The sequence below is a fragment of the Haliotis asinina genome, chromosome 2 (genome assembly GCF_037392515.1).
Source record: "Haliotis asinina isolate JCU_RB_2024 chromosome 2, JCU_Hal_asi_v2, whole genome shotgun sequence".
NCBI classification, from domain to species: domain Eukaryota; kingdom Metazoa; phylum Mollusca; class Gastropoda; order Lepetellida; family Haliotidae; genus Haliotis; species Haliotis asinina.
Window position 1 is genome coordinate 93,632,213 of NC_090281.1, and position 72,089 is coordinate 93,704,301.

The following is a 72,089-nucleotide window of genomic DNA, read 5'->3' on the forward strand; positions in this document are numbered from 1 at the left end:
GGGCACAGCCTCCCAGACATGGCTGATGCATGTCATAGTATCCCAACTGGGTAGGTCAATGTCCATGATTTGCTTGTTATACACACTGTCCTCATGTAGCTTGAATATTGCTGAGTATGGTGTTAAACACAACAAACAAAACGCAGTGAAATAAACCTTGAATGTGACATTAAAACAAATGCAGCATTTACGTTGATTCTCTTGGACAGATCTTGCTGATAAAATTACAAAGAGGCCAGCAAACAAAAAGTACTATCTGAAACAAAAGCCCAACCAAGATTTGAGACTTGAATTTACATGTATTTATTTTCACCAGCATGAGAGAAATTATTTTCCCAGTGATGTAATCAGGTAAATAAATCCATACAATTATTATGACCATTGTTCATACCAGACAGCAGTAACTACCGTGCTAACACTTCACCTGTTCATTCTTAGTTTTTCAAAAACCACAATATTTACTCATGATACTCTGCGATATTGGTCTAAAATTTGACTTTTATACTTTTAGCCCCCAAACACTGACCAACTCCAATGGTGAGACACACCAAGCAATATGACTTCCTCCTCTAGGTGTCTTCAACTTAACTGAGAGAACTGTCTCTGTATATCAGCAGTCGTAGGGTAGCACTAATTCATCTCAATCTTGATTCACTGAGCACTCACATGGTCTAGCTACATAACCAGTTTATCAGCTGGAGACAATGTCTCACTTTTATTTCAAGTAGAGTAGAAATATGTTCATAAGGAACACACTTACAACAAACAGATAGATTTAACATTATAACCATCGTTCACTGTATTTGTACACTGTGTCATCCTTGAGTCAAAAACTGGCAATGAACTGTGAGGTTTGGTTCGTCTTTAAGTATTTAGGATCAGACTAGAGCAAATTAGTCACATGTAAAACAATTACACAGAATAGACTAGTATATATTCAAATATTGTTACTTAGGCAGAGCTTTGATTTAGTGCTTTGCTACTTGCACTGGTGCAACCCGATATTACCAAGTGCAACCTAGTTATCAAGCTAAATTGCACCAGGTGCAACTCAAGTTTTGAGCTGAATAAAACATCTAAACAATTGCATCATCATACTGCAATAAAATGAGTGCATCTGGATTTTGCCTGTTGCAACTAGGTTTCTATCGTAGTCTGCACCTTGTGAAAGCACGTTAACATCTCTCAGATCAAGCCCTGTTAGGGGTAAATGGCTTGTTTTATACTTAGGCAATTCGAATCATACTTCCACAGCAGTTCATTATTTTCACAAGACTTTACACCTTTTCAGGTCCATTGCAAGCAGCATTATTCATCAGTATAATCCCCACATTAAGTCAACACACAGACGACTGAAACGAAATAAGGTTGCAAATCTATGCTCGCATGATTCAATGTCAATCAAAATTCCCGTTCTTTTGCAAACAGTACCAGTGGAAAATGGTATAGCAACATAAATGCAATAATCTAATATCAGCAAAATCCTAAATCCTAAATGCATCCAAAGAAGTTACCAACAAATATCAACCAAAGGTGCTATCAAACACAAAACGGGTATGGGCAATACATGTTATTACACTGGGTGCAATAAATATTAATAGGCTTTCCATTGCATATTATTGTCCAAATAGTACACGGACAAACAGTTCCTGTACATCTGAATGTAGACCTCCAGTACAGTGTACACCCACTCTTTCAGCCCTCTATTGAAAACTACTTGAATCATGTTTTCCTCCTATTCTGACCCAGTATTCATTGTTACTAATCTGATATGCTTAGGATACCTGAGATAACGTAGAAGTATTTAACAAAGAATGCACTGCTTAGGCTATCATAAAACAAATTAAAGCAGTTGCACAAAAACAGAACTTAATCCTGATTATGAAACAGTGCCACAAACACAGACATCTAAATAAATGATACATTATCTTTGGATGCCACTTTGTGCTAAGCGAAAAACAATAAATGATGGATATTAAAGCCCATTCAAGCCTAGAATTCAACTTTGTTTACATCAAGTAATTTGCATTTCAAAACCCTTGGAAAAACATGCTAAGGACTGAAATATGAATATCATGATTAAACCATGAACACAATACATGTTGCAAGTAGACAAAACATTAAGAAACCCCTTAATGCCTTTACAGTTCAACACCATGAATCTGACTGTGATGTAATACATGAACCTTAAATAGAGAAACCAGTTATAATGTATTTTCAAACTGTTATTTACCAATACATGTACTTCATAGAAAATCATCTATTTTATGAGAAATGATATTTCTCCACATATAGCTACAAAATCTGTATGGCAAGTATCATTCCCTACTGAATTTGTAACAATCCTTTCATTATAGCAATAGGCAGAATGGCAGGTATGTTTCTTCTAAATCCCCAAAATACTTTGATGTGTTTTACTGTCCTGTCCACAAGCATAGCTAAAGTAACTTTTACAACTTCCCCTACTAATAACAAAAAAAGAATACACAAAATATCTACACTATTATGTAAATCTATTGGGATCATACTGAAGAGTGTAACATAAATGAAATCCAAAATATTGAAACAACATCATTCATCATGATCAATACCATAACTGAATTCTTATAATAACTATTGTCCAACTTAAAAATTCAGCAAATCCAAGTCATGAATTTCTATGCAATATTTCATACATATACATATATATACTAAAATTGTCTCCATCAATATTACTAAATCTTATATATATATATATATACTACTGTGTAAAAACCTTCACAGCGACTTTCTTCGGTTGATAAGTTCCTTCTTACAGTGCCTCCCTACAAGTTAAAGACTGTTGGTGTCAGATCACTGTACTGTCGGTTATGGACCACTCCTTCAAAACATCAAATGTGGCCCCTATTCCATGTTCAATTCTATGTTAAGAGCCTCTAACCTAATTAAGCATGCATCTACTGAGAACTTGTTCCCAAGGTGTGTAGGTACATGCAGCCTTTTCACTATTATCATCTCAACTAAACATAGTGTAGGAGTCAGGTCCTATTAATTTAACATCTCAGAATTGTTTTCTCTTGATTCAACACACTTAAGGTGTTGTAGTCATAAATAGTGACAATATGTTACAGAATGGACTGATCCTGTACAACCGGTATTGAATTTGTACTGCCAGCTCCACGAAGACATTATATCCTTATGTACACTGTACAGCCATTATCACAATGACATTAAAGCACTACTATTGACATATATACAGTCAGGTTCAGAAACATCAGGACTTGACAATAGGTGAGTTCTGTATAGCAGCCTGCTGGAGGACGGGCAGAAGCAGCTGGAAGCCATCTTGTATGTATGTGGACGAGTTGGACGCCTGTAACGAGAGTCAGTCAACTGGATTCTTATCTTGCTACTCCCAGTTTGGACATGTGACCCTGCCCTTTACATCTGACTGTTGCCAATCAAGTTGAGGCATTTGAAGATCAGACAGTACTGTTACCTCAGTTTAGCAAAATCTTACATGAGCCCCTGTTCCATTCAAAACACTTATGGCTAAAAGTTTAGAGAGAAAATATAGTTAAAGAGAATGTTACAAATTTAAGTGAAATAGAGTGAGGGAACAGAGTGTAGGGAGAAATTGTGTGGGATGACAGGTGGGGTGTCCAAGGAATGAAACATTCCAAAATTTGATGCTAGACCATGAGACCAGTGAAGGGACAATAATTAGTGGTCCTGTATTTGGGGAGTGAGAGGTTGGGGTAGAGGAAAGGGGAGGTAAGGACATGTAGGGAACAGAGAGAGTGAGTAAGGAGATGAGGGCCAACAGACTACAACGTGGCTATTTTCATGTACTATGTCAACTTCCCCTATGAGTAGATCTGTCTCAGCAACTCTTTACACTTATGGCTAAAGTGACACATCTCCATCTTAATAGTGCCTCGGGTCTACTTGATTAGAATTGAGGACATGTTTTACAACGTGCCACTCACCTCCAGATACACGTTGGTGACGAGGGGTGTCACAACAGAAGCGTCCTCCAGATCCTCCTGGTGAAAACGAATTAAGTAATAAATACTGCATTGCTAAAATACAAACACCTCAATTTTGGACTCTTGGGGAAGTCACATTCTGGATAGTTTGAGACAATTACTCCTTAGTTTGCTCCACCCTAACCCATTCACCTGCATGATGCAGACACATGGAGCTGTGATAGAGGTCAGTTACCATGGGTATGTAAGTCCCAGATATAAGAAATATCTGGGAGATCAATTGGATGAGGGTTTGAATAACTGACATACTGATGAAGGAGTCAAACTTACTCACTCTTATACTAGGTTGTATAACTGAGGCACAGTTTGTAATGTTTTACCCTTGGCATCTAAAATTACAGTATCAGATCAAAGGTAATTGATTAAAAAATGTCTCTGCAGCACACAAACCTAACAACTTGATAATCAAGTTCAACATATTAATAAATCTCAACATATCAGAGTAATCCTAACATCAAGGTGATTGTAAATCCCATACCGAAACACTGAGTTATGACAATCTGAGGTCGTTCTGTACAGTCTAGAGATCTGAATGAGATTGTTGAAAGATTCCTCATTACATCCACAGGACATGAAGACATACAATCCCACATTTCCCTGGGGGCCTGGAATCTACTAAAGGGTACTTACGCTGACTTTGTGCAGACACTGAGTGAACTTGGTGGAGAGAATTGAGATTTCTGTGCAAAGAACCTGGGTCAAACTGTAAAATTAACACAACAAAACTAAGATAAAACATGCCATGCAATAAACTGAGATAAAATTAAACCTGGTGTTCGTTTTCCCAATCTAATGTCCCTCACAACAGAATGTTATATAAAGTGAGGGGTCAGCGAAATACCATACTAGTTCTGATTCCAACCTTAACAATCTTAACAATCTAAAAAGCCTCAGCAAGATTATAACCAAATGAAGTTAGCTGTGACTAGTACACTGAACCCTGGCTGTCTATCCCTTCTGGAGTGCTGAAAGGAGAAAGATCTGCAATTTCCACAATTGTGTAACATGTTATTACTGGACTAGTGATTGAAAGGGTAGCTAAATGAAACCCACTGACCCACATGACAAATCTTGTAAGTGTAGATCAAACAATCCAGTGACTGACAGTGTGCATGACCAGCAATGCACTGCATACTGTGCGACGGCTACTCCTTCTGCTGCCTCAAGTCTGACCGCTGATGGGGTGGCAGAGAGGTTACTACTTCCCACCACCATGAAGATCCAGACTAGAATTGTTCTTTAGTAACTCATGCTAGTCTTTACAGTCATATATCAGGACTGGGTCATTGTCTCCTGTCTGTATGTAATGTTAGTCACTGGATTGTCCGCTCTAGCTACAATATACATATACATCATATACAGTGGAATCAGCCAATCCAGACTCTTTGAAAACCTGTTTTCTACATAATCCTGGCTATTATGAGTCTTGGAAAAGTGTTCTTAATCATAAGATTAACACTTGCTTTATAATCTGGACTCTCTCAGTTACTGGTTACAGACTAAAATAACAGTCCCGACAAGCAGCTTGGTATGAGAAAATTATTTACAATAATATACGGTAACTCATCATGGCAGTGTTTATGGTAACTGACAAATGACTAATCTGGACTGCTTCATAATCCGGACAAACGAGTTGGTCCCAAGCCAGTCTGTAACAGATTCCACTGTAGTTAAAATACTGCTGAGCAGGACTGTAACCAACAACTCGTACCTGGCAAGACTCTTTGAGCGGTTCTGGTAGGGAGTGTCAGTGTCTTGTTGAAGCAGGATCAGCTCCCCGGCCTTGTGGAACTGCTCCACAGACTTGGCTGTGAGCTCTGCCAGAGCCTCTATAGCAGTGTGGAAAATCTCCTGAAACACACAATGCTAATACAGTAGTTACAAGGCTATGTGACTAGTGGTCAGTCAAACCTCTAAATGATCAGTTATGAGTACTGTGTCATGACATGCAAATGATCTTATACAGAAGTTGATCTATCCTTCAAAAAGTACACTAATATGTTAGCCCGAGACAAGTAAATTGTGCACAGCACATCTAAATATCCAGTGGAGTCTGAGTATTTGAGGAATAGTTCTATAGCAGTTCCTAATGCTCTAATATTCCATCAAACTGGAAACAAACAAACCTGATCTAAACAAGGTGAGCATTTTTGTCTTGTTCCTATAGGAATACCTAAACTATGAGAAACGCCTTTACGGGGAGACAAGGTTTGTCCAAGTCCTCTGAACTCACAAAAGCACTGTTTCAATAGCTGTAATATACATCCTACCAGGAATGATTCCTTGACTTGGAAAGGTTAGAAGTCTCAAGCACTTGCCACAGGTGAGCAGGTTCTACTGCTATAGAAACACTGAATTTTAGCAGCCTAGGAGACTCAATGATTTCTCTGTATGGTAACCATGGTAACTAGTCTTACTTTTGGTTCTGTTATCTTCTTCTCTTCTCCTTCAGGAGGATCAGCGTAAAAGTCGATGATCCACTTTCGGATTTTCTCCTGGACCTGCAATCAAGGACAAAGCACATCCCAAGAAGTTTATTATTTATGTACAGGGTTTTATCTTGTGATTCCATACTGAGTTCCTTTGGCAGAAGACTGGTATTTTGTTTACAACTAGGATTATTTTCAGTTATTTTTTTAAAACATTCATCAATATTTTATCCTTACACTAAACCAAAGCACTACATCCTCTTCCTCTACAATTCATTTTAACAGTGAAACAACAGCCACTTCTACAAAGTACAGTGCACTCTGTCTAATTCGGATTAACTTGGGACCGACTAAAAAGTCTGAATTAGAGGGCATTCTGAGCTACACAGAAATTCCCTAAATCAATATCTGAAGGCTCGAATTATTCCCTTGTCAAGAGTGAGCGAGTGAGGTTAGTTTTACGCCGCACTCAGCAATATTCCAGCTATATGGCGGCGGTCTGTAAATAATCGAGCCTGGACCAGACAACCCAGTGATCAACAGCATGAGCATAGATCTGCGCAAGTGGGAACCAATGACATGTGTCAACCAAGCCAGCAAGTCTGACCACCCGATCCCGTTAGTCGCCTCTTACCACAAGCATAGTGGCCTTTTATGGCAAGCATGGTTTGCTGAAGGTCTATTCTACCCCGGACCTTCATAGGTCCCCTCTTCACGAGGTTGTAAAACTGATGTTGTGTTGGTTGGAAGATACTTTGCTGTAACATTGTTAATGAATTTTGATCACTAGTACTAGTAGTACATGTGACCAATATCAATAAAGCTATCCTTGGTAAGCTATAAATACAACTGACTTCCTGTATTATTACTGTGATCACAAGCATACCTGGAGGTATTTACAAATCTTGCATGTACACAAACCATTAACGATATTCTTGAAGATAACATACAGTGTTATTGACAGGAAATTTTGGTCCAAAATCCAAAATAATGAGAGTCCGTGATACAGAGCCTTTTCATTACGACAACAAAGAAGGATTATGTCAGAAATTTAGGTTCAGTCTAGTACACACTGCAATCCGAGAAAGACTGAGTCTGAGTTAGACAGAATGCACTGTAAAGACATTATTAACTAGATCAATAAAAACATGGATTGGGCCAGGTTGTTTTTACAGTTTGGCAATATTTTTCAGCAGATTTGGGGCCTAAATATTAGCCTCAGAGTAGGTCTTGACAATTTTCGAGTATGGACCTTTAAAAATATATCAGATGCTTAAATCATTGAAGTTGAATTTCAAAAACATGCAACATAAAATTATGAGACCTTATTGAGTTTGTCTGGTGTTGTGCCCAAGTGAAGTTCAGACAAGTGGTCGGTGATCAGCTTGAAAAACTCGTGTTCCTGACGCTCCTCTGTCAACATCAAAATGTGACTGGTTATCCATCTGCAGCTTGTCAACATGTAAAATTGCAGTCCTACAGTAACATACATGTACTCTGTTGTTTTGGATGTTTCATGGATCAAATTCTAAATTGGAATGAGAAAGGAATGAAGACACATAGAGAATCTCACTTTCGTGTCTACTGATATCAATTATATCAACACTCATTGAAAAGGTTACAAATATCCTAGGCTTGATTTTATCAATGATTGTTGATATACTTGATATCAGCTGACACGAGAGTGAGATTCTATTTATCATAAAAACTGATTCTTCATTAGTTTTCAAAGAAAAATGTACTTCTCTCTACACAGTACTGCCATTAGACGTGCAGTGCAGCAATGTCATATTATTGTGACATCATCAAGTTCATAAGGTCATAGTACTGTCAGGGCATTGCACAAAACCTACTGCCAAAACGATAGCTCCTAGGAGACATCGTTTGATCTTACACAAATGATATCGCCTGTGGAACACAGTCTTGGATGATAAATCACTTTAGATCCATACCATAGTCCGTGTCATCCAGCTCGAATATGTTCTTGATGTCAATGAGTAGTGGTTTCAGCTGTCGGATGGTGTCATCTGGCAGTGATGACAGAAGGGCCTGTACCTTCTTCTCACTCTGGTTAGACAGAATCTCTAGTGCCTCCAGGTGGGCCATGCCTGAAACAACAATGATACAGAACAATTGCTATCATGTGATACAGGATCTAGCAATGACATTCTGTTGTAAATATGGAAATGATGTGCTCACTTTGCAAATAGATTTGCTGTACAACACACTGGGGTTCAGTTTTAATGTCACTTCTTAAATCACTAGAATATTGCTGACAGCCTCATTTAGCAACCCATCTCCTCACCCTGAAAGTCCTCAAACAGTGCCCCGTAGTTGTGCTTCCGAGCTTCTTCCTGTTCCTCCTCATGTATCGCTTGCTGCTCTGCCCGCTCCTTTGCTTCTCGCAACATGGACGACAGATTCTGCTTTTTGCCACCATCAAACATCACCTGCTTTGTCTTCTTGAAACCAGGGTCATGGTCTGACAACACGTTGATGGTTTTCTTGCCAATATTCTCTAAGACGTCAATGCCGCCTGTAGCAAGAGCCTCCACTGCATCTAGTGAGCCTGACACCAGAGACTTACCCTGGAGGCAAACACTTTAGTTTAATACTGGAATCGATTAGGACTTAGCACTGGATAAAGTGCTCATACTATCTTAGCCAGACATTGGGGATTTTCAATTCTTTGAAGAGTCTCTTCCTCAGTCACATAACGTGCGACCTGAAGAGAGGCATACCAGGTGGTGACCCATGGTGTGTGTGTGTGCATGTGTGTGTGTGTGCATGCTTATGGTGTGTGTCTGATACATACTTCTGTCATAAGATGAATTAATAACACATAACTTGTGTCATAGTGATCAAAAACTGCCCTGCCCTGCCACCTTTCCTCTGGAAGGGACACTCCTGCACCCAAACCTTCAATGGATATATCAATAATATACGGTGAACACAGATCCGATACCAATGACCAGTTACTGACTTGGTCAGGGTGGCAGGACACAGCTCAGTAGCGCGTGTCTGTGTGTGTGTGACATAGCTTCATATGGCAGCACTGGTGTGACAAAACTCAGGAAGACAGTTAGTGATTCATGCAGTTCAACAATACTATTAACGTGAGACTGGCTTTAGCTATATAACATCACATCTACAAAAGGGCTGATCACTCACAGTGTTCTGAATCTTGCTAGTGAGGCTTGCAACTCCAAAACTGGAGAACCATCCCCCTCCACCCCCTTTCTCCTCCTCCTGACCGCTGTCCACCCGTTCTGCTTGTTCTCCATCATTCACTATTGGTTTGGGCTCAGTAACAACAGCTGCTGGACTGCTGCCACTGCCTCCTGATGACTGGACTTCACTATCACCAGACTGCTTGGCCCCATTCTCATGTGCATCTCCATCTGAAAGGACAGCTGATACTGAAGCTACCCACAACCTGTTTCCCTAACAGTAAAACCATGCATCATGATTGACAGTATGATAATATCATAATAAAAAGAATCCCTTGTTACAGAATTGAAATCTCTCTCATAAGATGACAATAAGTCCTCGAATTCAACTTCACCTTAAAAAGACTGCAATACAATCAAGTCACACTGGTAATTTTACCTTGATCAGGATCAAGAGTGTTCTGAAACTGTACAGATAATCCATGCTGTGATTGGACAAATATCTCTATTGAACGCAAACTGATTTACTCTAGTAATCAATCAGATGGGATGAATAAATGATGATGATGATTTTACACCTTAGTTCACTAGTGAATCACTGGACACTTTACACTTGCAACCAGCCCTCTTCCTAAGCTGTGTGGGTTAATTTATTACATGATGAGATTGAGAACATACCTTCTTCTTGGGCCTGTAACTTCCCCTCTTCCTCAAGCCTGGCGATCTCCTCTGGTGGTGGTGCACCCAGTGAAGACTCCACAGATTCCACAATGGTGTGGAAACCTTCACCTGATTGCACAATCAAACAACAGGCCAGTTAACCAGTATCTTGTATACTGGCTTGCATTAAGTTGTAACGAACCAAATCGAGCTTGTGCTACATATTACAATGGACTCTGTCAATACTGGCAACACTTGGGACCAATAAAAATGCTGGTTTTGACAAAGTGCTGGTATAGGCAGTTTGCCTCATGACGCTGACGCACAATGGAAGTTGTACTGTCTCGTTACCATTAACAACATGTTTGAATAAGATACAAGGCAGTGCAAGAATGCAGTCACACTCCCCATTTCTGAATAATCTTGGGCAGTAACCACGAATTGTGTTGTTACATCATTTGGACCTTACTGCATCAAACGGTTGCGCCGTCTTTCATGTGCCGCTTTTTACGGATTCGTTTTCATTACAATTTGTTCATTGGGACTTGTAAACCATGCCGATATCCGGAGTAGACAGAAGTCGATGTTCACAGATGATGATAATTAAGCGCATTTCTGCTGGGACTGAAATTTTGTGCCATTATAGACAGAATGCTGATATTGCAAGAGTCCACTGTATCTACATTTACCAAAAATGGTTGCCTTCAAAACACTCAGTGCACAGTATGAATTTCATGTTTGAAACTGAATAAAACAATGTCTAAAAACCACGAAAGCAGGTCCATGCTAGGCAAACTGCTGTTGGATGGCATAAACAGCAATCCAAGCAGCCAGCACCCCAGCAGTATCCATAGCAACTCAAATAGATTGTTATGATAACCATCCAGTAGGTTCATGTTTGTCAAAAGATCATTGCTGAAACAGAAATGGAGAACTAGGTGTCTTTTCCTGATATTGAAACAAATTGGCACCACAGTAAATCACTTTTAATGTACAACAGTATATCCTGTGTATTACAATATGGACCCTTACGGTGAGATTGTATGTTTTTGTCCTCATTACACACAATCCCCATCATGATCACATCACTATGACACTATATCACACCATGATCACATCACTGTGATACTGTATCACAACATTATGACACTGTATGATGTATCACATCACCATGACACTGTATCACACCATGATCACATCACTATGACTCTGGATCACGGCGCTATGACTCTGTATCACAGCACAATCACACTGTTTCACACCACTATGACATCACCTTAACAATGTATCACACTACTATGACACCACTATGAGTATGACACTACATCACACTACTATGACACCACTATGGCACTGTAACACCCCACGATCACATCATCATGACTCTATATTGCAGCACTATGACACTGTCAAACAGCCACATCACAATGACTATCACAGCACTGTATCATAGCATTAGGACATCACTATGACATGGTATCACAGCACTATGACATGGTATCACAGTACTATGACACTGTATCACAGCTACAACACTGTAGCACTATGACACTGTATCACAGCACTATGACACTGTATCACAGCACTATGACATTGTATCACAGTACCATGAGACCATAGCATCATGCATTGAACAGACCAGTAACTCACCAACTTGACTTGTGAAGGTGGACACTGATGATGACGCTGCTGTCAGCAATGATGATCCCCAACCTCCCCAGCCCCAGCTTCCAGATTCCTGTAACCATAGCAACAACACTTTATCATCTGTCTCATAATCTGCGATACTTCTATAAACATGTCACATGATTCACCATGACATTGTGCATTTATCACGTGTATTTGCCTGAGTGAGTCAGTGAGTGAGTGAGTTTAGTTTTACACCATTTTTTAGCAATATTCCAGCAATATCACGGCGGGTGACACCAGAAAATGGGCTTCACACATTGTACCCATGTGGGGAATCGCTGAAAGCATTGATGTATGTACAGGTCATACACCTCATTTTGCAACGCATATATATCAAGCATTTGACACTTGGTTACATAGAAAAATAAAGCTGGCAACATGATACTACTAAGTCATGGATCAAAGCTGGATAAAAACAAGTGTGCTCATGTCAACTCAACCTATTTTCTGAAAATCCTTTTCCTTTTAAGTCTACTTGGCCAAAATTAATTATGTAATGTTGTTACTTTTCACATTAAAGAAATCACTGGGATACTTAGAAAGACTCCTGTAAACTATTAAACAAACCTGCTTCTCTGGCTTTTCTTCCTGAACCTTGGCTATGTCCTCTTTATTCCCTGCATCTACCTGAGCACGGGGGATACTCTGAGGATTAGGGGATGCGACCTGAGATGGTGGGGTAGGTGTTTTCTCTGGTGTACCACTACTCCGGTCTTCCTGACCTACAGACTCCCAGTCAGGTTTGGCAGCAGTTGTCTCCCCTTCAGATGCAGCTGGGTTTGAACTTCCCCTTCCATCTCTGTTGTCACCATCACTGGACTTAGATTCCTCAACATCTTGTGTTTCAGGTTTTACCTCCAGTTTTTCAGTGCTTGATTTCTCTTTTCCTGTTCCTGTTTTCTCAGACTGCTCCTTACCACTTTTCTTGGTCTCTGTGTTACCAGTCTGTGGTTTCCCACTTTTCTCTGTCCCTGTACCAGCAGCCTGTGATGTATCACTCTTCTGATCAGCCTTCACATTAGAAGATTTCTTTGACTCTTCTCTGCCAGGGTCTTTTTGGGAGTCATTATTGGCATTCTTCTTCCCACCCTTTTTGCCCTTTTTCTTTTGATTCCTTGTGGACTCTTTCTTGGGTGGTTGTGCAGGTACAGGAGTTGCTGCAGCATCACCACCCTTCGTCTCTGCTTTGCCTCCCTTCTCGGCCTGATCCCCTTCATCAGCACTAGCGAATGCTGCCTCATCATCCGTGTCAGACATGGTGCCTCACTAGCACAACCTGAACACATCAAAATAAAGACATTGTCATGTTAAGTCTCAAACCCAGACAAAACATATCACAGAGCTCCAAATATGATGTACCTCAGGTTCTGTACTCACTGTATTTTTTGGAGTGGGTATTATGAATGTTGAGTGGGTATTTCATTTTCTGTTAGCCATTGCTTTCAAATATGTGGGTATTTCAGTGATTTTACTCACCTAAGCATATGTCATTGATTAAATTTACTAAGCTGGTATGCACTGCCTTCTGTCATACCTAATCAAAACCTAAATCAAAAACTTAAATGTAATCAGTTGTCAGTGGAAATGATTTCATAACAATCACTCTTCCAATACTGACACTACTAGTGCAAGTACAACAGTAATGTCACTAGTCCTATACTAACAGCACAACTTAACCGCAATCGATGTCTTTTTCATCACGAATATATTCTGTACGCATACGTTCTAAACGTTTTGCATAACTAACATTTTCAATGTGTAATTGGTATGCAACATGTAATTTTCTGATTAAAAGTGATATTTTGTACTTATTCTGACTCATGCTATTACAGAAAAGCAAGCATAAATCAAAACAAATATTTTTCAATGCATTATTTTGGCTATTTTTCCTATACATATATTATCCGGGTATTCAACTTATCTAGGCCTCTGATATCAGTTATGTGGTGTACATAAACCATACTAACACTATACACCACTACTCTACTGAACTTTGAACTCAAATGACATATCAATAGAAAAATCATACAACATGGCATTGTGTCTGCTGCTTCTTAGAATCTTAATAACCATACTTGTTACTCCTCATATAACTTCCTGACACTGCTCTAGAAATTCATTTCTACGAAACTTATGTGTGTATACCTTAACCCACTAGTCTTTGGAGTTTGTAGCTGCTGCTGCTTGAAAAAAACAAAATGTTTACAAGGTTTACCATGTTCATATTTTCTGTCAAATTTTGGATATGACTTGGTACCTGGCATAGTAGCAATTAAATTGTGTTGGTGGTAGATAATGCTTAATGGATCAGCTGGTGAGAGTCGCTAATTTGTTTGACGACAAATCCACACACCTCAGAAAGTTGGATTACTACATAGGGTATCTACTGATCACCTGACTGTCTAGTCCAGACTTGAATAAATACAGGGTGCCATCATATAAGTTTGTTGAGTGGCACATTTGAAGGTGTAGAAGGAAGTATCAATATTGACAAATTTTACGGACAACAACTTCTTTCATAACGAGAATATCATTTCATTACAAAGTTTCGTATCACTGTTAAGCAGTAATGAAACATGGACCAAAATGGCCTCAACAATTTCATCAAAGCTGTCATGAACTGAAAGCTGTTTCATGAAGCTAAGGTGCCGTCGTGTGTGGTCTGATACAATACCATTTGGTATATCAGCGTATCTCCTTTATATCATAGTTCACTTGTGAAATTAAACCACATTAAAGTCCCACGACAAAATATAATCTTCTGGGTATAGGTAACCAGAGACCATATGTATCATCTTTTATGACCCCTGAGGAGACACACTCCTAAGTACCATCGGCACACTACAACACCAACATTGTCATCATCCTAAACAATAAACAACGGAATTTCAGAGGTCTTACACGATCATACATTCAACCAGCGAAAAGGAAAAACTAAGTCTGCACTTGCGTTTGGCACGGTCACATCATAGGGATTGCGAATGATGACCATCCATAACAAACTAATTTCTATTTTTAGATATGTGGACAAGCACTTGCAGGTAATTATTGAATTTTCCAGTCGTGTTTCACAAACAGTAACATGCACAATTTGTAACAGAGAAACTGTCTGACAAATATGACCACCCTCCTTCCTAAAACTCACCAGATTGTTTACAATATTTGTCCCAGCCACGTCAACTGGCAAAATGTGACTTTGTTGATGTTTGAACGCGCATGCGTTTAGTAAACGGAAGTGGAAATAATGCCATAAAATGGTTGATCATCTCTGTGCGCTAATATCGTAGGTCGATAGAGCTGAGGGTGTTTAACAAGTGTTCGAATGTTCAGAGCTTAATTTAACGATATGTACTTGATTGTCCAATTTACTCGATATATCAATACGACAAAAGGGCATTTTAACTTTAGAAGCATACGTAAAATCCGCGTCTATGCTTTAGTTTATAAATATTTTAATGTGGCTTAGATACGAGTCCGCCGTGCCTTATGAGCTCCCTTTCATGTACGTAGAAGCGCAGAAAAAGACTATGAATTACACAGTGATTTTCCCTTGCATGTCGGAAATAATATTTCCCTGAATACTTAATATTAATTGGCCATATATATCATTAATTTAAAAAGTCGGGGACACTGGACTTGCAAGCTAGATAACATGCAAATGATGAAGCCAAGGAGGAAACAGATGATGAAAAGAAATTAAGCGAAACTGTGACAGTTTATTCCATTCCGCTGTAAGTGTTTCATCTGTATGGATATATGTTACATTTGCTCACATGCACTGGTACTGGCTAGTTAGGGGTATGCACGCAAATTAGAATATGGTATACCAGAAAACTGCATGTACTTATCATAAGGAGTTCGTATGTAGATCGGAACCTCGTTAACCTGAACGACTACCTTCCTCACATATTTCGGACAGGCAACACAACAGAAGTGCACGTCATCGTATCCCAAGTGCGTAGATGCATATACTCGTGCTGTTGATGAAGTCTGGACTTCATGATTTACAGTCCACCGCCGTGTAGCTGGAATATTGCTGAATGTGGCGTTAAACAACAAACAAATAAACCAAAGTGTTGATTCCAAAGTTAAAACTGGAAGTTGAAGGAATTAGTCCGTCAAACTTATGAACAACAAAATGATGGGTCCTAGTTGAAAAGTGTATTCCATAAAATTCAGTACAACTTAACACTGAACTTAACTTAACGACTACCTAAGATACGAGGGGATGTCAATAAGTTTTGAGCCTTGCATAGAAAAACACAAAATATTGGTATGAACCACATTTATTTTTCAGCATAGTCCCTCTGTGAGTCAAGACACTTGTTCCATCTTTCATCACAGGTTACTAACCTAAAGAGAAAATCTTCTGGATTCTTGTTGTATCTGGTTAGCATGGAGTTGCTTATGGTGACCTTTGTTTGCTTCATTTCATCTGTAAGCATTCTTGGCACCCATCTTGCGCACACCTTAGACATGACGAGATGTTCATGAAGAATTGTCTCGATGGATCCGTGTCAAATGCCTGTGGTCTCCTCTAACTCGTGGAGTGTGATTCGACGATTTTCCAGCACAAGTCTATGCACTCAATGTTTTCCTGACTAGTGCTTGTTGTTGGGCGACCTGGACGGGGGTCATCTTCAAGACTCTCTCTACCATGCTTAAATTCATTGACCCATCGTTTGATGGTAGTAGATGAAGGGGAAGACTTCCCATGAACTGCTGAAAGCCTTTCTTGAATGTTCTTCGCCGAGTTTCCTTCAAGAACTAAAAACGTAATTGCTGCTCTATACTCAATTTTATTCATTTTCACTGCCGTGAGGGGAGGGGGGGGGGAGGGGGGGGAGTCTCTTTCTGTCAATGTGAGCTGTTCAATAACTTCTGAGAGTAGGATACCAAAACTTATATGTCACATCAGCTACACCCCAAGGTTCAAAGTCGTACCATAGGCTGTGACACCTGGGTATGAAAAATGCTCAAGGCTCATAACTTATTGACATCCCCTCGTATTACAGTGCAGTACAAATTCAGAGACTGTAGCAGTGATTTTAGCGAATTGAAGACAGAGGTAATAAAAGTGACCTCGTGAACAAGTTTCCACCACAGACATAGACTCAATATCCACATAATGCTTGTATATACTTGTGACTTGAGATGATGGGACATGGTAGGGAGAAGTTGTTATCCATGGAAGTTGCTCTCACTGCACTTCACTTCTAAAATGCCACGAAATGAAACACAGTCATGCACATGTGTACATGTTTGTGTGCAAATTAATAATAATTATAACAAATGTGGCATGGTTTGTATATTTTAAATTTGATAAAAGACTGAACATCAATGAAGAACAGACGTAAGTTTGTTTGAGTTTATTCTCCGTAAACATAATGGGCAGTGGACTGTTAACAGCCTCTTAGCGTTCTAAACATATCACACGCAATGAACAATCTCCTAGCTGGGGGACCCGTGAATATCCAGGTTGTAATCAATCATCAGCACCCCAAGGTTGTAAAAGCCGACTTACGGGATCGGGTGGCCAGGCTTGCTGACGTGGTTGTCATTGTATTCCAAATGTGTAGAACGATGTTCACGATGTTGATCACTGGATTGTCTGGTCCAGACTCCTGTTATTTACAGACCGCCGCTATATAGCTGGAATATTGTTGCGTGCGGCGTTAAACAGCAACCAACCAGCCTAGTCGGGAATACAACATCCCATTTCCTGTTGCATCTCAATACGTTGTAATAGTCACACTTTGGCTAGAATATTATTGACTAAGGCGTTATAAACGTTTCAAAGGCATCAAGCCTTAACCAGGGAGACTGTACAACGGTTGTAGAATATAAACTTTCCGCAAGAACGCGAAGCAAATGTTTCAAAGGCTGGTCCTTGAAGGAAAATCATGTACAGAATATGTCCCCAGTTGCACATGCCCGTCCTTAAAACTGATCTTATGAGGATGTTGATTGTCAACAACGACCATCTACTCAGTCTTACTTACCAGTTGTATACGTGGATATGACCTGTAGTGGACGCGTTAGCGCAAAGACCGCGTATCTACAGTAGATCCAGGTTGTAACACCACTGGTGATTATGCCGGCTAGATCTGCTGTCATGTTTGTAAACGTACGACGTTGGGCTGAGGCGGATCAAATTTCTCTATTTGGATACCCCTAACACTTCACCCTGCCTATATGGTTTAATCGGCATTCTACATGGTGAGTCAAAAAATGAAACATTCAATATTTTGGATAGCAAATTCTTATTTATTACGTTGAACGCCGTTTCAATTTAGATTCTTACATCGTAATCAAGCTAGAAGTGACTTCAACCAAATGGTGAGAAGCTCATATACATCATGATGGCATGTTGTGACAGACAATTTGTTAACATTGAACAACTGCATGTAATATTACAGAATAACAAATGGTACATAATTGGCAGAGGCCAGTAAGGGACTAAAACCAACAAATATCAATTCTAATGCGTCAATAGATTAAGTAGTAACAAGAAACGTACACTACCCTACCCGCATACCCATAACGTTAATTCCTGACATCAAATTTGTAAGAAATGGCAATGCACATATATTCTTCAGCTCTAAGGCCACACTTTCGATATTTTCAATATATTAAACAAGTTATATTCAAAACAGGTGACTGCGTGATTATTTCTTCGAAGATACCTTCATGAAAGAAAACATATTGCATTGTTGAATCTACTAGTCACATGTACATTGTGGGTCCGAATATTGAGCCGCGAGACCTCAAGCCTGCTGGACGAGTGGGTGAGCACGCTCCAGGAAGCAATTCATAATCAGCCAGGTAGCTCTGTACTCTCATAGAGCCGTGCAAAATAGTGAAAATAGTGAGAACAGATGACCTTTTAAAGCAGTGAGAACTCATGACCTTTTAAAGTAGTGAAAACACATGACCTTTTAAAGTAGTGAGAACAGATGACCTGTTAAAGTAGTGAGAACACATGACCTTTAAAGTAGTGAGAACACATGACCTTTTAAAGTAGTGAAAACACATGACCTTTTAAAGTAGTGAGAACAGATGACCTTTTAAAGTAGTGAGAACAGATGACCTTTACCTTCGCACTCGATTGTTTCATGTGTTCCATGATGAACCTCAGTCACTGACAATGACTTGTGTCATATTTTAACAACTAAATATGACCTGTTGATGATTCATATAACGCATAAAATGCATAGAAACCTGATTAACCACTCTTTGATGATGTCGACCACACCAGAAGGTCATTTTCTACTTTTATGCACCGAGCAGATGCACGCGAGAAGGTCGGCAAGTACAATGAGGACTATGGGCAGGCTTATCAATCATATGACGCTGTATCCCATACCACGTGCCGATGTCCTGTCATCCTTCGCGCTGCTGTATTTTGCCGCTTTCTTTGTAAGGTTCTTGTTGTCCAGTAATAGTTTGCTCTCAATATTTTCTTTCACCGCTTCAACGCCGGATGAGGACAAAGCCTTAAGACGTTGCGGAACGCAGGCACAACGGCAAAGCAGTCTCTTCCATCTGCCGGAAACCGGGTCAGATTTCCAAGGGCCAATGGTCAGATCCCAGTTCTTGTCCCAGGAGCTGATGTTCCACTCACCAGGAGGAGTCACGTCAGGAGACGTTGACGTTATTGATGTTGTGGGCAGAGCAGCAGATGCTGTTGTAGGTGAAGGGGTGAGAGCAGCTGTCGTCGAAACTGGGGTAAGACTAGGTGCTGTGAAAATGGTGTGACCAGTTGCTATAGTAGTTGTAGAAGCAGCATCAGCATCAGCAGAAGTGGCACTGATGGTGGTGACATCGGAAGGTGAAACCAGGATAGAACCAGTTCCTGTTTCAAATAAAAACCCCTTGGATAAATATATATTTTTGTGTTTCAGACTAACAGTCTGAGTAATTATCTTTTGGCTGAAATGTCATATAGCGTCTTGTTTGAAAGATATATGAACAGAAAAAAACTGAACTGCAAAGGAAACGCGAGTTTCGAAAAAATGAAATTAAAGTAAGTGTTCATGTCCATGTCTCCTGCCTAAATATTTGACAGAAAACAGAATAGAATTTCTATTTTGAAATTGTTTGGAAAACGTTTATCTTTAATTTTATTAAAGCTGAGCATAGGAATATTGAGTTTCATTTACCGAAAGGCACACTGGAATCAGAACTTTTGGGTATTAATGCAGCGGTCGCCATCATAGTGGGCGGTTCTGAAGAGGCAGTGTCTATGGCAACCAGGCTCACAGCATCCACTGATGTTGGAGAAAAGGCCGCAGATACAGTAGCAGGAACAGATGGTGTAGAAACCATCACAGAACTGGCTCCATTGTCAGGTGTAACACCAGCGTCACTAGATACGGAAATGCTTCCATCACCATCCAACAAAGACGATGGTTGAAGGTCCACAGAGAAAGAACTGGATGTGCTTGAGGTTTGTTCTGGAAACACAAGACACAAATTTAAGAAACTGATTTTAAATATATAATTTGTCAAGACAGTATATGTGGCTGGTTAATCCAGTATTGCTCTAGATACGTGATTAGGATGACAAGCCATGTCATCTAAGGTTATACCTGCGTTTGAACCAGCATTTAATAAGTAACAGGGATAGATGTGTCTGTCAATTCTCAGAATATTTAATCATGATCAAGTTTGTGGTCCTTTCAGTTACCTAACGAACGGTGATAACAGTCTTTTTTATCAGATCTGATTAATAAGTTCTGGGATTATACACAACTTCTGGCTATGCTGAAACGTTTCCATAGTAACGGATTGTTGAGAAATAAGTCGACACATTTCTTCATAATTTAGTGAATTACACTTTTGTGTAGCGTGAAGTTTACAACTCGCCTGTTTTAAAGATTCTATTTCACGATTACATAAAGCTTCATGTAAAGTAGAGACGGTGGAGGTACCCAAGTGACGGTACGATTCCCCCCATGGGACCATGTATGAAATCCATTTCTGATGTCCCTCGCCATGATATTGCGAGAATATGCCTAAAAGCTGCGTAAAACTACACTCACTTGCTCATGTATGTTTGGAACAACTTATTAAAACTGTTTCAGATGTTTTTCGATTAATCAGCCACATATAATATTTGGGGTTTTTTATGAGCAAATGAAACCGATTTTTTATGTACGAGTTTTATCCTTTACTTAAATCGTTGTGGTGTGGTTATGTCTGTTTTTTGTCAGTAATCTCTTTTCAGGAAATGGTCACTAACGGATATGAGCGATGGGTGAACCGAGCGGTCAAAGCATTCGCCCGTCACGTCGAAGACCTGGGTTCGGTTCTCCTTCTCCACATGCGTAAAATGAGTGGAGCCCATTTCTTGTGTCCCCCGCCGTGATATTGATGGAATCTTCCTGAAAGCGGCGTAAAACCAAACTCACTCAAATATCAAATCATCTAAAATGCACAAAGACAAAACCATGCGGTCTTTACACTTTTGAAATGGTTACATTACGAGATGTTATTCTTACCAAGACAGCTTTCATCGTAAACGTCAGACACGAGCTGTGTTTCGTCTGTCTTTTCACAAATAAACGCGTGCACATTTGTACAACGAATATCATTCAACACCTCATCATCCAAAAGCAAGCAGTTTTCGTCTCCATCTCCATTGTTGGGTTCGTTTACACGCCACAAGCTGCTACCTATAGAGTTACAGTCCGTCCACATGAAGTCCTCAGAACGGGAATTGGTGATGGTTGATGTGTTTTGCCTAGATCCTCCAATGAAGAACACACGACTCCCTACATAGGAAATGGTCAATGAATTAATGTCAAGCAACTCTTCAGTAGATATTTAATCTGTATCACATCGAATGAAGATATGCCAAAAATCAAAGAAAATAAACAAAATCTGTCTGTACATCAGTACTTCCCATTAGGGTTGAATATCGACAGGATTAAGATCGAGAATCGTTAACTAAATATTGATCGATTATCGATAAAATTAAACGTTTGAGAGAAATTAATATATTTCGCACCATTAGTAAGTGGGGGTATATTTATGCATGGGCTATTGAAAAAAGTGTCATTAGCGTAATGCAGAAGCTATGAGTAATAACAAATGTATGTCTTGTGTGAGTAAATTAAAACTTGATTCTGTCGCAACAGTTTCCTAACGACGACATTTCCAATTATAGAAGTTTCTAGAGGTTACCTCCTATCCTTCTCACATACATTTTTCAGTGCATTGCTGAGTCTTCCTTTTCGTTCTTAAAAAAAGTTTTAACTTTATCTACATACCACTGATCTTTAAGGAGTGAATTATTCAATTTCCAAAATTTATGTTTTCACATAATATGTGCTAATTAATCTCCGTTTCTAAAATCTCTTTAGTCTCCTTGTCTGTCCCATAATTGCTGTGAGTGAGGGTAATTATTCCCTCTTGTCAAGTGTCTGAAAAATGACTGTCTGAAGAATGGGAGGACACCCCATCAGTCAGCCTCGTGATGATACAACTAACTGATGTTTAGTGTGGTGTGTGATTCTAGCACATACATAGCTGCGGGAGATGTATGTATGTGTCTGTATATTTAGGGTGCATGGCATGTCAGTACCAGTACACCAGTCCACACTAATCCTCGCTTGTTCGTGATACAGTTTAACATGGGCGGACACGCTTACTCAACCCAAGCGGGTCATCAGATTACTGTCTCTTCCACCCCAGGGTGCACTCTCATTATAACTACTCACGGTCACGTCCCATTAGTTATACCCCCACTAGTCATGCAGCAAATGAGGGATTAATTAAAACAACAACCGGCTTATACCCTTTTCTCAAAATTGACTAGCCTGCTAATTAGATAGCTTCAGGTTAATTTAATCTCTAACACCAAGAATGCCACAGTCTTTGGCAATGAAAACATATAAACGAATGTTATTAAAGTAAATTACATTGAGGCTGTAGACTGAACAGCAAACCAAACGCAACTGCTTTTTTTGTCGAGTTCTTACATGAAAGAGAACCATGCATTCTATAGAAAACACTTTTGATTGAAAAGTTGTTGTTGACATTGAATTGCCATAAGATCAAATTGATCATAGTCAGATGAAGATACCTCTGAACACGAAACGTGACAGTCTCTATAGTAGCGTGAACCAATGAACTAATGCTGCTGTTATTGCTGCTGCTTCAGTTCCGTTCCTTAGATGAGTGACCCGGATGAACCGATCATGCCCATAAGACGTCACTCGTGGCCGCCGGGTACGGGGACGATCAACCGCAACTCCAAGTTGCTGATGACGTGGAGCCAGTTGTGTAATGGCGGTAAGATGACAGCCCAATTGTCTAGCTACAGTGGTTGCAGAGTTAGTTCTGTCAAACTTTCCAATGGCCATTGCACTCTGCTCCGCTGTTCTAGGCATCGCTTGTGTGGCCTGTATACGTCCTAGCGTCAATACCGAACTGTTTTTGATACAAACCTTTATAAGGATACCTCAGAGCGAAATGCATGCTTTCCATATCCGTCGATGCACGTGCCAACGTTAAATTTTTGCTGCACTGTGGGAGTTCTTTCTTGTCCGAATCTTTCGTATGGAAGTTGAAGTTGCATGACATCATCTCATCTGGGACATTACGTTACTTTAGCATGAACGGTCCATAAATATTCAACACTTACTTTTATGAGATTTCATTTATTTTCACAACTTGCGCTCCTTTTGCTGTTCAGTATATGGACATAATACACCAGGAGGAAAGAACAAGACCTGGGCTTGCAGTCCACTTCCAAGAGGACCCAGAGGTCAGACTCTGGTCAGAAGAGCATGATCCCTGGCACTGTTACAAGGAGGTGAAGTGCACCATGCCTTGATTGACGCCATGGACAATACGTCAGACGTAGATACTGCCCACAGGTTTAATGACTGCATTGTGACTACTTGGGCCGATGATAGTGCAAAAGTCATCATCCCTCTGTCGAGGCATGATGTCCATTTTGACTACTCCCATTTTGACTACTCATGAACATTAACATATAATGCGGCATCCCAACACTTAATAATAGATGATTTCTCCCAACCTGGTGCAGCTATAATTGTTAAAAGTGTTGGTGGAACAGTCTGCGTAATGGAGGGGATAGAACAAGTAATTAAACCCACTCGACTGGAACAGGCCACGGAGACGGTATGTCACAATGACACACTCTATCCATTAGGCCACAAAGACGGTATGCCGTTATGACATTCATTGCACTTGGCGTTCCGCAGATAAGCCCTCTATCCATCGGAACACGGAGACCCTATGTCGCTATGACATCCATTGCACCTGAAGTCTTGCAGATAAGCCCTCTATCCATCGGACCATGTAGACCCTATGTCGCTATGACATCCATTGCACCTGAAGTCTTGCAGATAAGCCCTCTATCCATCGGACCATGTAGACCCTATGTCGTTATGACATCCATTGCATCTGACATTCTGTAGATAAGCCCTCTGTCTATCGGGCCACGGAGGCTCTATGCCGTTATGGCATCCATTGCACCTGTTGTTTTGCAGCTAAACCCTCAATCCATCGGACCACGGAAACCCTATGTCGTTATGACATCCATTACACCTGTTGTTTTGCAGATAATCCTTCTATCCATCGGGCCTCAGAGATGTATGTCGTTATGATATCCATTACACCCGTTGTTTTGCAGATAATCCTTCTATCCATCGGGCCTCAGAGATGTATGTCGTTATGACATCCATTACACCTGTTGTTTTGCAGATAATCCTTCTATCCATCGGGCCTCAGAGATGTATGTCGTTATGACATCCATTACACCTGTTGTTTTGCAGATAATCCTTCTATCCATCGGGCCACAGAGATGTATGTCGTTATGACATCCATTACACCTGTTGTTTTGCAGATAATCCTTCTATCCAACATGCCACAGAGATGTATGTCGTTATGACATCCATTACACCTGTTGTTTTGCAGATAATCCTTCTATCCATCGGGCCTCAGAGATGTATGTCGTTATGACATCCATTACACCTGTTGTTTTGCAGATAATCCTTCTATCCATCGGGCCTCAGAGATGTATGTCGTTATGACATCCATTACACCCGATGTTTTGCAGATAATCCTTCTATCCATCGGGCCTCAGAGATGTATGTCGTTATGACATCCGTTACACCCGTTGTTTTGCAGATAATCCTTCTATCCATCGGGCCTCAGAGATGTATGTCATTATGACATCCATTACACCCGTTGTTTTGCAGATAATCCTTCTATCCATCGGGCCACAGAGATGTATGTCGTTATGACGTTGCACCTGATGGGATGCACAGAAGCAGAAGGAGATATGGTGGAAAAGCAATAACGCGATGACGCACTGATAGGCAAACCCTTCAAGGCGGGACGGTTCAAAGTTTCGGAAACATTACAATTAATCATAAGCCTCTCCTGCTCAAACTTGAATGTGAGTAAATATGCAGAACCCTGTGTACTGGGCTAATATGAAGAGTACTCCTGTCCCATTTAAGAGATTGTTGGCTTGTGTGCGTGCGTGCGTGCGTCCGTGCGTGCATGTACTACACCATATTTAATCGTACGGCGGAGGCACCTAGAATTCTACTCATATGTTGAAACATTACACTGTACGGAATCGAATAAACCAGTGGGCTAGCCAACTGCTTCCGGCAATAGTTACCCAGATGACTTTCAGCAAATGATGTTATTAGCGTAGCCTTCCACGGAGAATCCACTTTGACAAGTCGATCGCCATGTGCCTGGCACTGGGAGTTGGCCATGGTCCAGTTCCTTGCCGTCTCGTAAGGCTTGATGCAGAGGTCCCCATCCGGAAAGTAGCTGTAACCCTGTCCAGACGGGCATGTTTGATTCTCATCTGTCAGCGGCACGAGTAGACACAGATAAGTTACATTTTAAATCTGTGCGGTTTGTACTGCAGGCACCAGAAAACAAACTGGACAAAACCCTTTCTGCCTGACATATGGTTCTGGACATGGGTGTTATTAACACCATGTTATGTAATGTGTTGCAATGCAGAACAGTATGAAATACACAAAGCAAGAGAACAGCGAACAACATGGCATGCGAATAGAGTGAGTGAGTTTAGTTAACGCCGCAATCAGCAATATTCCAGCTATATGGAATAACTATCTGTTTTGGACCAGACAATTCAGTGATCAACAGCATGAGCATCGCAATTGGTAACCGATGACATGTGTCAACAAGTCAGCGAGCCTGGCCATCTGATCCCGTTAGTCACCTCTTACGACAAGCAAAGTCGCCTTTTATGGCAAGCATGGGTTGCTGAAGACCTATTCTACCACGGATCTTCAGGGGGCACAAACATATAGACATAGCGAGAGAACAGCATGACACACGTATAGACATAACGAGAACACAGTGTCACACACACACACACACACACACACACACACACACACACACACAGATATATATATATATATATATATAGACATGGTATGTTTATAAAATCTGAAGTTAATCTAAAATACTTTAACTACCTGTTCACCATGAAGCTAAGAAGCTCTGCTTACCACTGACCACTTTCCAGTGTATGTAAGTAAGCTGGGGTAAGGAAAATACAATAGGATTATACATGTATAACTACAGCTTGGGTTTGACTTGGTTAAGCAGGGTAACACAAAGAGAGGTGAGCAGTTCCCAGGTCGGGAGTGAAGAGGTTGGCCAGGTCGGCTGTCTTCATTTTGTCAAGTTGAGAGAGCCATGTCGGCATAGTTTATGGCAATTATTTGGATTTATGTGATCACATTCAGTGGAAGGAGATGGAACAAAAGCAGTTGGAACTGTTATGTGCTTAACAAAGTAAGACTTTTAACCATACACTGTGATACTTGTTTTGTCAGCATTAAAACTATTATTAAAATTGTTGTGTGATCTCTGCACTCGTAACAAATTGGGGGCTCGTCCGGGATCTGTTCATTTAACGTTGATGGTTTTCTAGGCAGGGATAAAATGGAAATCAGTGCAAATAAAGCACTTACATTCACCACTCGCATATCAATTGCAAATTCAAATTATTCATTGTTTTATTGTTCAGTGTAAACAGGGAAAGCACAACAATTATCTGCCATGGAATTCAACGTGAAGGATTTTATACAGACAATTAGTGTTGAAGGTATCCTTCCATTGAAGAAATCTGAAGTAATACAGGTAGCAAAGTATTTTCAGGTTGACATTGATCCATTGTCTTGGAAATCCCATATTCAAAACCTTGTGATAGAATACCTGGTGGATGAAAATATTTTAGATGACAGCCTTGAACCTAAATCAAAAGTCAAGAGTGAAAAAATTATTTTGATGGAGTTAGAGGCCCAGAAAGACTAAGGACAGACAGAAAGGGAATTGAGATCAAGACAGTTAGATATTCAGAAACTAGAGTTAGAGCTGAAGATAAAACAACAGAAACTAGGTGATGAGAAGAATAAGGGATTTGATGTGGACACATTTGTGAAACGTATTCCCCCGTTTCAAGAAAATGAGGTTGATAAGTTCTTTTTGCATTTTGAAAAGTTAGCAACAAATATGAAATGGCCTGAAGAATCATGGACTACACTTGTTCGGAGTGTTCTCGTAGGCAAAGCTCAGGAAGTTTATGCTGCTTTGTCCATTGATCAGAGCTCTGATTATCAGATGGTTAAGAGTGTCATACCATACTGAAAGCTTATGAGTTAGTTCCTGAGGCATATCGACAAAAGTTTAGAAACTGCAGAAAGCATGAAGGACAGACATATGTTGAATTTGCTAGAAGCAAAGATATGATGTTTGATAGGTGGTGTACATCCAAAGAGAAAAACAAAGACTATGAGAAATTATTACAGCTTATGCTGGTTGAGGAGTTCAAAAGGTGTATTCCATGTGACATTAAAACTTACTTGGATGAACAAAAGGCTGAGACATTAGAACATGCAGCTACTCTTGCAGATGACTATGCACTAACACATAAGGCTTCATTGCGAAATTCAGAATATCATAGTAGAGGGACGTTTAGTTCTTCTAGTCAGTCAAAGGCTTCAGGGAGTAGTTTACCAAGGTAGAACGCTTAGTTCAGCACAGGGAACTTCTTCAACAGGAATGATGAGCTCAGGGCCAGTTTGTTCTTATTGTAAGAAAAAGGGACATTTGTTAAGTGCGTGTTGGAAATTGAAGAACAAATCTCAGAGTGAACAGTTGCCCCATGCCCTTGCCTCGGTGATATCACATCAGGTGAAGGTTGAAGATATGCCGGTAGACAAGTTCGCCTTTGAAAAGGGTTATTCTCCTTTTATGTCTAAAGGAGTGGTGTCCTTAGTTAGTGATAGGTCAGTCTCAAAACCCGTAGATATCTTGAGAGATACTGGAGCCCTCCAGACTCTGATGCTAGAAGATGATTTACCATTTTCTGAGAATACCTACACAGGAACCAGTGTCCTCATGCGGGGTATTGGTGGTTACATTAAGGTACCTCTTCATGAAGTCCATTTGAAATCAGATTTGGTGACAGGAACTATTAGGGTTGGAATCATGTCAACATTGCCAGTGCCAGGTGTATCACTATCATGGGCAATGATATTGCGGAAGATAAGGTGGTAGCTGATCTGCCTAAGATGAGTGAGATACCGTGTGAAAAGCAGGAGGAGAGAGAAGAGTTAAGTGTATACCCTTCTTGTGCAGTTACTAGGGCTATGACACAGCAGAAAGCAAAGTGCCAAGGGAAGACTGACATTCCTAGATCCAGGGAAATTGATTTATCTCAGACTTTTATTAGTCAGCTTGATGAAACTGAGGGAGTGACAACTTTCAGTCATAGTATTGGGAATGAAACTGATAAAGAGGACAGATTTGTTTCTAACGGGAATAGACCTACTGGTAAGTTCACTTTTTCTGAGGAACCAATTAGTGATGCTACCAGGGAGAAACTTATTGAAGAACAGAAGATGGATCCAGAACTTAAGTTACTTAGAAACACAGCTGTCTCTGAGAAAGATAGTCATAGGGAGGCAGGGTGTTATTACCTCAAATCAGATGTTTTGATGAGGAAGTGGAGACCGCCAGACAGTCCAGCAGATGGGGAATGGAAAATATTGTACCAGATTGTTATTCCGCCAATGTATAGACATGAGATTCTTTGCTTAGGTCACGATACTCTACTGGCAGGGCATTTAGGGGTTAACAAGACCTATCAAAAGATCTTAACACATTTCTATTGGCCAGGAATTCAGAAAGATGTCAAACAATTCTGTAGAACATGTCACACCTGTCAAATGGTCGGTAAACCAAACCAGAAGATAGCAAAATATCCTTTGCAACCTATTCCAACACTTGAAGAACCATTCAGCAGGGTTATAATAGACTGTGTTGGACCCCTCCCTCGCACAAGGACAGGAAATGTCTATATGTTGACAATAATGTGTGCATCTACACGCTTTCCCGAAGCTATTCCCTTGAGGAACGTTAGGACTCCTGTTGTTGTCAAGGCACTGATTAAGTTCTTCACTCTAGTAGGGTTGCCAAAGTCAATCCAGTCAGATCAGGGATCTAACTTTATGTCTGGGATATTTCAGCAGGTTATGAATGAGTTAGGTATCACTCAGTACAGTTCGAGTGGATATCATCCTGAATCGCAGGGTGCTTTTGAGCGCTTCCATCAAACTCTAAAGAATATGCTGAAGGCTTATTGTGAGGACAATCAGAAGGTTTGGGACGAGGGGATTCCATACGTGTTGTTTGCAGCTAGGGAATCAGTGCAAGAATCACTAGGTTTCAGTCCTTTTGAGTTAGTGTTTGGGCGGACAGTTCGGGGACCATTAAAGTTCCTGAAGGAGAAGTGGCTAGATGAGAATACCGAAATCAATCTGCTTGATTACATTTCAAACTTCAAAGAGAGGTTTACTAAGGCTTGTAGCATAGCTAAACAGAACTTGCAGGGTAGCCAGGAAAGGATGAAAACCTGGTATGATACCAAAGCACAACATAGAGAATTTGTAGCAGGTGACAAGGTACTCGTTCTTCTACCAATACCAGGACATCCGTTTAGTGCTAGGTTCTATGGCCCATATCCTGTGCGCAAGAAAGTGAGTGACACAGATTATGAAATAGAAACTCCAGATCGGAGGAAGTCGAAGAGAGTTTGTCATATCAATATGATAAAACCATACTATGACAGGCATGCTGAAAATGTACCACAGGCTGTGGGTGTTAACACAATAAACACAGTAGAAATAACTGAGAATGATACATTGGCTGGAGACTCCTGTACCAACAGGAAGGAACCTGATTTGAAGCTTAGTAACTCAGATGTCTTAAACAATCTAGATGCTAAGTTATCACATTTGAATCATGAACAGAAGATAGAACTGGAGGCATTAATTCATGAGTACTCACATTTATTTCCAGATGTACCCTCTAGGACAGACTGTATCTATCATGACATAGATGTAGGGGAGGCAGTGCCTGTCAAGCAGCATGCCTATCGCATGAATCCAATCAAATTAGCTCAGTTAAGAACTGAGATACAGTACATACTGGGCAATAACATCATTGACCCCAGCAATAGTGCTTGGAGTTCACTATGTATCCTTGTACCTAAAGCTGGAGGTGGTGTACGACTATGTAATAACTACAAATGAGTTAATGCTCTCTCCAAATCTGATTCCTATCCAATGCCTAGGATTGATGATTGTATTGATAGGATAGGAAAAGCTAAGTATGTGAGCAAATTTGATTTATTGAAGGGATACTGGCAGATCCCGTTAACAGATAGGGCAAAACAAGTATCAGCATTGGTTACCCCAGAAGGTTTATATCAATACAATGTGATGCCTTTTGGATTAAAAAATGCCCCTGCTACCTTCCAAAGACTTATCAACTCCATCACGGGCAGAATTGACCAGTGTGATGCATACATTGATGACGTCATTGTGGCTACTGACGAGTGAGATGGTCAGATGAAGACAACTCGAATGTTGTTTGACTCACTAACACAAGCCAAACTCACTATTAACTTGACCAAGAGTGAATTTGTGAAAGCTACAGTAACCTATCTAGGTCATGTTGTGGGACAAGGTGAAGTCAAACCAGTCCAGGCCAAAATACAAGCTGTGATCATGTTTCCAGAACCTACAAATAGGAAGGAATTGATGAGATTCTTGGGGATGGCGGGATACTATCGCCGTTTTTGCCAGAACTTTTCCCAAGTAGCAGCACCATTGACCAATCTACTGAAGAAAGACTGCAAATTCATCTGGCAAGAAGATCAACAACAGGCATTTGAGAAGATCAAAGCTATTTTGACTAATGCACCAGTGCTAGTTGTGCCTGACTTCAGCAAACCCTTCAAGCTCTATGCTGATGCATGTGATATAGGAGCAGGAGCGGTGTTACAGCAAGATGACACTTTAGGGATAGATCATCCTATCTGCTACTTCAGCAAGAAATTTGACAGTCATCAAAGACACTACTCTACAATAGAGAAGGAGACACTGGCACTGATACTAGCTCTTCAGCATTTCGAAGTGTATCTGAGCACAACCGTGACGCCAATTCTAGTGTACACAGACCACACTCCACTTGTGTTTGTGAAAAAACTCAAGGACCAAAAACCAGCGATTAATGCGTTGGAGCTTACAGCCGTAACAATATAGATATAGCAAGAGAATAGTATGACAGAGGACAGTATGGGATGTTTAGACATGAACACCCTATGGGATATTGTGACATGACGAGTGCACAGTATGGGATGTTTAGACATATATATATATACACACACAGACATGGCGATACGATAAGAACAGTCTCGAGACGTTTCTATGTGACGAGAAAACGGTATGACATGTTTAGAGATGAAGAAAGAATACTGTGGGGTGTTTAGACATAGCTACATAATAGTATAGGATGTTGAGATTAGAGTACCCTATGGGATGTTTAGACATGACGAGAGAACAGTATGGGATGTTTAGACCTGACAGGAGAACAGTATGGGATGTTTAGACCTGACAAGAGAACAGTATGGGATGTTTAGACCTGACAAGAGAACAGTATGGGATGTTTAGACATGACGAGAGGACAGCATGGGATGTTTAGACATGACGAGAGAACAGCATGGGATGTTTAGACATGGCGAGAGAACAGTATGAGATGTTTATACATGACGAGAGGGCAGCATGGGATGTTTAGACATGACGAGAGAACAATATTGCATGTTTGGACGTAATGAGAAACTGCATGGAATAATTAGACATGAAAGGACAGTATGGGATGTTTAGACATGAGTAGTCAATGATATGTTTAGACATGACAAGAAAGCAGTGTGCTATATTTGACATGAGTAGACGACACTATGGGATGTTTAGAGATGACGAGAAAACAGTATGGGTTTTTTTTAGACAGGAAGAGAGAGAGCAGTATGGTATATTTAGAAACGACGAGAAAATATCATGGAATGTTTGGACTTCACAAGATGTTAGTATGAGATGTTTAGACACGATGAGAGAGCAATATGGAATGTTTCGACATAACAAGAGAACACTATAGGATGTTTAGAGATGACGAGAGAACAATATGGGATGTGTTGACATAATTTGTTTTACAGCCACCCACAATCTCAGTTCTTATTTTTAACTGCCAATTTTAAAGCATCGCCGCATAATGACAAGTGGTATTTTACCAATTTGATGAGCCCTGCCTAAGCAGTAGCAGGCCCCCCTAAGTAATTGAAGGAATTACAGCAAATGTGAAGGAATTGCATCTCAAATGCAAACAAACGCAGCCCACTCGCGAAACAATTGCAGCCATATCGGCAATTTAGTTGTAATAACTGAAACACGTCAGCCATATCGGAAGCAATGTCGGTAATACTTGAAACACACTCGGCCGTCTTCGGAGATTTTTCGGCTCACATCCGTGATTTGTTGGTCGCGAACGGAAACTCACGCAGCAAAACATGGCGTCGTTCGAAGAGGCACCAGTCTCGGTGAGTTTTGTTTTTAGTTCCTACTATTACATTTTCATACTTATCCATCTTTGACCACCCGTGTTGAATGCGTTTAGGTATGAGGTGTTGTTGGAGCTATAGCTTATTGTTTTTAGGAAAAGACTGTCACTGCAAAGAGTGTCACAAGTCATGCCTCTGGAGGTTGTTTACATCTGAACCTACAGGGGCATGACTTGTGACCTTCAATTACTTAGTGGGGCCTGAGTAGTATTGTCCATTGTGTTACCAGAAATTCCAACATGGCTGGTTAAGTATCAGAAGAAAAAAGAACAGTTTAACATGTTTTCTAAAAAAAAGTATTTAGAAAGTGTTACATGTTAAGACGTCATTCTGTATAACAGTATAACATATTTATGAACATAACTGTAAAAGAATTCAGAGGAATGTACGTATTTAGAAGCACCTACATGAACAGTGTGTCCCATGTAGTCGGACGGACGGTAAGGCCTCAAGCCTTAACTCGCATGCGTATAGGATGCGATATGCACAAGTCAAGTCATCCCATTTGTGACCAAAAGGCCAATACAGAGCTAAGCAAGAGCTGCTTCCATCGGGCTGGTCTTGCGCCCAGTTTAGGCTCGTTTTCGAGATCGTCCCATTGTTCGGCCACCTCCATTGAGATCCGTGTATTACTTTACCCCCAGTCCACACGCTGTTACTGGCAACTGCAAAGGCGTTGAAATGCGCTCCAATACGTTCGGTCATCCGGGTTGCTAGTAAACGCAAGATAATTGCTAACTTCTCCCTTGCAGATATCGAGTTCCTATTTGGGGTTGACTGCTTTTCATTTTTGTCTTGAATCATTTAAAACAAAGAAAATCAGAAAATTCCGAAAGTCTTCGTCTTCCAACATTTCCTTGCGACCATACGTTATCCCTTATACACATATCAGAATATTCACCATTCTTTTCATGACTTTTAGTGTCTGTTGATTGTTTTTAGTTTAATCTCGCAGAAATATTCCAGACCGGCGACGGTCTGTTAACAGTCGAGTCTAGATCACGCAATCCAGTGATTAACAGCATGAACATACTTACCCGTGCCAGTTATATTCGGACACTTGACTTAATTTCCATAGACTTACATGTTAATTTAGTGTAGCATAAATGCTTTTCATGGAAGTAATTTTCTTAAGATCCAAGTCACATTTTGCACATTTGTGAGGTGTCATCTTACCTACAATCACATAATTTCTGTTCCGTTTTCCGTTGCTTATTTAACAATTTCATGAACATATGGACACTGCCGTGAACCCTTTAACATGGCGGCATAGTATTGTGCATTGTTGAATCATATCTAAGTTGATAGATGTGATGTCATTTATTAAATAGTGATCGGAAAACTGAAATTATGTACGAAGAGCAAATTTCACATTTGCCTCTCAAATTTTACAACGATCTATCCTAAACTGACTTCATGAAATAAGATGCATGTCTATGGGATTTCGTCAAGTGTTCGCATGTAACTGGCAGGGGTCTGTAGAGCTACACAACGGGATACGATCTCACGTGTCAACCAAGTCAGTAAGCCTGACCGCCCGATCCCGTTAGTCGCCTATTACGACAAGCATGGGTTACTGAAAGCCAATATTCCAACCCGGTCCTTCACAGGCCATGCTGGGAACTCAAGCTGATTGCTCTCTGCTATTTTCGCTAATCGTATTGGTGCACCAACTAAAGCTGTAGGTCATAGTTCATAATAACAATTAACCATTTCTGAACTTGAACTTACAGTTTGTCCTCATGAACCTTTTCAAAGCCGTGTTTTTCTCTTGTGAGTCGAGGGTGGCTAGGTGGTGGTGAAGCCATGATTCACACAGTTGCACAGACTCACTCCACCCTGCCCTTGCTGTCCGTACCTTGAAACAAAACTTGCTAGATGCGTGGTATTGATACCCTTTCTCTGTTGGACACGTAAGCGAGCCTGAAACAAAATAATAAAACATGAAAGTGACTGTTGATATTACGATTAAAAGAACATACGTGTGTGTGGCGAATGCATGTTTGAGAGATGTTTACCATGTTGTATTTTTCCATGCTGTTCTGTAAGTGTCCAACTGTCCTGATAAGCGTCAGTCTCCTGCATGGCAAAGTAACATCCTGACAGATGCTTTTGTTAGTACTACAGAATCATGCCTAGGGCAATATTCCAGCTTGTAAATACTGAAGTCCAACACAATGATTAACAGCATGAGAATCGATGTACGTAGTGGGGATTAAACAATATAGACTGTAACACAATTCAAGATTGTCTGACCCAGCGGATAAGTCCGAGTGAGCGAGGGACTGAGTGAAGATTAAGTTCAAATTACCCATGGTAACAAACTAAACCATTTGTTAATAGTATACTTAATATCATATCAGGCTATTTTGGCGAATTATGACATAAGTAACTAAGCTACTTACTTGTAAGCTGTTGGATATGCAAGAAGAGTGTTAGGACAATATAGGCTAAAAAAGTTAAAACAACATATGGTATGCTGTCTCAAGATGTGTTAAACTGGTACTGGACCAGTAAGATGGAAGGGAATGTCGTAAGAAGGAAAACCAAGGGGTTTTGAAAAGACGTTTGTAAGGCGTTTGTGCTGGGCGAAAACGGGCTAAGTGAGTGTACAAAATGGGAAAATGCGGGTTAGGACAAGATGATATGAGTGGGCGTTATGACAAGATGAGGTAAGTGAATGTACAAACGGGATATGGGATAAGTGATTTGGTGTTACAACAAAATGACTTACGTGGATGTACAAACGGGTTTCGTGACGGTGAGGGCAAACTTTTATGAGTGGATTCATGGGTGGGAAAACGGGTAAGTGAGTTCAGATGATATAAGTCGGTGTTTGGGCAAGATGAGACATGTGGGTGCTTGGTCAAGACAGATCACATGAATGTTTGGGCAAGATAATGTAACAGCAGATTGTGTTTATAGTTTTATCAATAAAGTTTTAGATTTCTTAATTTCAAGTTGTTAATGTGTTCAATGGTTTATGTGATTGGGTTACATATCCAAGCAGTAGGCTTGGTTTGAACGTGATCAGCCCCACGATGGGCGCCAATGTAGCGGCCACAAAAGTTCCGAGTCAACTGACAAGGCAAGGATGTCATTTGTGGGATGACTCCACGCCCTGCTACATTAGTGGAAATGATTTTCTTGTTATGAACTAGTTATGTGTAACCGTACTTGTTGCCTGTTTAGATTAATGCATAACATTCTTTCTTATATTACAGGGTGATTGACAGATCAATTGAATGATTGATTATATATACCTGATGTCGGAATAAACATCACTTCACAGACATACCCGCGGCTGGTCATTATTATTGAGTCACCCCTGCAACAATAGCACAAGTAGGTATTTGGGTAAGATAAGACGTTGGATGTTAGGGAAAGATAAGATGGGTATTTGGGCCACACGGGGGAGGTTGGTGTTTGGGCAAGATGAGACACGTAGGTGTTTGGTCAAGATAAGACACGTGGGTGTTTGGGCAAGATAGGACACGTGAAGGCTGGGAAAAAGAAGACAAGTATGTGTTTGTCTGGATGATAGAGACGTGGGTGTTTGGGCAAGTTGAGGCAGGCAGGTGTTTGGACTTGAAAACGATAGGACAGGTGAGTGTTTAGGCAAGGTAAGACAGGTAGGCGTTTGGGCGAGATAAGACAGGTGGGTGTTTGAGCGAGATAAGATCGACAGGTGGGTGTTTGGGCGAGATAAGACAGGTGGGTGTTTGGACTTGGACAAGATAAGACAGGTGGGTGTTTGGACTTGGACAAGATAGGACAAGTGGGAGTTTGGGCGAGATAAGACAGGTGGGTGTTTGGGCGAGATAAGACAGCTGGGTGTTTGGACTTGGACAAGATAGGACAAGTGGGAGTTTGGGCGAGATAAGACAGGTGGGTGTTTGGGCGAGATAAGACAGGTGGGTGTTTGGGCGAGATAAGGCAAGTGGATGTTTGGGCTTGGACAAGATAAGACAGGTGGGTGTTTGGACTTGGCCAAGATAGGACAAGTGGGTGTTTATGCAAGTTGAGGCTGGAAGGTGTTTGGACTTGAACAAGATAAGACAGGCGGGTGTTTGGGCAAGTTGAGGCAGGTAGGTGTTTGGACTTGAACAAGATAAGACAGGTGGGTGTTTGGGCAAGTTGAGGCAGGCAGGTGTTTGGATTTGAACAAGATAGGACAGTGGATGTTTGGACCTGAACAAGATAGGACAGGTGGGTGTTTAGGCAAGATAGGAAACGTGTAAGTTTGGACAGAAGAGAAACGTTTCTGTTCTTTGAAGATGACACAAGTAGGTTTTTCGACAATAAAGGACACGTGGGTTTGGGGGCAAGAAGAGACACGTGGATGTGTGGGAAAAATAAAGTACGGGAAAAGTGGACGTTTAGGCAAAGTGAGATAAGGGGGCCTTTTGGCAATGTGATTCAAGTGGGTGTTTGCAAGATAAGACACGTATGACTTTTCGGCCAGATAAGATGCGGTGGGTGTTTCACAAACTAGGACACGTCGGTATTTGGACAAGATAAGACGCATGGCAAAGTGAGACATTGGAATCTTTGGGCAAAATGAGACAAGTGAGTATTTGAAGGATCAGGCACGTTGGTGTTAGGAAGTGATTCTGTAGGCAAACAGCAAACGTGGATATGTTTGGGCAAGATGAGACACGCGGCAAAACAAGGCGAGCAGTGTTTGTCAAGGCCATGGACACCCCGTAACAGACATTTGCAAATGGCGTACATGTGAAGCACACTCTTCAAGAATAGTGCTAATAGGATAGGGGTTTGGGGTTTGGGGTTTGGGGTTTGGGGTTTGGACTGCATGATTTATTTACAGGTTCAATACTTCAACATTAATTTGCAGGTTCTTATACACAAACAATAATGTATTCTGACTCACTCATGTTAAATTCCGCACTGTGGCTTTCAACGCCGCCGAGCTGAACACTATACTGCAGGATCATTACTGGGAACAGAAGATTTAGCGTGAAATGCTTATCAGCATTTTCCGATCCCCCAATGCTGACGTAGTTGCAACACCCCGACTCTTCAACAACAGTCACATGTTGTAGTTCACTCTCAAGTGACAGTTTGTTACTTTTCTCCGTGACGTAGATCATCAACCTTTGACTGACAGTGACGGGACTCGGCGGGATCCTGACAGTTGTCACGTATCTCTCTACAGGGGCTATTGTCATCATAAAGGACGTCACACTGGAGTCAGGTGAACGCAGCAGCATCTGAACCTGGACTGGTTTTGACGTATTGATGCACATAATCTCTGGAACCCTCCTATCTATGTCCATATAGCTCCCTTTGTCCACAAGGGTGTAGGTTGAATTCCAAGTATTGACTTCAGTGTCATCGTCAGAGGCAAGTACTCTGAACACAATGGCGACATCAGGTATGTTTGGCAGCACAAAGTTGACACCATAGAGCTGTACCGGTATCATCATTTCCATGAAGAAGCGATTTGCGCCGACTATCCCCGCCACAACAGATATCGCCTTCCTACTTTTGATGTACGTACCAGTGAGATCCTTATCACATCTGACTCCCCAAACATCCATAGACGCGAGTGTTTTAGTAAGTGTCTCCCCATCGTCCAGTGTCATCCCACGGCATGATGTCGGTCCGGCTAAAGTGTGGATTGTTATGTCCACAGATGTGTCATCGTCGTACGCAGCAATGGTAAGAAAAGAGGATTCGCCAGTGTCAACAGTGTATAACGATGCGTAGTATTCATCAGACCAGACGGTCTTAGGAAGGGCCTGGTAGCTTTCAGTATTGCCCCCAGATATACTAGTGACGACTTGTACCGATACATCTAGGTCAGCCACGACTTGAATACCTTTGTGTTCTACAGCACTACTATTCCCATACATCACTTGGGGCGTGAGGGCGATATTGGTGCTGTTTTCCGCTCCTACCACAAACGTTCGGGAGGTGGTGTAGGCGGGCGATGTCAGAGTCACAGTTGTCTCGTCATATGCAGTAATAACGACCCATGTTTCTGAATCTGGACCAGAAATCGAGGTTACGGGCAGCATAAACGTCTTACCTTCTCCACTGCAGGCTGCAACACAGAGGAATCAACATTTACGAATTACGATATCGGCAGAGATTAACCGGCCTCGATTATCCGACTAATTTGGGCTTCACGTATACTTTATATCTACATGAAGGGATCATTGAATTGATTGATGTTACAAGGTGTTAAGGACTCGCGATAATCCGGATTAGAACTGGTCTCCTGTCACCCATGTTTGTCATAACAGGCGACTAACAGCATCGGGCGAACAGAAACAGATTGTCTGGACCAGAGTTGATTTTCAGACCAATTCTAACCCGGATCTTCATTGGTTGCTACACGTGTTAAAGAAGCGAATTCCCATCACGTGTTAAATCATTTGTTACGACTGATGTGAACAACAGAAATGTTAGAAAATCAGTGCAAGAGTCATAGATGTTACAACATCTGATTTTACTTATGAGTGAGTGAGTGTAGAGTTACGCCACTTTTAGCAACATTCCAGCAATATCACAGCGGGGAACACCTAAACTGGACTTCACACATTGTACTTATGCTGGGAATCGAACCTGGGTCCTCGGCATGACTAGCGTACGTTCTTATTAGCCTACCCCTCTGCCCCAATTTTGACTAATACTGTGCTAATTATTGTTCATGTTTCATGAATCAACCGTTGAGCCGGAAGCTGGCAGGTGTAATGGAGGCGAAGAACGAACTGAATACCACGAGTGGCGCTTAAAATGTTAAATAAAACATATTTCACGTGAGTAATTATTAAATATATCGTTGGAAATCGGAGTGTACAAGCTGGTGAGGAAATGGGAGTGTACCTTTGCTGATGGCGATATTTTATTTTGACACGAAAAATACTTTTGGAACCGAAGCGAGGGAAGCGTGTTGCCAACCTTTGCTCGCTTCGCTCACATATATGAAGACTGGTCATTTTCTCTACGCTGTGCAACCACATTTGCGCTAAAGTTTGTCTGTGAATCAACAGACTGGAAATTATTGGCCCCTAACAGAGGTGCCCTAAAAGGTTACAATCTAGTACCCTCCTTAAAGGTAACAATATTTTCATACATGCGCATTTTATGGTGCAAGCAGGCTTTCTCGACGTCGACTGGTATATAGTATATGAACTATGAAGGGTATTATCTATCAAAAGCTCGTGGTTGAGAAAACCACTTACCTCGACATTAAATGCACAGGAAAACAGACCGAAGATCCTACGTGTATTTAAGAAATACAGTTCGTTCTACTACCATGTATAGTGTAATAAAGCACACTTTCGCCCAGAACTATTATATCGTTAAAGCACTCGGACGCAAGCGTGGTGGTAGAACGAATTGTATTTCTTTTCTAAGATGCCGTATTTAATAATTTCCAAGCCTAATCTATTCGATTAATTTATGGCAGAAAACAAACGACGGTGTCTATGACCTAAATTAAGTATCCTTGCACAGGGATAACTGACGCGCTGTTTTTTTGACGTGTCAGCCCCCCACCCCCACCCCCCACACCCTACGTTAAGACAAACGTTACTAGAAAAAACAAATGATGAAGTTAAGATCAGTACATTCAGCTGAAGCTAACTAGTCATGCAACATTCCACGATCGCATTGTGGGAATGTAAATATTGCCAACATTACCGTGTCTCTGTAAAGTTTTGAGTCGAACTACGAGGCATTTTATCCTTTGGAAAACATAAACGTAATGCTTCCACCAGTGATGTTAGCTGTGTGATGCAACTGCAAACCAAGAAACGGGATGCTGTACGAGGCGATTGCAAACTGACATCCATCGAGAGTCGGTTACATTGTGACGTAATGCACAAAGTGCACATTATCGTCTGATAAAGTATTGTCGGCGCCTTTGATCTTTCACCAAAGCATCTTAGAAATTTACATCTATAATTAATGCGTTCTCTTAAACGTAAAGACATACTTACGTGGAAGCTGAATTCCAAAGAAAAGCTGAAAATTAATAAAGAAAATGACACATGTATTCCTAAAATTATGGACACCCTTCATGTTAGTGAAATATTACGACATATGAACAGCACTGTCTTGTTTACAAAGAAGATGGAATCGGCACGGTTCATCAGTTCCATTTATATTATCCCCAGATGTTGAAAACAGAACATAACATTTACATATTCTGGAATTCTGAAAAATGAAATGACATACCACAATGATCCACATGTTGTCAGTGGTGACAGCAACAACCGTATTGCCGTCTTCATCCGTACCTTTAAAGAGTTGATTCACATCACTGGAGCGCTCTGCCCATGCGGGTAGTCCCTTTTAATATTTATAAACACATATAATATATGTACAGGTTTGCTGAGCACGTGTCAGGTAACAAAGGAAGTCGCGTAGCATCTGATATTTCTGTAATATGTCACCAGGTGCTGTCATTACTAATGTGAAAATATTTCCTTCGAATACACATAGTATATGAAAATTTACGCCAACGATCTTGTAGGACATGATTTGATGTAAGAATGAAACATTTATTGCTATTCAGTCAGATTGGCAAGACGAAAAGGAGATCAAAACATGACTCAAGGTGGAGTCAAAGACCAAATTAACTATACATGAAATTGACTATACATGTATATGTTCAGAGCACACACACACACACACACACAAACACACATCCCTCTCTCACTCTCTCTCTTTCTCTAGACAGTACCAAACTACATTATCTCCAGGGTCAAAATGACTGTCAACGTAGACAGTGAAGACCTACCTTGAACTAGTAGTTTCTCAGGAGATGGTGTTAACAAAAAAAGGAAATGCATCCAGAGTTCGGTTACAAAGCTCAAATATAGATCCAAATACGAAATATCGTAGACTGGTTTAGGTATACTGGTATAGGAAGGGTCATAATTCCCCTGTACAAAGGTTTGCCACTGACATTTGCTGCTCTTTACAAATACAGCTCCCCGCTCTATCTGAAGGATCTGATCCAGGGCCCCGTTTCACAAGGCTCTCGTAAGCCTATGATCTCGTAACTTTCCTCGTAACATTCGTACCTTCTATGTTACAGTACAGGAGGTAGGAACGCTACGATGAAACATAGGAGATCTTAAGCTTGCGAAAGCTTTTGAAATGGGCGCCAGATGTATACACCAGGACGGTATCTCCGATCTCAGAATATGTACAATCCCTCGGTTCCCTTAACATCTACTAAACTTGCTGATCGCACTATCTCCAGAATAGCCCCACGTTGTGCTCTCATGTATACTCCAAGAACTGTCTCAAAACTTTCCTGTAACATGGTGGCAGCGGCAACGTATTGTCACGAAAGAGTATTTTCTGTAAATTGTATTATTGATTAAGTGATAATTATTATGGGTCATATTTCATATAATAAATGCTCAGTGCTAGTAGTATTTTAGCAGCAGGCCTTTAACGTAGTTCTCTAGTGTTTCCTCCCTTTAGTGTGTTTTGACTTGTCAATTGAGAAACATGGCGAAGATTCCAAACTTCACGGGAATGCTCTTGAATCATTGACTGTGTATATAAAGTCTGGTTGGTGTGTTGACACGCGGACACAGACACGGATTTACAGGAGTCATCATCTACGCCTGTCTGCCTCATCATCTGACCGCTTGCTTTGTAACATTCAGTATAGCTGTTTCTCACTGTAAACCAAGACGTTGGTGAGTTGTTATTATATTTGTGACCCATTACTTTAGATTTTACTCAGATGCACTGTACGTGAAACCTCTTTGTAAGTCTTAGTATCTTGCTCTTGTTTGCTAAAAACATATCACTGCAAATTTCAGACTTGTCAGTGTTATATTTTGCTGGTTCTGAGGGGATTTCTTATACCTTTTGTCAAGGCAAATTATTAACCGTAACAGTATGGTGATTACTTCTTGTAGTTTCTTATCTAACATAGTCCAGTGTGAACTTTCATAGAATCAAGATGCACAGAACGCCGTCTGACGACGTGAATGTAGGATATGGATTTAATCCACCTGAAATCTCGTGTGACTAGAGTTAGGTTTGCCGTATATTTAGTCCGTAAATAACTGGCAGTGGGTAAATTGAGTGTTACAATACTGATACTCCTTTGACATGTATTTCAGTGGTTCTGTAACCTATCTGCAACATCGAGTTCGCTATACCAAACCAGGACTATGTCGGAGAATAGCGCCCTTCCTTTATCTCTATGTTCGTTAAACACTGATACTGATCACAGTATTTCTCTATCCAATCCTTGCCGCTTTCCATAATACACTTGCAAAATACAATACACGTTTTCCGTCATTGAGGTCACTGAAATCAATTATGTAGTGTCGTCGATAAACTCGAAGTGTTTTTGAAGTGTCCCGAGAGACCTCTTGTCCTGAATATCCGCCTGTGAAGGTGTTCAGACAAGATACTATTGCTCAATATTACATTCGTCAAAAAAAAAAAAAGAAAAAAGAAAAACAAAAAAAACCCCCAAACAAACAAATCGTCGAGACAATTCTATTTAGCTTGAAACCATCCCGTTATTCATGTCGTGGTCTTTGTGTATTACCCGCAAACGCATCCCAAAATGTGTTTGTAAACATTTGTCAATAAGAATGACACAGGGGTATATAATAAGGCCAAACCAAATTCATATTTCCATTACAAATTATACGACGTAAACGAAGATAAAAAAAACTGAATGCTGCTGACCCAAATATTACCATTTGGAAGCAGGTGAGTTCCCGTCTGCCGTTGCAAGACACTTCAGCGTCCACCACAACACCTTATCTCGATTATAACATCGAGATACCCGCTTCTGTCCAACCCAAATGTGGAAGGCCGCATGTACTGACCTGAACGCCCCCATGTGGTGTGTAAGAAGTGATTTTACACTGTTTGAATTTTTGTACAAGAAACCATAAGTCAAAGTGTGACGTTAACCTTAACGTATAACATCGGTTTTTACGCTTTGTTGCAGTTACGTTCTGCGTAGTTAAGTTGAATTTGACATTAAATCGTGGTGTCCGATGTTCTTGCAAATTCATTCTACTTCAACACGGCCTGAATGCAGGAGTCTTCCACTATGTCCGAATCGCAAGTCGAATATCTCTGACGTACAATCTTTGATAGTGTTAATACTACTGTAATGCTTAATATGTGTACACGCACGTTGCTTTCAAATGTGAACCAGTGGAATTGGTCTCTTCGCTATATGGCTGAAAAACCCCACTCATATGTCATTACATTTTAACTGTGTTTGTATTGATTTAATGATAAAACAAACACCACCAAAGAATCAAAGAACACCACCAGAATACTCTTTTCAGCACCAACACAATATCGTATTCTGTGTGAAATCACAGTCCACAATATACCAGCAACTCAAACAGAAACACATTGACTGGCGTTATTAGTGCTGAGTCTATCTACTGCCAATGAACGGAAAAAGAGACACGCTTACCATGCATACTTCAAGATTGTAAGTGAGTTGAAGGGAATGGGGTGGTTATTGATGGATATCATCGATGCTGAGTTAGTGAGTAAGTGAGTCTTATGCTGCCTTTAGCAATATTGCAGCAAAACACCGCTGGGACACCAGAAATGGGCTTCACACATAGTACCCATCTGGGGAATCGAACCCGGGTTTCTGCGTGACGAGCGAACGCGTAACAGATCTGAGACCAACTGATATCAACAGGGCTGTCTACGCTCTTATCCAATATTAGATATTCCAGTATCCATTTGACAAATGCCTGTATTTGAATTTACTTCAGTTAGTACCAACTGTCTTCATTGCAATCAGTAGGATATGCAGGAATTGGATGTGCCCAGTTGTAGACAGACGCTTTTTGGGGATAGGACAGCTCACGCCTTGACAACTGACGATGTTGACAATTTAAAAATTTAGTATTTTCCTTCATCTACGTCCGGATGTCGTGGATGTCCCTGTCGCTGAGCCACTCGAGCCGAGAAAGCTTGGCTGGCCAGACAATATGGCGGTAGATAGACAGCGCATACAGACGCACCAAACACCCTGATATTTGGCATCAGATACATCCTTGGAGGGCTGTTCCCTACTATGTGTGTATAATAATATAATAAGGAATACATTATTGAAAACACACACACGCAAGCGCGCACGCAAACACATACACACCAAATTTGAACAGTTTAACATCTAATTCAACTTTGGAAAGTAAATACGCAGAATGTAACTGATCATTCAGTGATTCACATCATGAGCATCAAGTAATGAACATAAATGGGATACAATGACATGTGTCAACCAGGTCAGCGAGTCTGGCCACCAGATCCCGTTAGTCGCTCTTCTGAGTTGTAGAAGATCAGTTCTTACCCGGATCTTCACGGGTAGGTACGTGTTTGGCTTGAACTGGATAGCATCAAGGCATCAATTACTTACGTCTTTGGAACTGCAAAGTCTCTGTCCACATTGCCACGTAGGTTAATTGCATTTTCTTAAGCATCCCGTTTAGATGAGTTAATATGTTAACAGTAATGATGGTGCACTTTGTTTCAGGTGCTTTTCTTGGGTTTACCTTCATGGCAACATCAATCCTTCTGCAGTTAGACACCTTAAGCACTGTATCATATTTTTTCCTTCACCAATTTTTTGTCCCTGCTCATGTATATTGTTTCCTGTACAGAGTGTTTGGGTAAATGTTTCTGCAAATCGCGATGCAGAAGTGTTATTATTCTCTGATGTTGCCTCGGAACGTTAGTCTTAGGAGAGTTGCCGCCCTTTCATGTCCCGGAATAAGGCCCGTAAACCTCTACATGCATGTATTCAAGAACTAGTTCTGTTTCCAAATTGCGCGACCGCAAAACGACTTCACTAGACTGGAACAAATGATCTCCCATTCTTGGCTGCACAGCTACGTTATCCTGTATACACCAAGTGTTTTCGTAGCCTGTTGCGTGTCACAGTTTTCTGAGTCAGACAACGGCTGTCGATTATGATGAGCCAGGGCTTACCTCTTGTAACAGTTCTATCGTTACAAGAGGTAAAACGAGAACTAAAGTCTCGCTATTTGCCGTCGCCTAGTTAAGGGACTTTGAGGTCTCGACTTCTTTGTAGAATCACATCCTGGTACACTGGTTTCGAGATCTTGGCAGCGCTACAGGCGTTGTTTTTTGTCTCTGTTTCAAGCTGAGACCTCGCTAAAGTGACATGATTTTCTGTACAAGGAGTGAGTGTGGATGTTCGCCGTTTAGTATTAATTTAGCAATAAACAGACGAGGGTAGATCTGCGTGCTGCTCCACTGTCTGTTTATATGAAAACATGAACATTTATAGTTGGATAAAACGTATTTAATGTGGGCGAATTATCTTCTGTTTGTCCCATTTACACAGATAATTAAAAATTCATAATAAATGGTATTTTCATGTTTTGATCATACTCTACAATAAACAGTAGGAAACCTATTTCAACAGGAAGTTTGTGCATGCTGGAAGGAGAGCTAGCCGTACCTTCAAAGTACATCATTAAGTGTTACATTGACAGATGTACATAAAATATGTTTTGCCACCTTCATCTCCGTTCAGAGATCATTTCTGAATTCAAAAAATTAGTTACTTCATCAAAGACCATGTACTGTAGGAGCATTAACACCTTGACTAAGACACTCGGCATTTGTTTTACCAGAGTGATCTTCTCTTCCATCCTTGCGTCATCAGCTCCACTACTCAAATCCTTTATGTTGTAACAGAGTTGAGTTATCCTAATAATATGACCACCCGTATGGAAACTTCTTTCAGTGTTTGACATATTTCATACTTGATATAGGTTTATCATTTCTTTTGATTGCAACCCTCAGACGGTGACACTGAAAACAGTTCATGGAGTTGCCATCAGTGTCATATGTCGCCAGTAAACAGTAATCTGCTAGAGAAGCAGCTTATACGTACAGTTTACTCAGTTCTTACAGAAATGGTTCCTTGTGGAATGTTTCTTGGACTTGTAGACGGAATGTGCAGGCAATTCTCATGGGGATATTACTCCTGTACCCATTTTAGAGACCCCCAAATCTATCTGTGACATATGCGGACGGTCCATTTGCCTCTTAGATATGGCAATGACAGCAAAGGAGAGGATGAAAAGGTACAGACAGAAACGTAGGCGTAATCAAGAGATAACTGCTCAGTATAAAGAAAAAGAAAGGAAACAAAGCCATAAAAGGAAAGAAATGAAGACAGTAACGATGATAGATGGAATGAAGACTCAGAGAAATCGACGGAGAAACGCCTGTCATTGTTATCAAGCGATAGCATCACGTCACAAGGCAATGGACCAGTTTGTTTCAATGATTTAACCGCCAGCATCCCTGATCTGTAGTGAAACTGACCCAGCAGTAGAAAGAAAAATAGTTGGCCCATGTAAAGGTACAGTGACACAGAGCAAAAGCATTCAGAAAACTGTCAAAACGTACATTATTTTTAGTTTCACAAGAAACTGGCAGAGAAATACAGAAAGCCTTTACATAAAACAGCCCGTACAAAGCGTACTTGCTGCACATGTATTCTTAACAAGTCACGTTTTTGCCGAATTTCAGACGTTAATCAGTCAGACTTCGACTTTCAATTTGTTGATGAGGTCATCTTGAGGTTTCTGTTTTACTGCGCTGCGTTAATAGTCATTATCCATAATGACCAGCGGTAATAGTACACATTCTAAACTTTTGTCACTAGATATGTAAGTACTTCACCTTTCTATCCAACCTCTGTTGGAGTAGTTGCAGACTAAAATGCCGCCTATGATTTGGAATGTATTTTAAAGAATCTTGGATGTTTACAATTTTGTTTCTGTTCAAATATGTTTCGTCATGTCTAAAAATCACCTGAACCCTATTTCACATGGAAATATTTCCAGAAATTGAATTGAGACGAGCTATAGGTGCCTGGAATTTGAAGAGAATTGGAGACTTCATGAGTAAGAAGGAAATATGTTGGATGTTTAACCACCTCGCCGCTTCTCATATGGGAGGTGCATGGGTGAGACCCATTAAGACAGTTCGTACTGTGGTGAATGCTTTGTTGAAAAAACATAGTCCACTGAATGATGATGGTCTCCACACTCTGTTTTTGCGAGGTTGAGTCGATTTTGAATGGTCGACCAATCACACTGGTATCAGATGCAGAACCTCTACCTCCAAATCTTCTGCTGTTACTCAGAGCAGGCCCAGATATACCTTTGGGAACTTTCCAAGCTGCAGATGGATTCAGAAGACGCTGGAAACATGTTTAGTTCCTTGCCGGATATATTTTGAAAACGCTTGACAAAGGCATACTTGCTTTCACTACAATTACGCCAGAAGTGGATAATACCAAAGAGAAACACCATGGTGGGTGATATTGTGCTAATTATGAATGAAAATTGTCCTCGGAGAAGTTGGCCTTTAGCACGAGTCGTCTAAACATATCCTGGGAAAGATGGATTCGTACGCAGTGCTGTGGTTCGCACAGGAAGTTCTACACTTACCAGACCTGTTGACAAGTTTTGGAAGGAGACTATGATTGACTGTTTACATGCTTTAGTGAAGCGAACTTTGATGACAGATGAATGATCAGTATTTGTGTCCAGAAACTTAATAGCAATGTGGTGGATAGCCTAATGGTTACGGTGATCCCTCGTGACGCCTAGAACCCGGGTTCGATTCCCGCATGGATGTGGCGTGTGTAGATCACTGCGATGTGTTCAGAGTGTTGCTGAAACATTTGCTGAAGGCGGGGTGGTACTCACTCACTATATGTACAATATGTATGTTGGGTTTAATTTATTGAAAGCTTGTTTAAGTGTAGTTTCTCTGTGCATTTAAGGGGCCGGTGTGTATATGACAGGAAGTCGCTTGTCGTCTCATGCTTGTCGTAAAAGGCGACTAGCGGTATCGGGTGATCGGGCACGTTGACGTGGTGTACACATGGCATCGTGGAGATAGATGTTCATGATGTTGATCATTGGATTGCCTAGTCCGGGCTTAATTGATTAATTACAGAACACCGTCATGTTGCTATAAACTTACTAAGTGTGAACAGAATAGTAACGCCACAACTTCATAGCGTATTCCTAATCATTCCATTATTCTCTAAATGTAAAATGTGGGTAATTAGTTTTTGCAGTATTGATGATCCTGTTAGTCGAACATTGTTGTAAAGACAGTCACTTTTCTTTATTTAGCGGTAGGCAGTGGAATGGCTTAGTTTTGTACAGGGGTGGTAACTGCGTGTGGCGTGTATGAGGCAAGAAAAGCGTGCAGTGTCGCGCGGTAGACGGATGTGTGCATCGCTGTTTGAGAAAAGATGATCATGTACGGTTTGGTTGTTTGTGGTGCATTGATCCTACCACGAAACTGAATATTGAGACAGCAGGTATCAGGTGCATGTATTGAAAACAGAAAATTAGTATGGTTTATGACTAAAATGCACTGCTATTAAAAGAGCTGCAAGATGAAAATACGGATGCTGAAAATAGTGAAAAATGATGTTCTAATTAGATGTATTGTTTGATAATATTTTAATAAAATACGGACATACATCTTAAATTGTTTACATATTAAAAGAAATTCATTTGATTCTCGTCAGACATGCCGGCATTGTCTCTCGGAAAGGTCTTTGTATTTTACATTTGTCCAAGGCCCAATACTTGGTTAACAAGAAAGAAATCAATCCAGTGTCCAAATTAATAAGTTGTTGAAATAGATTACTGAAATAGATTCATATTTGCTCATTTTCTGCGCTTCAAATTAAATCCACTCACAGCCATGTTACCGATCGTTTTAAGAACATGACAATGAGGAGTGTCAGGTTTCAGTACTACAGCATGAAGCTCTGTGTGTGAAGTGGGAGTGAAGGTAATGTCTGAAACGTGACATTTTACGTGGATTGGGACCGTGATGACTGACCTGACTTTATTTATTCCATGTAGCGATTCTGTACAGATGTGGCAACTGTTTTTAGGTCTCTCATGCTTGTGATGGAAACGGAAATGTAACATGAAATAATAGACAAGGCATTAATGCTTTTATATTATATTATTTTACGTTAAATGATATGAAATTTACAATTCTTTCAGATGAAGGAACACAATTCCATAACCTGCAGAACAGCACCCAATAACACCGATAATGAACTTGGAACACTGACTAAATACAAAGTCTGGAATATTTCTTTAAGTAGAAAATCATAGTTATCTTGAGAGAATAACAAATGTCTCGGCAGATATGGGTGTCATGGCACAACGCAACGTTTTTCAATTTGTGATCACTCCCTGCTTCCCAAACCACGGACAACACTATATGTTCATAAGGACATATGTAAAAGTATTCTCGTTTCTCATTACTACTCCACCCATAAATAAGACGCAACTCAAATGCTTTGGGTTTTTTTATCTTGTACTCTAGACAAAATTGAATTTTAACCCTCAAGTATTGATTTTCTTGCGGTTAAAAGGTGTCAATTTCCACACAGATCCAGCGATTTTGGATATGAAATAACACGTAAGAATATAATCCGCTCGCACGTCCGCCCACTATTTCCTTGGGAAAGGTGAACAGAACCAAAGCTATTCTCAAACCAAACTCAATTTCAGCTTCAGTAATCTATTTCAGCCAACTAACTAGCGTTATAGACTGGGACTGAGTGAGTGAGAGAGTTAAAATTTTACATCGCATCGGCAATACTCCAGCCATAGGGATGAAAACAAGATAATCAATTTTAATATTTGTCGACAAAGGACAGTAAACTGTACCATCATAGACAAGTACATTTGAAGCTAGTAATGAAATCTAAAATACTATAACGATACAATATAAAAGGAAACGGGCTATAGATCCCCAACAAGTGAAGGTAGATCACCATACCAGAACCATAGGACCGTACAGTACCTTTGCTACCTGTATGAACCATAGTTGGATTTATATCATCCCTTCAGCCGCTGGTGATTGTAGGAAATATTTCGCCAAACATTAAAAGGACAAAACTACTACGGTTTAAAAATCAAATTTAGCTTTGAAAGTGCTTGGACGTACTTATCCCAAGAGTAGGACAATAATTTTACAATACTTCAAACCCATGTGAGGATACAGCCAGTAACAATCTTAGTTACTAGTTGAAACTACCTTTAATTAAATATGGATCTATATACAAAACATTCTAATAAAAATGTATCCAACAATTATATTTCTTTTAAAAAGTGGATAGTCAAATGATAGTTAACATTAAAAAAAACCTTCACTAATTTGACATTAAAATACTTATGCTTTGTAATGGGAACACTGGGACTAAGTTTGGTTTGAGAAGATGTAATGCAGCAACTAACGAGACAGGGGAAGAGGCAACGTCAGGTAATATGTCCATTGTTAGTCGCGTCAACGTCTAAATTCCTCATTGCTGCGATATTATCATGTTAATTATATATCAACTATGTGGATTAAAATATTTGAATATTGTGTTGCTTGTTATGCTTGTCGTGTCCACTTACTGAATTTTCAGTAGAAGAGCTGACGCATTATTAAAAATTATACATCAACTATTTCATGCTTAATGGATTTTAACTGAAGTAAACAGATCAGAAACAATGATCCTTGCACCTTCTCTTTAAGCTCTTTTATTCTGGAAGTAATTACTTGTAATGGATTCGGAATTGCTAATTGAAACTGCCGATGTGAATCCATGGTGTGCCACAGGTGTGCAACAGGTGTGCATGTATCTCTACATAAATATTTAGATGTAGCGGTCTTTGTATCATTCAGCATCGGACTGGAGGTAGGTTAACAGAGAGAGGTATCCTTGTTGCTCTGAGATTTCAGTAGGTTAACAGAGAGAGGTCTCCTTGTTGCTCTGAAATTTCAGTAGGTTAACAGAGAGAGGTATCCCTGTTGCTCTGAGATTTCAGTAAGGTTGCATAAAAAATTTAAATGTTGCTCGGGCACAATTTTTCAAAAGTAACGAGGGCGGTTTTTAAAAAATTTTGATAGAAACAAAAGGAAGCTGGAGGAACGCATTTTTATTTTATTTTCTCTCAGGAATACAGCTTGAAAAGCTTAGCACATGTTAATGAGTAGTGGATCCAGTCACACTCGCTCTTACAGACACTCATTCTTATAGTGGACAAATGGATAATCGGGTCGCGGCCAAGTCAAAATTAGTTTTTTTTTAAATGGCAATACAAAATTGTTACGCGCACAAATAAATGTGACGCGCCGATGCCAAAGAAACATTTCACTTTTTTATTTAGCTTAAGCATTTGGCAATATTCCAGCTACATCGGTAACGGCATTGATAATCGAGTCTAGACCACAAAATCCAGTGATAAGGGGCATTAGTATCGATTTATGAAACTTGGATATGCCGACATGCATGGGTTGCTGAAGAGCAGTTCTAAGAAGAACGTTTGTATCAATTACATAAGACAGCACTGGTCTTTATCAAGCAATGGTTGTCGAAATAGGCGATCGGGTGGTCAGGCTCGCTGACATGCTCGACACATGTCATCATATAGTAGTTGCGTGGAGTGATACTGTAGCTGAGTCCGGCGTTAAACAAACAAACCAACAAACAAATGTGAATGAAAGGTGATTAAGATGTCACGAAAATTTTGAATCATGTCATGGTCAAATAATAAAAGTCACAGTATTTTGTTTGTTTCATGCCAGCTAGGCAACATTCCGGTCATATGATTGACGTCTGTACATAATCGTGCCAGGACCAGACGATACAGTGATTGACGTTATAAGTAGTGATCTGCAAATATGATGATATGCATCAGCGCGAGACCAAGTCAGCAAGTCTGACCGCCTGATCCCATCAGTCGCCTCTCACACCAAGGATGGGTTGCTGAGGACCAGTCCTTAGCGGGTAAATTCACTTTCAATTATTATATTTTGGTACTGAAAGTCGGAACGGTTTCATTCTACGGTTTACATGTGACTATTGGAATTTAATAAACGTACACTATGCTGTTTGACATTACAGAACCTGACTAACCACCATGACAAAGCTACAGATAGTTCTCGTCCTGGTGATGTCCACGGTAAGTATCACAACAGGTTATCGGCCTCTCACAGTCACGTGGAACCAAAATCTGGATATAGATCCATCAGAGCTTACATTTTATGAAATGCATGGTGACCAACAGTTCTGTCATGGATCAAGACGTCGTTCCATAAGAAGATCATGGTGATCGTAACTCCCCATACCTTTAAACATAGAGTTACGACTGCTAAGTGAAACAGGGCCGTGTATTCTATGATTATGCGTCCTCTGATAATGAGTTTGGAGTGGCAGCACTATCCTTCAATTTCTGTCTTCATGTGGTCTGTATCTTAGACGTAATTATAAATCAAACGCCTTAGCCATTGGGCATTCCACTGCCATGTGCTTGCAATGAGCTGCCGGGAACAGGAAACGGCATTCCGATTTTTTAATGGCAGTTCCATATATCACCATTGGCTATGCACCTGCAACTGAGATATCATCTTTGAGTGTGCACAGGTAAGTGATATATCATCTTTGAGTGGGTCGCTCACTTGCCTGTATTTTTAAATGGGGCGAACTATGTATGTCAGTAGCATAACATTATCAAATACCTCTAGTCTAACAGCCCAGAATAATCTATCACATTCAGTCTCTAACTGAAAACTCCAGAAACTGTTATATGCGGTATTCCATAATTCCTTGTAAACATTAAGTAAAATTTAGAAAAATTCAGGCGCATTACAAATCCTGAAACTTTATTATTATGATGAAAAATAATTTTGTCAGCTACTAAGTTAAACATGGTTGTCAAGCAAATCGTTGTCATAATAAAGGTACAAATAGACTTATGTTCCATCAGTTTGGGGTTTGATCAATTTGATATCTGCCCTCGAGTGCAGCTTGTAGCTGTTGTCAATCACTTCCTGCAGGGCCAGCAGCAGCAGTAATCACAATCATATCAATATTGATTCTAAAGCACACTTGGACTGTATTCAGGCTGGTTGGTTATGTCAGTGATTTTACAGCCGAGTGCAGATTGACATAGTAACCAGGAAAATAACGGAGGAAAATAATGTACTTGAAATCGTTTGAAATACGTAGTGAAGGTACGAGACTGAAGTATTCATGTGCAGATAGAATAGCTCTGACTTGCTGCTGTGATAAAGACGGGTGATCATCTTGGTAACATAATGGCTTGCTGTAGTGTTGCGCATATATGTGGAAGTGGTGATAGCTGTGGAGCACTCATCTCAAATCCCACCGCTGCCACCAAATGTGACGGAACGGCCAAGTACTAGTCGAAAAATACTAATAGACAAAGTACAAAACTAAATGTGGATGCTGCCACTAGTTTACTGAAAATATATCACAAGGACATAACTGACAGTGAGTGCGGACGAAACTGGCAAAATGCAAAGTTCCAATGGCGAGTTTATTATTAAAGCACCAAACTGAAACTACACGGTCTCAGTCATCTGGACTGTCATCTGGACTTGATCGCTTCCTTGACCTCCTATGTCCTACTGCCTGTAACAGTATTGTAATATTGTATGCCAGTCTGTATCGAGAACCCCGGGCTGTTAAATGAATTAAATGTACGATAAACTTCGAAACTTGAAAATGTAGGAACTTGCAGCAACCGGAACTGGATCCAGATAATGTAAACAACACATTCCGGAAGTCACGTGCCCTGGAATGAATACTAAGGAGGCCACACCTCCGACAGCTGTCAAAATGTGATACAAATAAGAAAGAATCTAAATCCCAATTATAACGTGCAGTGAAAAACGTATGCAATAATCCCCTGCGTAAGAAATCCTCAGCAGAAGAAACAATGCATCGGGATGGTCTTGGGCACCCCCTCCCCCGGATCGCGGACATCAGAATATCCAAGATGGCGACTTTAAACATACCTGACGTTACTTGCGTTAGAAATTACTGTTATACTTGATACTAGTTCTGTACCTTGGAAGCAGACTGCTCAAAGCTATGTCACCTTGATTAAATGCAGCATAAGGCTAGTATCTTGGCTGGTAGCACTGTGATGACTGAGACCTTGATTATCTCTGTACTTGAGGCCAAGATCAGACACGAATTTTTGTTACAATACGTAGAATCCTTGACGACATAGCTTGAAAGTGACAAGAGTGAAGACCATTTTCTGCACTGCAGGTGGCGTGTGATGCCTGGTTCATGCCTACGACAAGCTGTAGTGAGGCCTTGACGTCGTACTGTGGTGATGGTGCCGATAACGCCACAGTGTGTGCAGCGTGTCCAATGTAGTAAGTATGCAATTTGTTCGTCACGGGTTTTCTTTAATGTATAGAATTACCCGTGTATAGACATGACAAACTGTAGCGGAAATAGGATTGCGAGGCAGAGAGAAAATGAAAGATGGCAACGTACTTCTCTCGCTTCGGTTGGAAAAATATTTCGAACTGGAATACCGACACCATGAAAAGAACACATTTCCTCACGGGTTGTGCTCTCAGATTTCCTACCTCAAATATAATAATTACTCAATGTGAAATACATTTTAATCAACATTAAAACACCACTCGTAGAATAGCAGATCGCCTCCATTTCCCCGGCTAGCTTCCGGTTGGAAACGGACTGAAGGAACAGGGGAGTTAAACATATTTTCATCAACATTTTAAGCGCCATTCGTGATGAATCAGATCGTTCTTCGCCTCCATTCCCCCTGTCAGCTTCCGGTTCAACGGAGTGAAGGAACAGAAGAGTTCAATCAAAATATACTTGTTAAATTACCTGTCCGCCATATGGAATTTTTGTGGAGCTACCTCCCCTGCTTCATTCGTCCACTACGTCAAGGTGGTTTATGTAGAATAAATGTTACGAAAACTCTAACAATAACAACCAAAGACAAGAACAATAAACTCCAAGAATTTCGGGGTAAAATTAGGCAACATTAAGAAGTACAGTTCGTTCTACCGCCATGTTTAGTGCAATAAAGCACACTTTAACTATAATAGTTCAGGGCGAAAGTGTGCTTTATTACACTAAACATGGTGGTAGAACGAATTGTATTTCTTTTCTAAGATGTCGTATTTAATAATCTCTAAGCCTAATTTCGATTAATCTATAGCAGAAAACAAACGACGGTGGCTGTGACGAAAGTGTGCTTTGCTACACTATACATGGTGGTAGAACGAACTGTATTTCTTTTCTAAGATGCCGTATTTAATAATTTCTAAGCCTAATTTCGATTAATCTATGGCAGAAAACAAACGCCGGTGGCTGTGACCTCGCACAGGGCTTACTGACGCGCTGTACTTTTGACGTGTCAGACCCCTACGTTAAGACAAACGTTACAAGAAAATCAATTGATGAACAGTTTGGTGACGTTTTATGTTCGGGTTAATGTTTCCATCGGTGATGTTAGCTGTTTGATGCAACTGCAAACCAAGATACGGGATTCGACGAAGCACTTTCTTGTGGGAGGCTGTACGAGGCGATGGCAACTGACATCTATCGTGACGTCGGTTACATTGTGACGCAATGCAAAAAAGTTCGATTATGAGGGGGCAGAGTGGAATGGCGCAGCGACGTCAACACATTGTGACGTAATGCAAAAAGTGCACATTATCGTCTGATAAAGTATTGTCGGCGCCTTTGATCTTTCACCGAACCATCTTAGAATTAGGAGATAAACATCATGTGTTGGCCAATTTCCGGGTGTTATTGAGTATTTGAAGCACGGGAATGCATTTGGAACCGACGGCGTGCTTCCCGTGCTTCAAATACTCAATAACACCCGGAAATTGGCCAACACATGATGTTTATCGACATTGTAAACACAAAAGTAAACCAAAGGGGTTTTAGTGTCTGCACTCGTTTATATCGAATACGGACACAGCAGTGAAGTGTCATCAGCTGGCCGTTTCAGCTGGTTCTCATGGTAGCATCTGGAGTTGCTCATTTGTGACGTCATTCTAACTTTACGTCACAATATGATTTGAATGACGTCACCACTTTTGATGACACAACAAAACAATTGTTTACGTGTCAATACGCGGTGAATAGTCTTTCAGTTTCCGGGAATCTAATACCATTTAATCATGTTTTTCAACCAATCAGATTACAGAACACAGTAACTTTTGGTTTACAACGTAGTTTTTCATTTCTGCTTATTCTCCTTCCTTCACTTCGTTGAACGAATGAAGTCTAAGAACGATCTGATAAACTATGGGTGACGCTTAAAATGTTGAATAAAGTATATTTTAAGTGAGTAATTTTTAAATATTGGGTTGGAAATCTGAGAGCACAACCACGTGGGCAAATGGGTGCGTACCTTTGTGGGTGGCAATATTATAGTTTAACATGAATAATATTTTTCGAACCGAAGCGAGAGAAGTACGTTGCCAACACTTGCTCGCTTCGCTCGCATACAGGAAGACTAGTCATTTCTCTCTGGAAAGTAAACCTATTTGCGCTACAGGGTGCCTGTGACTTAACCAATAATACCTATTGTCCAGTTCCTCGGTCTTGTTTGTCATTATGCCAAGTAAACTAACTATTTCTACCCATCTAAAAAACCCCACCAAAACTAGACGCACCTTGCAATAGCTTGTATTCCTGAAGGCCAGATCTAACTGCGCCAGCGTGGAGCTGTTCCGTAGGTCGTATACAAAACGATACGTGGGCAGAGGGAATTGTCCCGCGATCAGACAGCAACGATGTTTTTGTACCAAAAGAATTAAACCAAGCTCATTTGTCAGTGTATATCAATTTGTTTTCAGTGACGACATTCTGTGTAACGCCACACAAGACCCGCTGCTGTGTTACAGGAACAACCGAAATCCATGCGGGGATACGTCCGAACTATGTGACTCCTCCTGGGGCTTCAACTATGGTTGCTATGTAAATAAAAGCGAAAATACATTTGTCATACTGATGAGAAATATCTCGTAAATGTCCATTGTAGTAGGTTTTTGCAACAAAACTGAGTCGATCCAGTTTGAGGGATGACATCTGACATAAACATAGTCCAAAAGGTCATAAATGCATTGGCAAGTCATCGCATGTACCTACGAACATCTTCAAGAAAAAGTAGGACATTGCGTCAGACGTCACCATTGTTACTCACGTCGTGATACACAAATATGTGTCAGTCAACGCTGCTAATGGCTGCACGCCTGTGATCAACGCCCGTACTTAACTAGGAACATGTCACAAACTCAACTATAGCCCTGCAATATCAATGATTGTGACCCTAATGCGCTCTGAATGAAACCGATCTCCGCATTCTCGTCTTTTCAAGAAGATAGTCTACCCAAAAGAAGTTTAGGACGTTTTTTACGAGCCTTGCCTTGTTTTGAGTTGTACATTTACCTTACGTCACTGACGTTGTAGAGACCTCTCATTCCATGTATTTCAGAATGGATACTGCTGGAGCCAGTGTGTGGGGGTAGACTACGGGGACCACGAGTGGTGCTACACCGCTAAGAGACAGCCTGGGCCTCGTGTTGACTACATCTGCGAGGTGGACTCAGATTGTCAGCCAACTAACCTAAAGGACAGCATCATGTGTTCTGGCAACTGTGGGCCCACTGGCTCTTTTGGGAAGTGAACCATTTGATTGGGATATGATATTTGTTGCATGAAGAATCGTTTTCGTGCAAATAATATCTCCCCAATATCAGATCGGTCTGCCATTATCTCATACCTGCAAATAAAATGTAGATTCTATCTTGTTCTTGTGTTTTGGTACAGTGCTGGTGGTGTAGTTTCGAGTGAGTGAGTGAGTGTTAACTGGTGAGCGAGTGATGGATCTTCAGTCACAGTATATACACGGACAGCGCATGTGCTGTGAACATTCGGGCCTATCAACCGTCATGATCGCGTCAGCATGGATTGAACGTAAGGTGCTGGCAACGTTTCACATGGGCACGATGTCTTTGGGTTTGTGGCGACACGTGCAGAATGTTTGTGACTTTCAGAATATTTGCACCCGCGTGGTTGTTTTAGGAGAATTATCACAAAACTACAGTTGTGTACTTTCTTCTGAACTTTAGTATAGCTTTCTTCCATAACAGAACTCTTAAAAATCAGGTCGCATGCAATATTTGATTGGTTGTCATGGCAATGTGTCACAAAGTAACTGCGCTTTTTCATTTGGGAGGACGAATTACTCACTGACACCTTAGCGTTTTGAATGTGTATATAATCCATAAGGCGCTTTGTGAGTCCTCTCAATTCAATTAATATGTCTTCTCTCTATGGTTTTAACCATACACTACTTGCTATATTTAATTCTATGGTTCACCTGTACAACAGTTGTCAGTAGCCAGTAGGGTAGTGTAACTCCATGGGACACCACGCAGATCACACGTACTGTAAACCCTATTGTACTTAGCATGGTGGCCTTCTTTTGATTAATGATTCGTGGTAGGAAGACAGATTTAGATCTTCTTAAGTCTATATCTGTCCTAGTTCCTATTTGATCGATTTGGTTTGGTTAAATTATTCAGTTTTATTGAACGACTTCTTTTAGTCCAGATATAGTAGAAATTCTGCGACTGTTTATTACCGTTCCTATAGTGTTTCCTAGCCCTCGTTGTGTGTACCGTGTTATGGAAATGTCATGAACTGTTATGTGAACCCTAAAGTTGTTTTCTTCTGACACTGTAAATCATTATGATGAAATAATACTGTTGCCACAGGTGATACTGAGTCATGAATTATCTGACGGTGTATAATACCACTGAAAACCGATGTCATTATTATAGGAGGAACTATATTTAACCATAGCATAGTTCAGATGCCGAGTCAACCCAAGTCTGTAGAATCTCGGTGATTCTAGGGTCCGGTGAATCTATTTTCAGAATCAGCACGCACGGATTCTATGTAAATATTTGAATTCAGTATAGATTGATTTATTGTGTTTTTTCATTTATTCAGAAAGAGGATATTTCAAAGATATTTATCTTTAGGACACTAGTATCTAGCATAATTTTGTATTGGCCGTCACGAAAATTGTTCAAACGCTGTAACAGCAAAACCTATACGCTGAAAGTTGAAAGTAAGAAATTAGCTACATTTTGATGGCTGGTGACTGACTGACCTTCATTGCTTAAACAGAATGACAAAGTGGCGGGATCGTTGGCACCAAGGTTTAACGTACAACTTTTCGATTACATTTCGTGAACATACCTGACTACTGCCGTTTTGACAGTGACTCATGAACACACTTATTCTTTAGTGGGGATGGTACACAGTATGAGAAAACTTTCATCATATTTAGCATTCGTATGTTTTAAGAAAGTAGGAAACATCAATGGTTCCTTGAAGCCATTCAGTTTCATAACTTCAAAGTACAAGTGTTGAAATATACAAAGGCTTTCTTCGTTCAAAGAGCATACAGGATTTGCCCGCTTCTTATGTTTGTGTTGATACCTTGGGGCAGAACGAACTCAGTTTGTTGGTTCAGTAGGTCTTTGGTGCAAAGTCTACTTCATCAACTAGTCCATCCTCCATACGTCTTTATGGGGCGGTTGGGGAGACAACTGTAATATTATCTTTAAAGGTCTTGTGTGCAAAGAGGTATCTGGACACGGACAACTATCTGGACTGATGTTTCAGGAGTCCGGGGCCACGTTGTACATCTACACCATTTAAAGGAATATAGTGTACATCGTACACGTGGACTTAACACACTAAATCATTGCAGCTACGTGCCATGGAACTATTAACCCCTACGAGGCCCTAGTCCGTGGGCTCAAAAAGCTCAGATTCACATCGTCAATTTTACATCACTGCCTTCCACGCGAACAGTCAGTCATCACAACTTATAAATGTATCCATGATGACTTGGAATATTTAGACACTAGAGCAATGAGAAGAGTCGTGTAGTGTGTAGGAAACCATACACTCATAATGTAGGTTGAAAAATTCATTACTACCTACTCGATAACCTTTGAGAAGAGTTGATTATGTATTTTCCAACGCGACTGAAACTGGAAACCATGTCCATCCACATACAACGATGAGTTTCTTCATATGTGAGATGGTGGGGTAGTCGGGTGGGTGATTATAATGCCCGCTCGTCACACGAAGGTTAGGGTTCGATTCCAAACAGGGGCATTTTTTATGTTCATTCTATTTTTGTGGCATTTCTATAATATTGCTTAAGGCGGACAAACCCCAAATTACTTACCTATTCGGCAGTATTCATATTGTTTTAAAGCACATGTTCCAGCATCTAAGGTCATGTAGTGAATATGTGTGTCTATGCTTGTAAAAATTCAACTGAAATGTATTTAGTACTCAGGTTCTGTACGTTGGGTGTGTCTAGTAGTAGTATGTATGTATGTATGTATGTATGTATGTATGTATGTATGTATGTATGTATGTATGTATGTATGTATGTATGTATGTATGTATGTATGTATGTATGTATGTATGTATGTATGTATGTATGTATGTATGTATGTATGTATGTATGTATGTATATATATATTCGCAATAGCTTTAAACTTGAGCGATACAGGCTTGACTAAACTTCTGGAACCTGTACTTTCCCTTAACAAGATTTTCGGGTCCATCGATTATTTGAATGTGTAGTTAGTTTTCAGGTCTAGCAGGTCGTAAAAAACTAGCTAATACGGTCTGAGTGACTTCTAAAGAAGGAGGCACGAATGAAAACGTGGAGTATGTGACACTTGCGAAGAACGTTGGCTAGAGAGTTGGGGAGAATATCATTTGTGGAAGTTTCCAATTTTTATTAGAAAGAAGACCTAAGGCCATTAAGAGAAATTACCAGGAATAAATATGACTTCTGTTGTCCACTCATTCAGCTTCCTTTGTCATGTCGTTGTAAGTAAGTTGTAAGTTATGTAAGTCATCAAAGATAAACGTAACGGTTATTTGGCACTGAAAGTAGCTAAATGCTGTTTACGTCCAATATTTGATGCCGCTTCAAGGACACATATATAAATTCCCACATTTTGTGAAGATAAGGTGACACTTGTACAGTCCGAATGTTAATTGTGCCTTTACCTCTTTTGGCAACATTTCAGTCAATATCAGGGAGAGAGAAATAATCTCCAACGACAAGCAAACTCCAGTAGGTTTGCAACTTTGAGACACGTTAAGTTTAAGTGAGTGAGTTTAGTTTTACGTCGCACTCAGCAATATTCCAGCTGTATGGCGGCGGTCTGTAAATAATCGAGTCTGGACCAGACAATCCAGTGATCAACATCATGAACATCGATCTACGTAATTGGGAACCGATGACATGTGTCAACCAAGTCAGCGAGCATGTTGAATTCATATGTTTATATGTTAAAAGTGTGTTATCTGTTAAAAGTGTGGTTTCACAAGGGAATATGATTTTACCTCTTTCTAACAAATATTCAGCACCAACGTCAGAAAAATTAAAGTAAAATATTTTATGTTGGATTTGAGTTCTTTATACTTGCAGATTGTCTAAAGACCCTTCTTATGTAAATGTAAATAATTTGTATCAGAAACAAAACAGATTAAATGAAACTAATCTACATGTATTAATATTCCGTTATTCTTTAAATTCTTATAATATACGGTGTACTAAGCGTGTCCATGTTGTGTTTGTGGAACAAGGTGTTCTCAGTACTGTAGGATTCTCTGCTGGGGATAACCACTTGTATTTATCTTTTATGTCTTTTTTCTAACCCATGAATACGGTGAAAGGTCTATAAAGTGTCTGTTGATACAAGTGTGTGATAAGGTGGTCACACGTTTTGATTTATTAAATGATTCTAGCACCTTCACAATCCCTTCATGTCACCTGTGTTTGGACAGTCAATATTCTTTGTCAAAGTGAATTTTTTCCCCATGAAAAGACAGTATTTCTTTCATTTACATTTTTTCAATTTTTCAAAGAACATCAAATAGGATCGATTAATGTTGCAAATATATATCAACAACCATAGAGCAGAGTGTGTTCACAATACATCAAAGGTTATGTTAGACACATCCTTTGATATGTGATTGTCTCACAGTTTCGCAAAATCTGTGCACTAACTACTAGTTGATTCGGTTTGCAAGCTTTACCTAAACCAGTAAAACCTAATCTAAGACGTAGAGGTAGCCTTGTGGTTCAAGCGTGGTTAAAAAAAACAAAAACAAAAACAAAACAAAACAAAAAACAAATTAAAAAACAACAACAACAACAACAAACAATTAAAAAAAAACAACCTGGTGTAGCACTGGACGTGATACTGCTTCAGGGATTGGTTGTTAGTATTGTCACAGTGTATACATAATACTGTCAATATCTGCTTCAATCATAACCTCCTTCGTATTTTTGTTTGTTTTTTCAAATGGGCCGATACTGCCGTCACATTCTGAACTAAAACGAGTGAATTCAAGGCTTAAACATTCTTTTGGTGGATTTGGTAGGGTCGTGAGTGCAACAGTCGATCTGTCTTCGTTTTGATAACGAATGTTTTCTCCACATTTATGCTTTTGGACAAATGGCCTTTTTGCATTTCTTTATTGTTGATAACATAAACGGTCTAAGATGCGCGTAGCTATTTATTCCCTTAAATCTAATATAATCTGTTCATATGAAAACAGTAAACAGTCCATGCCTCCAATTTAAACAGCCTTGGTTTTGTCAATGTTGTATTTTTATCCAGAGATACCGAAAAAGCGAACAATAGTATTTTACAATTTCGTTCTTGGACACGTCGAAAGCCGGAATATTGCTGCGGGCATCGTTAAACACTAAACAAATGCTTCAGCGTAGCCATGTTTCCTTTGTCAATATTGGATATTCACATGAATAGCCCTTAAAAGGTTTTCGCAAGATCGGAATCACATATTCTGTTGTGATCGTTTGAATAAGAATCATGTTCATTTTGTCATAATAATTTTGACCAATTCTTTTAATTTACATTTTGTCCTTAAGTTCATTTTCACTGAAAAAAAAACTTAGGTTGATAGATTTTTTTCCAACCTACAAATACCTATAACCTTGCTCAGTAATAATCAAATAAGAATATCAATTGTCATTTGCATTCTTTGAAGATTCATGGTTTGTTTTTCAAAAGTACTCCTAGACATTTCTTTAATACATAGAAAAGATTATCTTCCCTATTGAAAACGTTTTCTGCACTTTTAAGAGGATTTTCGAAGTCATGAACAGAACTGTCACTTGCGGTCTATAAGTCACAAAATTAATACGGTGTCGAAGTCTGATTGTTTCCGCTGTACATCCGTCTGGTAAACAGTTAACACGAACTGTCTTGTATTTGTTTGCTTATGTTGTTCCTTTTCGGGTCAGTGAAAGTATTTCAACAATGACGTGAGACGTTAATCTTTCAGCAAAAGCACTTGGGATAAACCTGTCTGTTTATTGTAGAGCTTTAATAAACATGACTGTCAACCCCGAGGATTTACTACAAAATCTAACGTTATCGAAGGCAGAAACAGTTTTTACCAGAACTAATTACTTTGGAACAATATTGATGATAATAATCGAAGGTCAAAGCTACTGTAATGGCTTTTCTTCAGAATCTCTTTTGTGTACTTACACATCTGTTGAGTGATTGATTAGGCGTTTATCTTTGTGTTCAAATAAAAATACGTAATCGCGTGTGCTTGTTTTAAACTGAGGTGGAGATCATTACATTGCGTGCCTTTTCCCAAACCGGAAGTTGTATCAAGAAACAGGAAGTACCAATATGTTTTTAATGAATATAGGTGCAGATAAGAGTCACAGCTTCTAAGATGTCATGCATCAAGCTTATTTTTTCCCATGGCGGACGTGACAGCTTCAGATGTGATGCGCATATCTTTGGTATCTCACGGTAGTTAGAGGCTGAGAACTAACCTGTAGTGTACTTGAATACCAAATTTGGGCCTACCACAAACACGCGATAATGCTCTTTTACGTAATTGTAGGTGATTAGGGTTACCCTAGAAGTTGTGGTGCTGTATTTTAAAGGTACTCCGATACCTGAAGCAGAAACTAGCCTGGGGAGAGCCATTTTGGCACTCTTAACAGCCTATACTGACCTGTTACGTGACGACACATCGATGTGTATGGCACTTAACACTGTTAAGAGACAACTCTCCGTAATCAGTGGAGTCTAGTCACTGGACAACTGAAGATGAACTTGCAAATTTGAAATTTAATCAGATTAATAATACAGATTAGTGGTCAAATGTCAAAAACATCATGGCACAAGTGTCGTCATTTTTGTTTTTCAATTTGGTGTTGTAAAATTGTCTTTTATCAGTCATGTTTATTCGGGATGAACATATATTTGATCAACCTGAACCAGGTTTAAAAACCTTGTTAATTTTTTGTCTTATTTTGGATCTTAGATGGTAGTTTCCCTTGAGCCTGGGTTGATCAATTATAGACTCGTTTGAGTGATTAGTTTCAAAAACGATGAAACTCATACATATGTGCTGATTCAGACCACACCATTCACAGTATTTTATTTGCTGTATATTTGTAGTTGTAGAATATTTGCGAAATTTAATCATTGGAAAAACCTGTGTATAATCACAGTTAAAACAACGTCATAACATTGGATAGGAAATAGCAGAAGTATTGTAATGAGTGATTGAGATGGATTGTACGCCACGTATAGCAATATTCCAGGAATTGCGTCCATGCGGGGAATCGAACCCGGGTCTTAGCCTGACGAGCGAACGCTTTAACCACTAGACTATCCTACATGTAGAAGTGATGTCATTATTGTAGAAGGGAGTATATATATGACATCAATAACATGGTTACAGTCACATTATAGCGGAAATATTGCCGACATTTTACCGACTAAAACAGATAGTATGAAATACTAGAGCCCCTTAGAAGTATCCGCTTTCTCATATGTATGATATATATTATGTATATGGGGAAGTTTTACGACAGAATGACACGTTATATATTTCGGCCCACATCATTGCTAACAGTGCTTTGATTTTATTGTCGTTTCAGACGACACTGATTCATAAATAATGGAATCTTTATTGAAGCAAACTTCTGTCCTCTCGTTATTGTATAGCTTCCTAGGACGTTCCATTTTCCCATAATCGTCAGTGGATCAGCAAGCAGGAATTAGTTTGAATGTCGTTACCCCGTCTATTACAAGTCAACCAGACAAAATAATGATGCTGTTTCTTCTTGTTTCCTCCTTCCTTCAGCTGTCAGTAACACATGGTACTAAGCAGAATGTTTTTACGGGGAGTAGTATTAGATGCTTCATTTATTGTTCCTTGACTCCAAATTGTGAACAAGTTACCAAAACTTATAAGTCGCCAGGAAAATGGTTCTGTGATTTCAAACCCGGCAAGCACATCTGGACACAGAGAAAGAACATATTTGTGGAGTCCTACATTCAGATTAGGCCTGATGTCTACCAAAGGAAAGATATGTTGGGAGGAATGCACAGCGTTGAAGAGCATGATTCTACTTTAATACCAGAAGATGGCTCCGGAACACCTAAAGAAGAGTCAGAAGACAGTCATGTAAAGAATGATTCTGATTTAGCAGCAGAAGAAGGTTCCGCAACGCTTTCTGAAACTTCAGAAGACAGACTAATAACAACTCCTAAACCCTTTCTTGACACCAGTGATTCCAGGAAATATGGTATCCTGAGGGGTGAGACTTTTAAATTGCTTGTTATACTCCTTTGTTAATCTGTGATTTCTAATGCAACAATCAACAATCATGTTCCGCTATATGACCATGGCCTGTTGAGTCTGCACCAGACAACACGACATCATGAGAATAAATCTACGCACCTGAGATACAGTGACACGCACTTCAACACTATAAATATTTGCCTAAAAGGCGGAGAATATTGAAATATTGTCGATAGGAGTAACGTCAAATATGTCGTACAAGACGTTTCGTCTGTGAAAAACTTAACTACACCAGGACACGCAGTTTAGTTTTTCAACTCAGTCAGCGTTTTTCTTGATTTGGAAACCTGTTATGAAAACATTAAATTTCTCAGGTTTTATTGTGCACAGATAAAAGCATCGAAAATGGATTTTCATATATGACGTCAGACGACAACAGCGAGGTCATGCACGTATTAAGATAAGGGGGTATACCTCCGTTATGCTTAACACTATCTCATTGTACCATGGATCGCTTGAAAAGACGACAATGTGCTGCATGAGAACTATTACGTATTAGGTACTAGCGATTTAGACACATATCCGATATGAAAATTCATTCTTTCATTCAATTATTCTCCTGTTTGTGTGGGATGTATTTTGACCATGTATGTAATGCAATTAATGAAAATGTTACATTTATTTATTTTTTTATTTTATTGCTTTTAGGCATTTTATGTGTTTTTTGTTAAGACCTACACAACTGGGGTATAGGCGACGCCTTGTCTGTCCGTCCGTTCGTAATAATTTTGTTTCCAGAGAATAACTAAAAACACATTCATTATTTTTCAACAAAACTTGGTAAATATGTAAAAAAAAGAACCTAAAGTGGTGTCTTTTGCTATTTACATCTAGTAGTTATTTTTATTTTACTTGATTTCCATGGAAACGCTTTGGACCTAGTCTCGAAAGGGCGGGGTGCGCTTCGTTTCCGGACCACAACTGATTCAATATCTTTCAACAGAACATTGTAGATATACGTTTTGCTATTTGCAGATTTTTGCCATTTATCCTTTTCATGATTACCATGGACACGATCTAAACAAGAAAATCCAGTTGGACTTTTAGTAATAATAGACTGCGTTTTTAAATGGTAGTTTTAAACATAAAAGCAAAATATATTGCTTGGGAAACCAATCATTTGGCATCATTATCAGTTCAATAGATTTATTGTTAATAATTAATATTGTGAGTACAGTTAATAACTAAGTCTAAAGACGTATTTATTCAATTTCAGATTGTTCTGTCTTGAAAAAACAACACCCTGAAGCCTTAAGTGGCCTGTACTCCGTAAATCCTGGCAACGTCACCCCCTTCCGAGTATACTGTGACCTGACAACAGCGAGTCATCCATGGACTGTAAGTAGCACAACAATGTCACCCAACTCTTGTAGCAGGCCTTAAGTTGTCGGCACGTTCTCCAAAACTGATTGCCCTGATCTTCAAACTACCCCAAGTCTACCCCCTTACGAGCAATGTTTTGATGTGTGTGGGTTATTTGACGTTCGATGCCCCAACGTTCATGACAATGAAACAGTAGTCAATGGTATGGTGTCAAGCACGTAAGTAATGCTGATTTAAAAAACAACATATTCTCCAAGAGGCATTAATTTGACTGGCGTATGTTCAGGCTCGTATTCGTATCGTGTTTCGGTAATATTGATAAGTTTGTGTATCAATCGCACATTTATGTGCCCAGGTAATACCGAAAATGTGTGTTCAAAACCCAGCATTTATGCGTTCCTGTAATACTTAGGAATATGTGCACACATACACAGGCCCTCATTTCTCTGTATAGGTAATAGAGAAGAGGCATGTTCATACATCCGTAACCGTCCCTGTATATATTTATGTAATACAGAAGAAGTATGCTGATAGATATATAATCCAGCATTTATGTGTTTATGTAATACAGAAGAAGTATGCTGATAGATATATAATCCAGCATTTATATGTTTAGGTAATCAAGAAGAAGTATGCTGATAGATATATAATCCAGCATTTATGTGTTTAGGTAATACAGAAGAAGTATGTTGATAGATATATAATCCAGCATTTATGTGTTTAGGTAATACAGAAGAAGTATGTTGATAGATATATAATCCAGCATTTATATGTTTATGTAATACAGAAGAAGTATGCTGATAGATATATAATCCAGCATTTATATGTTTATGTAATACAGAAGAAGTATGCTGATAGATATATAATCCAGCATTTATATGTTTATGTAATACAGAAGAAGTATGTTGATAGATATATAATCCAGCATTTATATGTTTATGTAATACAGAAGAAGTATGCTGATAGATATATAATCCAGCATTTATGTGTTTAGGTAAAACAGAAGAAGTATGCTGATAGATATATAATCCAGCATTCACGTGTTTATGTAATACAGAAGAAGTATGCTGATAGATATATAATCCAGCATTTATATGTTTATGTAATACAGAAGAAGTATGATGATAGATATATAATCCAGCATTTATGTGTTTAGGTAATACAGAAGAAGTATGTTGATAGATATATAATCCAGCATTTATGTGTTTAGGTAATACAGAAGAAGTATGTTGATAGATATATAATCCAGCATTTATATGTTTATGTAATACAGAAGAAGTATGCTGATAGATATATAATCCAGCATTCACGTGTTTAGGTAATACAGAAGAAGTATGTTGATAGATATATAATCCAGCATTTATGTGTTTAGGTAATACAGAAGAAGTATGTTGATAGATATATAATCCAGCATTTATATGTTTAGGTAATACAGAAGAGGTATGTTGATTGATATATAATCCAGCATTTATGTGTTTAGGTAATACAGAAGAAGTATGTTGATAGATATATAATCCAGCATTCACGTGTTTAGGTAATACAGAAGAAGTATGTTGATAGATATATAATCCAGCATTTATGTGTTTAGGTAATAGAGAAGAAGTATGTTGATAGATATATAATCCAGCATTTATGTGTTTAGGTAATAGAGAAGAAGTATGTTGATAGATATATAATCCAGCATTTATGTGTTTAGGTAATCCAGAAGAAGTATGCTGATAGATATATAATCCAGCATTTATGTGTTTAGGTAATACAGAAGAAGTATGCTGATAGATATATAATCCAGCATTTATGTGTTTAGGTAATACAGAAGAAGTATGCTGATAGATATATAATCCAGCATTTATGTGTTTAGGTAATCCAGAAGAAGTATGCTGATAGATATATAATCCAGCATTTATGTGTTTAGGTAATACAGAAGAAGTATGCTGATAGATATATAATCCAGCATTCACGTGTTTAGGTAATAGAGAAGAAGTATGTTGATAGATATATAATCCAGCATTTATGTGTTTAGGTAATACAGAAGAGGTATGTTGATAGATATATAATCCAGCATTTATGTGTTTAGGTAATCCAGAAGAAGTATGCTGATAGATATATAATCCAGCATTTATGTGTTTAGGTAATACAGAAGAAGTATGCTGATAGATATATAATCCAGCATTCACGTGTTTAGGTAATCCAGAAGAAGTATGCTGATAGATATATAATCCAGCATTTATATGTTTAGGTAATCCAGAAGAAGTATGCTGATAGATATATAATCCAGCATTTATATGTTTAGGTAATACAGAAGAAGTATGTTGATCGATATATAATCCAGCATTTATGTGTTTAGGTAATACAGAAGAAGTATGTTGATAGATATATAATCCAGCATTCACGTGTTTAGGTATTCAAGAAGAAGTATGTTGATAGATATATAATCCAGCATTTATGTGTTTAGGTAATACAGAAGAAGTATGCTGATAGATATATAATCCAGCATTTATATGTTTAGGTAATACAGAAGAAGTATGTTGATCGATATATAATCCAGCATTTATGTGTTTAGGTAATACAGAAGAAGTATGTTGATAGATATATAATCCAGCATTTATGTGTTTAGGTAATCAAGAAGAAGTATGTTGATAGATATATAATCCAGCATTTATGTGTTTAGGTAATCCAGAAGAGGCGTGATGGGTCAGTATTGTTCAACAGAACAAGTGCTGAGTACAAAGATGGATTTGGAGATCTGAAGACAGACTTTTGGTTAGGTATGTAGATAAACATCAACAACCCTTGCAAGACGAATTCTTAATGCGTCAGATTTAGTAATACCGACTATTACTACACTGACTTTTTCCACTTGAAAAGCTGTAAAGTTGTAACGAGCCTGCGTGTGTCATACTTAGTGCTTATCACACTACTCTTAAAGTGGTAACTGTAACGCGAGGTCGGTATTGACCTAAAATTCGACAAACTGTTACTGGAATATCACACGCAAAACAGTTCTTGGCCGTCAATATAAAAAATGGAAGGAGGCGAGAAACGACAAGTGATATTATCAACTTTCATCAGGAGTCATAATAATCGATGATGTACTTCATTATTAAGGATGTATGCATCGGTAATATATGTTGATGGGCTGTCAGCATTGGAACGGGGGCAAATATAGACTTCAGTGATCAATACATTGATTCTACAAGAAGCGTCATCGTCTAGCTCAAACCCCAAGATATCACAAAAGACCCAAAACAGCAACAATGTATTTAATCCAGAAAAACATTTTGAAGGTATTGTTGACCTCTTTTACTAGCTGTACCACATTTCGTCTGGGTAATAGGTGATGTTGAGCATGTTAACCAAACTGGCTTCTATTAGTGACAAGTAATACTGAATTCGTACTCCCTAGGTGCATTTGGGTGTCATAAATGTTGAAAGACGCAAAGCTTCATTGTTTTAGTGGTTTCGTGTTATCAAATTGTTTAAACGTTTGTCTGAACTATACATGAGTAAACCTTTTGCAGTTTTAGTGGGCAAAGAAATAGAGTGCAGCTCGGAATATGTAAGACGTTAAATGTTTGTTGTACATGACAAATTGTTATTCTGACTATATGACCTGTGAGTGTCCTTCTAGATCCTTTACTGACACGTTCAACACACAACAGATCCTGAATCATGCAAGTTTACCAATAACATTGCGAGGGCGGAATATTTGCTTTACTGAACCAACAATGGTTTACCAAATTACATGTCGATGTACGTATACAATAACGTGAAATGAAATTTCAACTGAGCAGGTAAAAGTCACAAATAACGCGGATTTCTATGATGTTGGGCAAGTTCTGCATAGTTGTCACAACACCGTTACACACGTACATGTAAATAACGAATGATGGATGATGCAAAAGTCTCTGATAGGTAGATGAAGTTCCTCTCTTCAAGTGCTGCAAAATGATGTTTGATTCCATTGGCTATTATCCAATTCTTCACAACTATAATATGAGAGACCATAAAGCTTGATAAAGTAAAATACTCAACTCTCAGCTCGGAACAAATAATTTTCTCACCATGAAATCTTATGATCAGGAAATGAGAAGATTCGCCGTCTAACTGAGGGAACAGTGTCGCAACTGAGATTTGACTTGGAAGACTTTAATA

At 39.7% G+C, this 72,089-nt stretch overlaps 4 protein-coding genes across 4 annotated transcripts; 2 read left to right on the plus strand and 2 right to left on the minus strand.

Moving 5' to 3' along the window:
• Nucleotides 1-287: 287 nt before the first annotated feature.
• Nucleotides 288-15,200, minus strand: LOC137274620 (protein FAM114A2-like). Its single transcript, XM_067807916.1, has 13 exons — nt 15,122-15,200; nt 12,544-13,252; nt 11,938-12,025; nt 10,306-10,416; nt 9,629-9,858; nt 8,763-9,045; nt 8,410-8,565; nt 7,782-7,870; nt 6,446-6,529; nt 5,740-5,879; nt 4,659-4,731; nt 3,969-4,025; nt 288-3,352 (listed from the first exon to the last, which is right to left on the minus strand). The coding sequence occupies exons 2-13, from the start codon at nt 13,231-13,233 to the stop codon at nt 3,254-3,256; spliced, it is 2,100 nt and encodes a 699-aa protein (XP_067664017.1). The 5' UTR covers nt 13,234-13,252; nt 15,122-15,200; the 3' UTR covers nt 288-3,253.
• Nucleotides 15,201-19,319: 4,119 nt separating this feature from the next.
• On the minus strand, nt 19,320-39,012 carry LOC137272119 (uncharacterized). Its single transcript, XM_067804477.1, has 7 exons — nt 37,863-39,012; nt 34,703-34,894; nt 33,379-33,636; nt 25,643-25,837; nt 21,480-21,752; nt 20,139-20,432; nt 19,320-19,831 (listed from the first exon to the last, which is right to left on the minus strand). The coding sequence occupies exons 1-7, from the start codon at nt 39,010-39,012 to the stop codon at nt 19,320-19,322; spliced, it is 2,874 nt and encodes a 957-aa protein (XP_067660578.1).
• Nucleotides 28,539-31,622, plus strand: LOC137274723 (uncharacterized). The gene is made up of 2 exons (XM_067808065.1): nt 28,539-30,267; nt 31,096-31,622. The coding sequence occupies exons 1-2, from the start codon at nt 28,539-28,541 to the stop codon at nt 31,620-31,622; spliced, it is 2,256 nt and encodes a 751-aa protein (XP_067664166.1).
• Nucleotides 39,013-51,716: 12,704 nt separating the features above from the next.
• LOC137273031 (uncharacterized) lies at nt 51,717-58,661 on the plus strand. The gene is made up of 5 exons (XM_067805473.1): nt 51,717-51,740; nt 52,950-53,007; nt 55,125-55,234; nt 57,713-57,833; nt 58,351-58,661. The coding sequence occupies exons 2-5, from the start codon at nt 52,966-52,968 to the stop codon at nt 58,540-58,542; spliced, it is 465 nt and encodes a 154-aa protein (XP_067661574.1). The 5' UTR covers nt 51,717-51,740; nt 52,950-52,965; the 3' UTR covers nt 58,543-58,661.
• The last annotated feature ends 13,428 nt before the right edge of the window (nt 58,662-72,089 follow it).

Coding starts and splice junctions, on each gene's coding strand:
- LOC137274620 (XM_067807916.1), bottom strand. CDS start 13,233: ATGTCTGACACGGATGATGAGGCAGCATTCGCTAGTGCTGATGAAGGG. Junction 9,859..10,305: donor GTTACAGGCCCAAGAAGAAG/GTATGTTCTCAA, acceptor CTGTCCTTTCAG/ATGGAGATGCACATGAGAAT. Junction 4,026..4,658: donor AGTGTCTGCACAAAGTCAGC/GTAAGTACCCTT, acceptor CGTTTTCACCAG/GAGGATCTGGAGGACGCTTC.
- LOC137274723 (XM_067808065.1), top strand. CDS start 28,539: ATGGGCAATGATATTGCGGAAGATAAGGTGGTAGCTGATCTGCCTAAG. Junction 30,268..31,095: donor GGAACCTGATTTGAAGCTTA/GTAACTCAGATG, acceptor TCATGTTTCCAG/AACCTACAAATAGGAAGGAA.
- LOC137272119 (XM_067804477.1), bottom strand. CDS start 39,012: ATGCTGCCCGTAACCTCGATTTCTGGTCCAGATTCAGAAACATGGGTC. Junction 33,637..34,702: donor AAGGTTCATGAGGACAAACT/GTAAGTTCAAGT, acceptor ACGCCTTTGCAG/TTGCCAGTAACAGCGTGTGG. Junction 25,838..33,378: donor ACATGGGACACACTGTTCAT/GTAGGTGCTTCT, acceptor TGCCGCTGACAG/ATGAGAATCAAACATGCCCG.
- LOC137273031 (XM_067805473.1), top strand. CDS start 52,966: ATGACAAAGCTACAGATAGTTCTCGTCCTGGTGATGTCCACG. Junction 53,008..55,124: donor TCGTCCTGGTGATGTCCACG/GTAAGTATCACA, acceptor TCTGCACTGCAG/GTGGCGTGTGATGCCTGGTT. Junction 55,235..57,712: donor TGTGCAGCGTGTCCAATGTA/GTAAGTATGCAA, acceptor ATTTGTTTTCAG/TGACGACATTCTGTGTAACG.